This window comes from Vidua chalybeata, unplaced genomic scaffold (assembly GCF_026979565.1).
Source record: "Vidua chalybeata isolate OUT-0048 unplaced genomic scaffold, bVidCha1 merged haplotype W_reject_6, whole genome shotgun sequence".
In the NCBI taxonomy this organism is placed as follows: domain Eukaryota; kingdom Metazoa; phylum Chordata; class Aves; order Passeriformes; family Viduidae; genus Vidua; species Vidua chalybeata.
In genome coordinates this window covers 1,029,339-1,095,208 of record NW_026530355.1, presented here as the reverse complement: position 1 = coordinate 1,095,208, position 65,870 = coordinate 1,029,339, and the positions used below count along the sequence as shown (strand labels likewise).

At 52.3% G+C, this 65,870-nt stretch overlaps 3 protein-coding genes and 1 pseudogene across 5 annotated transcripts in view; 2 read left to right on the top strand and 2 right to left on the bottom strand.

The window, feature by feature from the left end:
• Positions 1 to 18,557: 18,557 nt before the first annotated feature.
• Positions 18,558 to 19,997, top strand: LOC128783263 (olfactory receptor 6M1-like; annotated as a pseudogene).
• A 30,348-nt stretch (positions 19,998 to 50,345) lies between these two features.
• LOC128783264 (olfactory receptor 14J1-like) lies at positions 50,346 to 51,842 on the bottom strand. The gene has a single exon (XM_053933914.1). The coding sequence runs from the start codon at positions 51,838 to 51,840 to the stop codon at positions 50,701 to 50,703; it is 1,140 nt and encodes a 379-aa protein (XP_053789889.1). The 5' UTR covers positions 51,841 to 51,842; the 3' UTR covers positions 50,346 to 50,700.
• Positions 51,843 to 60,473: 8,631 nt separating this feature from the next.
• On the top strand, positions 60,474 to 64,353 carry LOC128783247 (serine/threonine-protein kinase pim-1-like). Of its 3 annotated transcripts, XR_008429050.1 has the most exons (7): positions 60,474 to 60,741; positions 60,894 to 60,945; positions 61,150 to 61,515; positions 62,159 to 62,338; positions 62,594 to 62,743; positions 62,934 to 63,852; positions 64,136 to 64,353. XR_008429050.1 is itself a non-coding variant. In XM_053933891.1 (6 exons), exons 1-5 carry the CDS (start codon positions 60,541 to 60,543, stop codon positions 62,698 to 62,700), a joined length of 906 nt encoding a protein of 301 aa, XP_053789866.1. In that variant the 5' UTR covers positions 60,474 to 60,540; the 3' UTR covers positions 62,701 to 62,743; positions 62,972 to 63,053. The 3 variants fall into 3 exon arrangements, 2 of the variants coding, with proteins under 2 accessions (XP_053789866.1, XP_053789867.1); XM_053933891.1 differs by lacking the exon at positions 64,136 to 64,353 and having other exon boundaries at positions 62,972 to 63,053; XM_053933892.1 differs by lacking the exons at positions 62,934 to 63,852; positions 64,136 to 64,353 and adding an exon at positions 62,826 to 62,840.
• A 1,473-nt stretch (positions 64,354 to 65,826) lies between these two features.
• Positions 65,827 to 65,870, bottom strand: part of LOC128783242 (maestro heat-like repeat-containing protein family member 6) — a 5,765-nt gene continuing 5,721 nt past the window's right edge. The window contains exon 14 of the mRNA XM_053933881.1: positions 65,827 to 65,870. This exon is cut by the window's right edge and continues 281 nt beyond it. The gene's annotated coding sequence lies outside the window, so the exon portion shown is untranslated.

Below are 65,870 nucleotides of genomic sequence, written 5' to 3'. Positions count from 1 at the left end.
GAATGCTAAACCCTCCTACCCCTACGCAGTAAAAGAATCCTCACCCCTCCCTTCGGGGGCTCTCGGAATCTGCCTCCCTTCTGCTTCGTTGTCTCCCTGTTTGCCCCTTCTGCGGAACCTTCAATAAAGGAGCCGGATTTCAGCAGCCCGAGTGGCCCTCCCGTACTTCTGGTGGAACCTCAGATGTACCAGCTATCTGAGCTTCATACCGAGTGGCTAAAAGCCCCACGGCTCGGCAGTTATCATCCAGAAAACCGAGGAGACCAATGTGACATCATGGTACCTCGTGGAACCAGGCCTCCATTTTTACCGTCCAGAACCGTGGAGACCCTTGTGACAACATGGAACCTCGTGGAACCAGGGCTCCATTGCTACCGTCCAGTACCAAGGAGACCATTGTGACATCATGGAACCTCGTGGAACCAAGGCTCCATTGTTACCCCAGAACCGCGGAGACCCTAGTGACATCATGGATCCTTGTGGAACCAAGGCTCCAATGTTAGCAGTTGAGAAACGAGGAGAACCTTGTGACATCATGGAACCTCGTGGAACCAAATCTCCATTGTTACCGTTCAGGTCTGGGGAAACCATTGTGACATCATGGAACCTTGTGGAACCAGACCTCCATCGTTACCCTCCAGAACCAAGGAGACCATTGTGACATCATGGAACCTCAGGGAACCAAGGCTCCAATGTATCATCCAGAACCGAGGAGACCATTGTGACATCATGGAACCTCGTGGAACCAGGGCTCCATTGTTAACGTCCAGAGCCGTGGAGACAATTGTGACATCATGGCACCTCGTAGAACTAAGGATCCATTATTACCGTCCAGAACCAAGGAGACCATTGTGACATCATGGAACCTCGTGGAACCAGGGCTCCATTTTTACCGTCCAGAACAAGGAGACCATTGTGACATCATGGAACCTCATGGAAGCAAGGCTCCATTGTTACAATTCAGAACCAACGAGACCATTGTGACATCATGGAACCTCGTAGAACCAAGGCTCCATTGTTATCGTCCAGAACCGAGAAGACCATTCTGACATCATGGAACCTCCGTGAATCAGGGCTCCATTGTTACCATCCAGAACCAGGAGACCATTGTGACATCATGGAACCTCGAGGAATCAGGGCTCCATTGTTACCGTCCAGATCCAAGGAGACCATTGGGACATCATGGAACCTCGTGGAACCAAGGCTCAATTGTTACCGTCCATAACCAAGGAGACCATTGTGACATCATGGAACCTCGTGGAACCAAGGCTCCATTGTTCCCGTCCAGAACCAAGGAGACCATTGTGACATCATGGAACCTCATGGAACCAAGGCTCCATTCTTAACCGTCGAGAACCAAGGAGACCATTGTGACATCATGGAACCTCATGGAACCAAGGCTCCATTCTTAACAGTCGAGAACCAAGGAGACCATTGTGACATCATGCAGCCTCCTTGAACCAGGGCTCCATTGTTACTGTCCAGAACCAAGGAGACCCTTGTGACATCATGGAACCTCATGGACACCAGGCTCCATTCTAACCGTCCAGAACCAAGGACATCCTTGTGACATCATGAAACCTCATGGCACCAAAGCTCTATTGTTACAATCCAGAACCAAGGAGACACTTGTGACATCATGGAACCTCGTGGAACCAAGGCTCCACTGTTAACAGTCGAGAACCAAAGAGATACATGTGACATCACGGAACCTCTTGGAAACAAGGCTCCTTGTTACCGTCCAGAACCAAGGAGACCATTGTGACATCATGGAACGTCGTGGAACCAAGGCTGCATTCTTAACAGTCGAGAACCAAGGAGACCATTGTGACATCATGGAACCTCGTGGAACCAAGGCTCCATTTCTTTCCGTCCAGAACTTAGGAGACTATTGGTACATCATGGAACCTCGTGGAACCAAGGCTCCATTGTTACGGTCCATAACCGAAGAGACCATTGTGACATCATGGAACCTCATGGAAACAAGGCTCCATTATTACCCAGCAGAACTGAGGAGACCATTGTGACATCATGGAACCTCATGGAACCAAGGTCCATTTTTACCGTCCAGAACCGAGGAGACCATTGTGACATCATGGAACCTCGTAGAACCAAGGCTCCATTGTTACCCACCAGAACCAAGGAGACCATTGTGACATCATGGAACCTCGTGGAACCAGGGCTTCATTGCGACAGTCTAAAATCTAGTAGACCATTGTGACATCATGGAAATCGTGGAACTAAGGATCCATTATTACCGTCCAGAACCAATGAGACCATTGTGACATCATGGAACCTCGTGGATCCAGGGCTCCATTGTTACCGTCCCAAACCGAGAAGACCCTTGTGACATCATGGAACCTCATGGAACCAGGGCTCCATTGTTACCGTCCAGAACTAAGGAGACCCTTGTGACCTCATGGCACCTCATGGAAACCAGGCTCCATTCTTACCGTCCAGAATGAAGGAGATCCTTGTGACATCATGAAACCTCATGGCACCAAGGCTCTATGTTACAATCCAGAACCAAGGAGACCCTTGTGACATCATGGAACCTCGTGGAACCAACCAAGGCTCCATTGTTACCGTCCATAACCGAGGAGATCCTTGTCACATCATGGAAACTCGTGGAACCAAGGCTCCATTCTTTCGTCCAGAACTTAGGAGACTATTGGTACATCATGGAACCTTGTGGAAACAAGGCTGCATTGTTACCGTCCATAAACCGAAGAGACCATTGTGACATCATGGAACCTCGTGGAAGCAAGGCTCCATTGTTCAATTGAGAACCAGGGAGACCATTGTGACATCATGGAACCTTGTGGAACCAGGGCTCCATCGTTACCGTCCAGAACCGAGGAGACCATTGTGACATCATGGAACCTCGTGGAAACAAGGCTCCATTGTTCCCGTCCAGAACCAAGGAGAGCATTGTGACATCATGGAACCTCGTGGAACCAAGGCTCCATTCTAACAGTCGAGAACCAAGGAGACCATTGTGACATCATGGAACCTCCTGAACCAGGCTCCATTGTTACTGTCCAGAACCGAGGAGAACCCTGTGACATCATGGAACTTATGGAACCAGGGCTCCATTGTTACCGTCCAGAACTAAGGAGACCCGTGTGACATCATGGAACCTCATGGACACCAGGCTCCATTCTAACCGTCCAGAACCAAGGACATCCTTGTGACATCATGAAACCTCATGGCACCAAGGTTCTATGTTACAATCCAGAACCAAGGAGACCCTTCTGACATCATGGAACCTCGTGGAACCAAGGCTCCACTGTTAACAGTCGAGAACCAAAGAGATACATGTGACATCACGGAACCTCTTGGAACCAAGGCTCCATTGTTACCGTCCAGAACCAAGGAGACCATTGTGACATCAAGGAACCTCGTGGAACCAAGCCTCCACTGTTAACAGTCGAGAAACAAAGAGATACATGTGACATCACGGAACCTCTTGGAACCAAGGCTCCATTGTTACTGTCCAGAACAAGGAGACCATTGTGACATCATGGAACCTCGTGGAACCAAGGCTCCTTACCAGTACCCACCAGAACCAAGGAGACCATTGTGACATCATGGAACCTCGTGGAACCAAGGCTCCATGTTCCCGTCTAGAACCAAGGAGACCACTGTGACATCATGGAACGTCGTGGAACCAAGGCTCCATTATTAACAGTCGAGAACCAAGGAGACCATTGTGACAACCTGGAACCTCGTGGAACGAGGGCTTCATTGCGACCGTCTAAATCTAGCAGACCATTGTGACACCATGGAACCTCATGGAACCAGGGATCCATTCTTTCCGTCCAGAACTGAGGAGACCATTGGGACATCATGGAACCTCGTGGAACCAAGGCTCCATTGTTACCGTCCATAACCGAGGAGACCATTGTGACATCATGGAACCTCGTGGAACCAAGGCTCCATTCTTTCCGCCCAGAACTTAGGAGACTATTGGTACATCATGGAATGTCGTGGAACCAAGGCTCCATTGTTACCGTCCATAACCGAAGAGACCATTGTGACATCTTGGAACCTCCTGGAACCAAGGCTCCATTATTACCCACCAGAACCAAGGAGACCATTGTGACATCATGGAACCTCATGAAACAAGGTTCCATTGTTACCGTCCAGAACCGAGGCGACAATTGTGACATCATGGAACCTCGTGGAAAAAAGGCTCCATTTTTACCGTCCAGAACCAAGGAGACCATTGGGACATCATGGAACCTCGTGGAACCAAGGCTCCATTGTTACCCTCCAGAACCAAGGAGAGCATTGGGACATCATGGAACCTCATGGAACCAAGGCTTCATTGTTACCCTCCAAAACCAAGGAGAGCATTGTGACATCATGGAACCACGTGGAACCAGGGCTTCATTGCGACAGTCTAAAATCTAGTAGACCATTGTGACATCATGGAACATCGTGGAACCAGGGATCCATTCTTTCCATCCAGAACTGAGGAGACTCTTGTGACATCATGGGACCTGATGGAACCAAGGCTTCAGTTACCCTCCAAAACCAAGGTGACCCTGTACATCATGGAACCTCATGGAACAGGCCATTGTTACCGTCCTCTAATCATTAACCGACATACATCGAGAACCATTCTATGACAACATCTGGAGACCTGTACATGCATGTGTGAAATAACATTGTACGAGAACCAAGGAGATACATGTGACATCACGGAAACCTCGTGGAACCAAGGCTGCATTGTTACCTACCAGAACCAAGGAGACCATTGTGACATCATGGAACCTCATGGAAGCAAGGCTCCATTATTACAATTCAGAACCAACGAGACCATTGTGACATCATGGAACCTTGTGGAACCAAGGCTCCATTATTACCGTCCATTACCAAGGAGACCATTGTGACATCATGGAACCTCGTGGAAGCAAGGCTCCATTCTTTCCATCCAGAACTTAGGAGACTATTGGTACATCATGGAAACTCGTGCAACCAAGGCTCCATTGTTACGGTCCATAACCGAAGAGACCATTGTGACATCTTGAACCCTCGTGGAACGAAGGCTCCATTGTTAACCACCAGAACCAAGGAGACCATTGTGACATCATGGAACCTCGTGGAACCAAGGCTCCATTGTTATCGTCCAGAACCAAGGAGACCATTGTGACATCATGGAACCTCATGGAACCAAGGCTCCATTGTTAACATTCGAGAACCAAGGAGACCATTGTGACATCATGGAACCTCGTGGAACCAAGGCTCCATTCTTAACAGTCGAGTACCAAGGAGACCATTGTGACATCATGGAACCTCGTGGAACCAAGGCTCCATTGTTAACTACCAGAACCAAGGAGGCCATTGTGACATCATGGAACCTCATGGAAGCAAGGCTCCATTGTTACAATTCAGAACCAACGAGACCATTGTGACATCATGGAACCTTGTGGAACCAAGGCTCCATTGTTACCGTCCATAACCGAGGAGACCATTGTGACATCATGGAACCACATGGAACCATGGCTCCTATCTTTCCATCCAGAACCAAGGAGACCATTGTGACATCATGGAACCTCGTGGAACCAAGGCTCCATTGTTACGGTCCATAACCGAAGAGACCATTGTGACATCTTGGAACGTCGTGGAACCAAGGATCCATTGTTACCCACCAGAACCAAGGAGACCATTGTGACATCATGGAACCTCATGGAAACAAGGATCCATTTTTACCATCCAGAACCGAGGAGACCATTGTGACATCATGGAACCTCCTTGAACCAAGGCTCCATTGTTATCGTACAGAACCGAGAAGACTATTGTGACATCATGGAACCTCCTTGAATCAGGGCTCCATTGTTACCATCCAGAACCGAGGAGACCATTGTGACATCGTGGAACCTCGTGGAACCAGGCTCCATTGTTACCGTCCAGAACCAAGGAGACCCTTGTGACATCATGGAACCTAGTGGAACCAAGGCTCCACGGTTAACAGTCGAGAACCAAGGAGATACATGTGACATCATGGAACCTCGTGGAAACAAAGGCTCAATTGTTCCCGTCCAGAACCAATGAGACCATTGAGAAATCATGGAACCTCATGGAAGCAAGGCTCCATTGTTAACAGTCGAGAACCAAGGAGACCATTGTGACATTATGGAACGTCATGGAACCAAGGCTCCATTCTTAACAGTCGAGAACCAAGGAGACCATTGTGACATCATGGAACCTCATGGAACCAGGGCTCCATTGTTCCCGTCCAGAACTAAGGAGACCCTTGTGACATCATGGAACCTCATGGACACCAGGCTCCATCCTTACCGTCCAGAACCAAGGAGATCCTTTTGACATCATGAAACCTCATGGCACCAAGGCTCTATTGTTACAATCCAGAACCAAGGAGACCCTTGTGACATCATGGAACCTCGTGGAACCAAGGCTCCACTGTTAACAGTCGAGAACGAAAGAGATACATGTGACATCACGGAACCTCTTGGAACCAAGGTCCCATTGTTACCGTCCATAACCAAGGAGACCATTGTGACATCATGGAACCTCGTGGAACCAAGGCTCCATTGTTACCGTCCATAGCCGAGGAGATCATTGTGACATCATGGAACCTCGTGGAAGCATGGCTCCATTCTTTCCGTCCAGAACTTAGGAGACTATTGGTACATCATGGAACCTCGTGGAACCATGGCTGCATTGTTACAGTCCATAACCAAAGAGACCACTGTGACATCATGGAACCTCATGGAAGCAAGGCTCCATTCTTACCATTCAGAACCAAGGAGACCATTGTGACATCATGGAACCTTGTGGAACCAAGGCTCCATTATTACCGTCCATTACCGAGGAGACCATTGTGACATCATGGAACCTCGTGGAACCAATGCTCCACTGTTAACAGTCGAGAACCAAGGAGATACATGTGACAACACGGAACCTCGTGGAACCAAGGCTCCATTGTTACCGTCCAGAGCCAAGGAGACCATTGTTACATCATGGAACCTCTTGGAAGCAAGGCTCCATTGTTGCCCTCCAGAACCAATGAGAACATTGTGACATCATGGAACCTCGTGTAACCAAGGCTCCATTTTTAACAGTCGAGAACGAAGGAGACCATTGTGACATCATGGAACCTCGTGGAACGAGGGCTTCATTGCGACCGTCTCAAATCTAGTAGATCATTGTGACATCATGGAACCTCATGGAACCAGGCATCCATTCCTTCCGTCCAGAACTGAGGAGACTATTGTGACATCATGGAACCTCGTGGAACCAAGGCTCCATTGTTATCGTCCATAACCGAGGAGACCCTTGTGACATCATGGAACCTCGCGGAACCAAGGCTCCATTCTTTCCGTTCAGACCTTAGGAGACTATTGGTACATCATGGAACCTCGTGGAACAAGGGCTCAATTTTTACGGTCCATAACCGAAGAGACCATTGTGACATCTTGGAACCTCCTGGAACCAAGGCTCCATTATTACCCACCAGAACCAAGGAGACCATTGTGACATCATGGAACCTCGTGGAACCAGGGCTCCATTATTACCGTCCAGAACCAAGGAGACCATTGGGACATCATGGAACCTCGTGGAACCAAGGCTCAATTGTTATCCTCCAGAACCAAGGAGACCATTATGATATCATGGAACCTCGTGGAAAAAAGTCTCCATTTTTACCGTCCAGAACCAAGGAGACCATAGGGACATCATGGAACCTTGTGGAACCAAGGCTCAATTGTTACCCTCCAGAACCAAGGAGACCATTGTGACATCATGGAACCTCATGGAACCAAGGCTTCATTCTTACCCTCCAAAACCAAGGAGAGCATTGTGACATCATGGAACCTCGTGGAACCAAGGCTCCATTGTTCCCATCCAGAACCAATGAGACCATTGTGACATCATGGAGCCTCGTGGAACCAAGGCTCCATTCTAACGGTCCATAACCGAAGAGACCATTGTGACATCATGGAACCACATGGAACCAAGGCTCCATTCTTAACAGTCGAGAACCAAGGAGACCATTGTGACATCATGGAACCTCGTTGAACCAGGGCTCCATTGTTACCACCCAGAACCAAGGAGACCATTGTGACATCATGGAACCTTGTGGAAAAAAGGCTCCATTGTTCCCGTCCAGAACCAAGGAGACCATTGGGACATCATGGAACCTCGTGGAACCAAGGCTCCACTGTTAACAGTCGAGAACCAAGGAGATACATGTGACATCACGGAACCTCTTGGAAGCAAGGCTCCATTGTTACCGTCCAGAACCAAGGAGGCCATTGTGACATCATGGAACATCGTGGAACCAAGGCTCCATTGTTCCCATCCAGAACCAATGAGACCATTGTGACATCATGGAATCTCATGGAACCAAGGCTCCATTTTTAACTGTCGAGAACCAAGGAGACCATTGTGACAGCATGGAACCTCGTGGAACCAAGGCTCCATTGTTACCGTCCAGAACCAATGAGACCATTGTGACATCATGGAATCTCATGGAACCAAGGCTCCATTGTTAACTGTCGAGAACCAAGGAGACCACTGTGACGTCATGGAACCTCGTGGAACCAAGGCTCCATTGTTCCCGTCCAGAACCAATGAGACCATTGTGACATCATGGAACCTCGTGGAACCAAGGCTCCATTCTTAATAGTAGAGAACCAAGGAGGCCATTGTGACATCTTGGAACCTCATGGAACCAGGTATCCATTCTTTCCGTCCAGAACTGAGGAGACTATTGGTACATCATGGAACCTCGTGGAACCAAGGCTGCATTGTTACCGTCCATAACCAAAGAGACCATTGTGACATCATGGAACCTCATGGAACCAAGGCTCCATTGTTACCCACCAGAACCACGGAGACCATTGTGACATCATGGAACCTCATAGAAGCAAGGCTCCATTGTTACCATTCAGAACCAAGGAGACCATTGTGACATCATGGTATCTCATGGAACCAAGGCTCCATTGTTAACTGTCGAGAACCAAGGAGACCATTGTGACATCATGGAACCTCGTGGAAGCAAGGCTCCATTGTTACCCACCAGCACCAAGGAGACCATTGTGACATCATGGAACCTCATGGAAACAAGGCTCCATTGTTACAGTTCAGAACCAAGGAGACCATTGTGACATCTTGGAACCTTGTGGAACCAAGGCTCCATTGTTACCCACCAGAACCAAGGATACCGTTGGGACATCGTGGAACTTCATGGAACCAGGGCTCCATCGTTACCGTCCAGAACCGAGGAGACCATTGTGACATCATGGAACCTCGTAGAACCAAGGCTCCATTGTTATCGTCCAGAACCGAGAAGACCATTGTGACATCATGGAACCTCCTTGAACCAGGGCTCCATTTTTACCATCCAGAACCGAGGAGACCATTGTGACATCATGGAACCTCGTGGAACCAGGGCTCCATTGTTACCGTCCAGAACAAAGGAGACCATTGGGACATCATGGAACCTCGTGGAACCAAGGCTCCCTTCTTAACAGTCGAGAACCAAGGAGACCATTGTGACATCATGGAACCTCATGGAACCAAGGCTTCATTGTTACCCTCCAAAACCAAGGAGAGCATTGTGACATCATGGAACCTCGTAGAACCAAGGCTCCATTGTTATCGTCCAGAAGCGAGAAGACCATTGTGACATCATGGAACCTCCTTGAACCAGGGCTCCATTTTTACCATCCAGAACCGAGGAGACCATTGTGCCATCATGGAACCTCGTGGAACCAGGGCTCCATTGTTACCGTCCAGAACCAAGGAGACCATTGGGACATCATGGAACCTCGTGGAACCAAGGCTCCATTCTTAACAGTCGAGAACCAAGGAGACCATTGTGACATCATGGAACCTCGTGGAACCAGGGCTTCATTGCGACCGTCTAAAATCTAGTAGACCATTGTGACATCATGGAACCTCATGGAACCAGGGATCCATTCTTTTCGTCCAGAACTGAGGAGACTTTTCTGACATCATGGAACCTCGTGGAACCAAGGCTCCATTCTTTCCGCCCAGAACATAGGAGACTATTGGTACATCATGGAACCTCGTGGAACCAAGGCTCCATTCTTTCCGCCCAGAACATAGGAGACTATTGGTACATCATGGAACCTCGTGGAACCAAGGCTCCATTGTTACGGTCCATAACCGAAGAGACCATTGTGACATATGGGAACGTCCTGGAACCAAGGCTCCATTATTACCCACCAGAACCAAGGAGACCCTTGTGACATCATGGAACCTCGTAGAACCAAGGCTCCACTGTTACCGTCCAGAACCGAGGAGACCATTGGGACATCATGGAACCTTGTGGAACCAAGGCTCAATTGTTACCCTCCAGAACCAAGGAGACCATTGTGACATCATGGAACCTCATGGAAGCAAGGCTTCATTCTTACCGTCCAAAACGAAAGAGACCCTTGTGACATCATGGAACCTCGTGGAACCAAGGCTCCACTGTTAACAGTCGAGAACCAAAGAGATACATGTGACATCACGGAACCTCTTGGAACCTAGGCTCCATTGTTACCGTCCGGAACCAATGAGACCATTGTGACATCATGGAACCTCGTGGAACCAAGGCTCCATTGTTACTGTCCAGTAGCAAAGAGACCATTGTGACATCATGGAACCTAATGGAACCAAGGCTCCATTGTTAACAGTCGAGAACCAAGGAGACCATTGTGACATCATGGAACCTCATGGAACCAAGGCTTCATTGTTACCCTCCAAAACCAAGGAGAGCATTGTGACATCATGGAACCTAGTGGAACCAAGGCTCCATTGTTCCCGTCCAGAACCAATGAGACCATTGTGACATCATGGAACCTCATGGAACCAAGGCTCCATTGTTAACAGTCGAGAACCAAGGAGACCATTGTGACATCATGGAACCTCGTGGAACCAAGGCTCCATTGTTCCCGTCAAGAACCAATGAAAACATTGTGACATCATGGAACCACATGGAACCAAGGCTCCATTGTTAACAGTCGAGAACAAAGGAGACCATTGTTACATCATGGAACCTCCTTGAACCAGGGCTCCATGGTTACCACGTAGAACCGAGGAGACCATTGTGACATCATGGAACCTCGTTGAACCAAGTCTCCATTGTGACCGTCCAGAACCAATGAGACCATTGTGACATCATGGAACCTCGTGGAACCAATTCTCCATTGTGACCGTCCAGAACCAATGAGACCATTGTGACATCATGGAACCTCGTTGAAGCAAGGCTCCATTCTTAACAGTCGAGAACCAAGGAGACCATCGTGACATCATGGAACCTCGTTGAACCAAGGCTCCATTGTTACCTTCCAGAACAGATGAGACCATTGTGACATCATGGAACCTCGTGGAAGCACGGCTCCATTGTTACACTCCAGAACCCAGGAGATCCTCGCGACATCTTTGAACCTCGTGGAACCAAGGATTCATTGTTACCTTCCTGAACCGAGGAGACCATTGTGACATCATGGAACCTCGTGGAACCAAGACTCCATTGTTAGGAGTCGAAAACAAACGAGACCATTGCGACATCATGGAACCTCGTGGAACCAAGGATTCACTGTTCCCGTCCAGAACCAAGGAGACAATTGTGATATCATAGAACTCAGTGGAACCAAGGCTCCATTGCTACCCTCCAGAACCAAGGAGACCATTGTGACATCATGGAACCTCGTGGAACCAGGGCCCTTTTTATAATGTCCAGAACCGTGGAGATCCTTGTGACATCATCGAACCTCAAGGAACCAAGGCTCCATTGTTAACAGTCGAGAACCAAGGAGACCATTGTGACATCATGGAACCTCGAGGAACTAAGGCTCCATTGTTACACTCCAGAACCAAGGAGATCCTCATGAAATCTTTGAACCTCGTGGAACCAAGGATTCATTGTTACAGTCCAGAACCAAGGAGACCATTGTGACATCATGGAACCTCATGGAACCAAGGGTCCATTGTTACCATGCAGAAACAAGGAGTCCATTGTGACATCATGGAGCCAAGTGCAACAAAAGCTCCACTGTTACCGTCCAGAACCAAGGAGATCCTTTTGACATCCCAGGACCTCATGGAACCAAGGCTCCATTGTTAACAGTCGAGAGCCAAGGAGACAATTGTGACATCATGGAACCTCGTGGAACCAAGGCTCCATTCTTAATAGTCTAAAACCAAGGAGACCATTGTGACATCATGGAACCTCCTAGAACCAGGGCTCCATTGTTACCATCCAGAACCGAGGAGACCATTGTGACATCATGGAACCTCGTGGAGCCAAGGCTCCATTGTTATTGCCCAGAACCAAAAAGACCATTGTGACATCATGGAACCTCGTTGAACTAAGGCTCCATTGTTACCCTCCAGAACCGATGAGACCATTGTGACATCCTGGAACCTCGTGGAAGCACGGCTCCATTGTTACACTCCAGAACCCAGGAGATCCTCGCGACATCTTTGAACCTCATGGAACCAAGGATTCATTGTTACCTTCCTGAACCGAGGAGACCATTGTGACATCATGGAACCTCGTGGAACCAAGACTCCATTGTTAGGAGTCGAAAACAAAGGAGACCATTGTGACATCATGGAACCTCGTGGAACCAAGGATTCATTGTTACCGTCCAGAACCAAGGAGACAATTGTGATATCATAGAACTCAGTGGAACCAAGGCTCCATTGCTACCCTCCAGAACCAAGGAGACCATTGTGACATCATGGAACCTCGTGGAACCAGGGCCCTTTTTATAATGTCCAGAACCGTGGAGATCCTTGTGACATAATGGAACCTCAAGGAACTAAGGCTCCATTGTTACACTCCAGAACCAAGGAGATCCTCATGAAATCTTTGAACCTCGTGGAACCAAGGATTCATTGTTACAGTTCAGAACCAAGGAGACCATTGTGACATCATGGAGCCAAGTGGAACAAAAGCTCCATTTTTACCGTCCAGAACCAAGGAGATCCTTTTGACATCTCAGGACCTCATGAAACCAAGGCTCCATTGTTAACAGTCGAGTGCCAAGGAGACCATTCTGACATCATGGAACCTCGTGGAACCAAGGCTCCATTGTAACTCTCTAGAACCGAGGAGACCATTGTGACATCATGGAACCTCGTGGAACCAAGGCTGCATTGTTACTCTCCAGAAGCAAGGAAATACTTCTGACATCATGGAACCTCGTGGAACCAAGGCTCCATTGTTACCCTCCAAAACCAAGGAGACTATTGTGACACATGGAACCTCATGGAACCAAGCCTCCACTGTTACAGTCCATAACCAAGGAGAAGCTTGTGACATCATGGAACCTCGTGGAACCAAGGCTCCATTGTTACGGTCCGGAAGCAAGGAGAACATTGTGACATCATGGAACCTCGTGGAACCAAGGCTCCATTGTAACTGTCCAGAAGCAAGGAGATACTTGTGACATCATGGAACCTCGCGGTAGCGAGGCTCCATTGTTACCGTCCAGAACCAAGGTGACCATTCTGACATCCTGGAACCTCGTGGAACCAAGGCTCCATTGTAACTCTCCAGAACCAAGGAGACTATTGCGACACATGGAACCTCATGGAACCAAGGCTCCACTGTTACAGTCCATAACCAAGGAGAAGCTTGTGACATCATGGAACCTCATGGAACCAAGGCTCCATTGTTACGGTCCAGAAGCAAGGAGAACATTGTGACATCATGGGACATCGTGGAACCAAGGCTCCATTGTTACTGTCCAGAAGCAAGGAGATACTTGTGATATCATGGAACCTCGTGGTAGCAAGGCTGCATTGTTACGGTCCAAGGCTCCATTTTTAACAGTCGAGAACCAAGGAGACCATTGTGACATTATGGAACCACATGGAACCAAGGCTCCATTCTTAACAGTTGAGAACAAAGGAGACCATTGTGACATCATGGAACCTCCTTGAACCAGGGCTCCATTGTTACCACCCAGAACCGAGGAGACCATTGTGACATCATGGAACCTCGTGGAACCAAGGCTCCATTGTTACCGTCCAGAACCAAGGAGACCATTGTGACGTCATGGAACCTCGTGGAACCAAGATTCCATTTCTATCCAGTGAAGCTTCATGGAACCAAGGAACCAATGTGGCACAGCATGGTTGCATGGAACCAATGGTCCACAGAGATAGTGCGGATTCAAGGAGACCATGGTGATGCTGTGGAACCTCATGGAACCAAGGGGCCATTGTGACGCAGCAGAATCTCTTGGAATCAAGGCAACCGGCTTACACTATGGAACCTCATGGAGCCAAGGGTCCACTGTGACATTGTGGGGCATCTTTGGAACAAAGGACATGGTTGATAGGACAGAAGCTCCTGGAAACTATGGGACATTGTGACACTGCAGAGCCTCATGGAAACAAGGAGACCCCTGTGACACTGAGAACCTTATGGAACCAAGCAGCCATTTTCACCCTACAGAACCAAGGAGACCATTGCTGACAGTACAAAACCTCATGGAACTGAGGGGCTCTTGTTATACAGCGAGGCCTCGTGGAACCAAGGGGCCGTTGTGACACTGTGGGGCCCCATGGAACCAAATATTCATGGTGACACAGCAGGGCTGCTTGTAACCAATTGTCCATTGTGATCCTGCAGATCCAAGAGAGCGGGTGACACGATGGCAGTTCATGGAACCAAGGGGCTGCTGTGACACACCAAGGCCTCGTGGAACCAAGGAGAGCATTGTGGCAGTGCAGAACCAAGGAGGCCATTTTAAGAGAACAGAACCAAGGGTCCATTGTTATACAGCAGGGCCTGATGGAACCAAGGGGCCATTGTGAAACTGTGGGGCATAATGGAGTCAAGGACAGCACTGATACTGAAATGTGCTGGATAGAAACCTTCTCACACAGTTCTGAGGATTTGAAAGTAGATATTATTCATTACATACGGCATGGCAGTCATTTGGCTGATCCTACATCCATTTGAGTGCAGTGAACATCGAGTGAAGAATTTTTTGCAGACACACTGATTACATATTCATGAGCTATCCCCACTTCCTTTGACATTATTTGACATAGTTGCACCCCTTATCAGAAGTCTTTATGTGGTTCTTTGGGGTCTGTCTCCAACATCCAGTGTCCTTTTTAGATGGCTGTTCCTCAACTCCTGCTTTTGAGTAAGGGCAATATCATTGCTTTGCATAACTTCTGCTTTGTCAGCCTTGCAGAGCAGAGCTGGCATCCTGCTTGTGCTTTGCATGAGTTACATCCTTTATCTGTTTCTCCAAGGTTGTGCTGTTCTGTTCTACTGCCCTCATCAAGTCCCCCCTTTTCTTGAGACTCAGTTCCTTATGGGCACCGGTCTCTCAATATCTCTATTTTGTTTTATAGTGTAGGGCACTATAACACTGAATCATGATGCAAGCTAAATCCATACAGCAATTATTGTGGTGACCATTATAAACAGATGTTTTAACCAAACCCAGCTGGGTAACCATGAAGGAAATTTGTCCCAGATTTCTTTAAATCCCCAGGAGGTTTCATCTTGAGCTGTGCGTTGAAAGAATTTTTAAACTATAACACTCTGTCCCAAAGTCAGTTCTTTAGCTTTCTGGATGAAGAGAATAGCTGCTACTGCCCTCAGACAGCCCAGCAGCTCTGGCTGACATTGTCTGGTTGCTGTGAAAAGTAGGCACAGCCCTGCTCCAGTCCCCAGGACCTGTGACAGCACTCCCCATGCTGGGTTTTGTCTCTCACATGGAAAAAACAGATCCAATGGGTCCATGGGGTTTGAGAGTCCCAAAACAGGGCCCGCATGAGGGCTCGCTGGAGCTGTGAAAAGGCAGCCCATGCCACACCAGTCCAGACTATAAAGCCCTGCTGAGCTGCCTGAGCTCACACAGAGGCTTTAGCAGCAGCCCATAATTGCTGATGCACAGCTGACATCATCCCACACCCCGAGAAATGCCTCTGACTCTCTCATTGTTCATGGCTGTGGGACTTGCCAAATTGCTTCTTTTCCTTCCTGTCCCAACCTCCTTTGTCCCTGGAGGATTTTGAATCCCAGGTAGGGTTCTGTGCTCTGGACTGTTTGTACTCTGTATCCACTTAGTCCCAGAAAATTCCACAATGCCACAGTCTGATCCCTGAACTGCTGCTGAGTTTCAGTTTCAGAGATGAATGCCATCTCCAGACTGGAACAAGACTCCAAAGAGGGTTCTGATGTTTCCATTCCTCCAGTTCTTTTGCCACTTGGTTTCCATATATCATGGGGGTATTTTTAAACTCCTGGGGTAGAACTGGCCAAGTCAGCTGGGCTCTTCTCACTGTGTTTGGACTGTCCCATTCAGAAGTAAATAGTTCTTGACTTTCACTACTCCAAGAGATACAGAAAAAGCCACTTTCAAATTCTACACTCTCAACCATTTTAATTTTTCACTCTAGCTTGTTAGCAAGGTACAAAGATTTGCTACGGACGGGTGTATATCTTCTACTGTCTCATGTATGGCTCTAGGATCCTGTACCAGCCACTAATCCTCTCCATTTGCCTTCTTAACTGCAAAATAAGGCTATTAAATTTGGATTCATATTCCTTCAACAGGCCTCATTTTATAAATTTTTCTTTTATAAATCTAATCTTTCTTTTCTTTTATAAATCTATCCAAGGGATAATAACCCCTTACAACTTTCTTTTCTCAAAGGGTATTGCTTCTGCCTTACTGGTCCTGCTCAGGGTTTCAATTTGTTTCTCACAGGCTCTGCTTTTCTGGGTCACTGGGGCACCTCTCCAGTCCAGACTAGCAGATTTACTGCATCCTCAAGTGATACAGATGGCAGATGGATCACATCTGAAGATTGGAGTGCAAAAACAGAGGCTTCCACATGATTAGATTTTGGAGTAATAACCTGCATTTTGCCATCTTAATCTTGATTTTAGCATTCAGGTTTTCCAAGAAATTGTCCAAGGAGAGGCTTAAGTAAATGGAGTAGATACAAAAACTGGGGAGTCACCCATTGTTTTCCTAATTTAAAATCAATGGGCTGGAAAAATGGCTGAGTTTCATGATTCCCTGTTGCACCAATGATTGTTATAGAATCATTACTCAAGTTTCCTTTTACTGTATTTAGCACAGAGCAACCAGCTCCTGTAGCCACTAAAAATCCTAACTCCTCATTGTTCCAGCTTAGCTGTGACCGGATGTTCTGCTGGGAAAGAATCCTCTTGTCCCCCGCAGTGACCATCGGTGATGGCCACGAGAGGGGAGTTTCGTGTTGTACCTGCGGACAGTCCCTTTTCAAACGCCTCTCTTTCTTACAGTGTGCACATTGATTAACAGCAAGTCTCTTTTCTTCCTTCCTCTGCTCTTCTTTGATGAGCCCTCAGGGGAAAGATGGACTGAATTGTGGAATAACTCACTTTGGAAGAGTGTCCTTTGCAACAGAGCCTTCAACTGCATCAAATGTGGCTTCACTTACAGCTGTTCCGATTGCTTCTGATAATCCGCCTGCCCTGTGGTCTCTGGAGTGTGGAAGCATCCTATGGAATTGGAATTTGCTCCATTTTACTCAGCTGTGCAGCAGAAGCTGCTACAGGGGGGTCTCTGAAGCAGTCAGAGCCTCCACCCAGGGTGGGGATCACTGCATTTATGCACAAGAATCAACCTGGGCACAGCAGGATGTGTTCATCTCTAGGGCTGCCCCGAGTCCCCACCTGGAGAGCTCCCAAACATTTCAGTCCCACAGTTCATTTTGAAGGTGACTCATTTTTGCTCATTTTAGAGTTGGTTCATTTTGAGGGCTCTTGACTGAACTCAGTCACTTGGTTTCAAGTTGATGGCCTGTCTCAGACCAGGCTCTCCTCTGCTCTGTGTGGACAAAGAGATGGGAGAGCCCTTGGGCCACCCAGGGGACCGATGACTTCAGTGCTCTGGTTGCACATGAACAGAGCTTTGTTTCACTGCTTCGGACCCTCCCTCTCCTCTTCTCCCCTGGCATTTTAAAGAATCCTATTTTCACAGTCATCTGCTCTGCTCTTCTCCATGTTGAAAAGCAAATCAAAAAACCTGAAAAGGAGAACACCAGTCTTTATTGCATATATTTTTTCTCATACATCTTTTCTTAGCTGTGTATTTTAGTTTCAAAACAGAGTAACTTAATTACTTAATTAATCAGGGATTTGAGACTTGAAAAGTGAGTTTCATCTACTCCCCTGCAGGCACCCAGGAGAATTTGTTTTCTCGAGGCTCCCTCTGTAGCCAGTGGAGACAATAGAACATTTGGAGGCTGGGTGCTCCCAACTGCCACATAAAACAAAAATTACAGATCTCTTCCTGGCAAATCTTTTCCCTTGCTCTGCACAGGTTCATTTTGGTGCAGACAGGTGACAGCTCAGATTGTGACACTCTGTGTGGATCCATAATAAATTCCAGTCCTCATTTAGAGTACTAAAAATCCAAGTTCTACTTGATCCCTATTCTGCCCTCCCCATTCCTTTCCTGAAGAGACAGAGAGGAAAAAGCTGTAGAAGAAAGCAGAGGGTTGCAAAAGAGATACTTGCAATTGCTCCTTTTGGAAGCAACAGTTCCTCAGGGACTCCTGGTCCAAAGGCAAGTACTGAAAAGCAGAAACAAGGAAGTTCAATGCACAGATTTGGTGTAATTTCAGCGTTTAGTGTTTGTGCTGTAGATGAGAGGTGTTTGGCGCATGGGTGTGACAGATGTTTGCAGTAGGTCTGAGTGAGCTGGGAATTTCCCAGGAATGGGGGGAAATAGCCAATAGCTCCTTAGAATCCTCTGTTCTGGTGAAAGAATTCTTTGGGAGTGTTTGGAAAAGGTAGAAAAAACACAATAAAATCTCTGAGGTCTCTACCTGAAATGGGAAAGAGAACAATCAGGGTGTGAGAATTGTTTGAAGCACAATCTCTGTGCTCTATAGCAAGAGTGCAGGAAAAGAAAGCAGCAGAGAAGGAAGGATAGAAATGTTTGTCCAGACTGTGAAATGATCCCACTTGGTTTTGCCATGTTCCTGTCTCAGCAGGATGAGCTGGAATTCAGCATGGGACCAGAAAATGAAACAGCAGTTACTGAGTTCATCCTAGAGGGTTTCCCAGAGTTTGATCCGAGACTGCAGGTATTTTCTCTCGGGTCCTTCTGCTCATGTACCTGACAACAGTGATGGGGAATGCAACCATCATTTTCCTCATGTGTGTGGATCACCAGCTGCAAAGCCCCATGTACTTTTTCATCAGCAACCTGGCCTTCCTGGAGATCTGCTTTACATCCTCCACAAGCATCAAATTGTTTGTCATGCTGAGCTCTGGTCAGAACACTCTTTCACTAAGCAGCTGCTTTGCCCAAAACTATTTCTATTTTGCCCTGGGCTGCACAGAGTTCATCCTGCTCGTTGTCATGTCCTTTGAGCGCTATGTTGCCATCTGCCAACCTTTGCTCCATGCTGCCATCATGAAGCCTCAGCTCTGTGTCCACCTGGTTGTTGCTGCTTGGCTCCTCGGCTTTGCCCTGCTGAGCTACCGGCTGTTCTTCCTCTCGGAGCTGTCTTTCTGTGGCTCCAAGATCCCCCATTTCTTTTGTGACAACTCCCCCTCGTTCAGACTGTCCTGCTCTGACACCAGCCTGCTTTGGAAAATAGACTCTGTCTTCTTACCGTGTGTCGTGCTGGGTTCCTTATGTTTGACTCTGGCATTTTACACCTGCATCCTTTTCTGTGTTCTGCATCTTCCAGCAGCCTCTGGGAGGAAGAAAGCTTTGACTACGTGTTCTTCCCATCTCATCACCTTGTCCATTGCCTATGGGAGCTGCATTGCTCTCTACACGTGTCCTGCAGAAGATGTTTCCTTGAGGACCAACAGAATTGTAGCTCTGCTCAACACAGTCCTGTACCCATTCTTAAATCCATTCATCTACAGCCTTCGGAACAAATCTGTGATCCTGGCCCTGAACAAATCCATTGCCAGGGCAAGAACAAAGCTTTTCCCCTAACCATGGTGCATTTCTGGAAAGCCATCCCAAGAATCTGATGTCATCTGTTGCACAATACCAGTGCCTGTGAGTGCAGCCTCCAAACAGGGCTGCCTCAGGAGACTGATGCTCCTGCTGGCTTGTGTCAGGTTAAGAGATAAGAGACTCATCTGCACACCCAGACAGGGCACCAACAATGGCAGGAGGAGAAACTCAGTTCATTCTCTGCCCTGGCTGCTCCCAGGCCCATCACTGGAGAGCCCCCAGCTCATTAAGAGCCCATCTCCAAAACAGAGAAGAGCTCAGCGGAACAGTGGCAAGTGGCAATCCAAATTACAGCTCCTGAGCAATGGACACCTTGTCCCAGCTCCTTTCCTGGGACAGCCATCAGCCCTCGTGTCCACCTTTGAAAACCCAAAGTCACTGAGAGCAGGTCACCATTTGGACTAAGGGGATTGCTGCCCTGGCGTGTAGGACACGTTTTGGGATGAAGGAGGAGGAGGAGCAGTTTTGGATAGCACAGGACTTGTGGGAAGGTGAGGGGAGGATCCCAACCAGAGCAGTCTGTCCTGTCTTCTCATTAAACTTGAATTCTCCCCCTGTGTGAGCAAATCTCTGTTCTGCCTGAGCATGGGAGCCTGGGGGTGTGAGGGCAGCAGTTGGGGGAGGGCACCAAAGAGCCCACCTGCCAACGGTGCTGGCCACGGAGTGACCGGAGGGACTGGACTTAGGGGTCTGGGGGTGTGGGGTGTGTCTGGTCTGCACCAGCACCTGGAATGTGGCTGTGGGCTCAGGGCTCAGATGCCCAAATGCCTCAGCTGTGAGACTGGAATCCAGGGGAAGCTGCTGAGCAGACGAGTGTCCGAGCACAGCTGTGCAGGGATCCGTGCACAGGTATGACTATGGAATGGGACAGACTGGACCAGGATAGTCCCACTGGGAATGATCTGCAGTTCAGAGCAGAATGAGGGTCTGGTCCAACTGCCCGACCCCTCCAGGGTCACCAAAAGTTAAAGCAGGCATTAGGGCACTGTCCAAATGCCTCTTAAACACGGACAGGCTTGGGGCATCAGCCACCTCTCCAGGGAGCCTGTTCCAGTGCTTGACCACCCTCTCAGTAAAGAAACCCTTTCTCCTGTCCAGTCTAAAGCATCCCGGTACAGCTTTGAACCCTTCTCAGATGTTCCAACACTAGATATCAGGGAGAAGAGAAAGGGAAATGCAGGGCAGAGCCGGGGGCAGCGAGATGGGAGTGTGCAGCCTGCAGGGACACAGCAGCAGCTGTGGGACATGCAGGACAAGCTGTGCTGGACATGGCCAAGGGCCCTGGCAGGGCTGGCAGTGCCCAGGAGAAGCCCAGTCTGGGTGCCCTGGGGCACAGCAGGGTCTGTGCCACCGAGGGCTGTGAGGAGACACCTTGTCCTGAGGCCCTGGGGCCTCCTGGCACAGCCCCAGCCAGGCTGGCCACTGTCAGCCCCTTGTCCTGCCCTCAGCATCCCCCCCTAGCCCACACCCCAGTGGCCTCAAGGATCTGCTGGAAGGAGTCCCTGGGGAGCCTTGCTCAGGAATGGCCCTGGGGGCTCCACAATGCTCCCAGGCACTGCAGGTTTTCAAAGGACTTTGGCTTTGGCTTTTGCCTTGGAGTCTCTGAGAGCTTTGTGCAATCATGGCCTCCAATTATCTGCTGTAATTAGTCCCTGGAGAGGCTTTGTCAGGAACAGCACTCAGTGGGACTCATTAATGCTTCAAGGTACTCAGTTATTTTAAGGTACTTGGTGTTTCCCTTTAGATGCAGACTCTGTGAGAGGTTTGTGCAATCGTGGCCCCAATTATCTGCTTTAACGAGTCCCTTGAGAGCTTTGCACTGACACTCAGTGGGGCTCAGTAATGCTTTGAGATACTCAAGATTTTTAAGGTACTTTGGATTTCCCTTTCCACACTGAGAGGTTTTTTGTGCCATTTTGAGTGTCTGAGAGGTTTTTGTGACATCCTGGCCTCCAGTTCTCTCCTCCAAGGGGTCCATCAGGAGCCTGTGTTGGGGATGGACCTCAGTGGGTCCCATTAATGCTTTGAGACACTTTGGGCTTTTCATCTGACTTGGACTCCTGGAAAGGTTTGTCCTATCTCCTCTCAGGCCCTGAGGTTCCAGGGCTCAGCTCCAAATGAGGGCTCCATGGGGCTCATAATGATCAAGCAAGTCCGGATAAGCCATGGCTCTGCCTTGATTTCCCTCTGGCCTGGTGCAGTTCATCAGTAAGTTTTCCTACTACAGTTATGGAGAATTATTTCAAAGAGCTTCTAAGAAATATTTATTCCTATTTTAAAGGGTATATTTCATTACTGTTCTCTTTCTAGCAGAGGTGATTGCAGTATTCAGTGATTCATAGTGATCCAGAGATTCTCTTAAGAAGGTCTGACCTGCTCAGAGAAGCTGTGCCTTGAGGTGTGACCCAGTGGGGACAACCTTGCTCCACATTCCCCAACCCATCTTGCCTCTCCTTCCTCATCTGGGGCCTGCTTTGCTTGGAGAACTCATTGCACACAGCCAAATAAGGGTTTTCTTCTTCTTTTTTAAGCAATCTAAATCTGCCAAGTTGCCCACTAAAAACAGACACCCTCCTCAAGGGTGTGCCAAGACCAAGCTGCCTCCAAGGAGGTACAATTGCAGTGACACTGGTTGGTGCCGCCAGGTGCCACGGCCACGGCCACAGGGACCCGTTCCTTAGTTTGGTGCCACGGCAACCAAGGCCTGGAGGCGTTGTGATGGTTGGTTGCCATGGAAACTGCCCTGGGCCCCTTGCTCAGGGCTGCTCTCACTGCCCAGAGCCAGAGGGGATCCCGTGCTGGGGTCTTGTGCCACGGCCACCTGCCCTGTGCCGCGCTGGCCACTCAGGCGCCGTGGAACCAGCAGCAAACGCCAGGGCCAAAGGCCAGGTCAGCCAGACAGAAAGGGGCCGTGCTGGGCACTGTTTCCATGGCAACCCTCACTGGCTGTGACACCTGGGTCACCTGTCCTGGCACTTGCCATGGCAACCCGGCTCATTGGAAAGACAAGGGTGGACAAAGGTTTTAGTAGGGCCTGTCACAACAGGACAAAGGGGAGTGGTTTTAAACTAAAGGAAGGGAGGTTCAGATAAGAAGAGATAAGGAGGAAATTTTTGATGATGAGGTTGGTGATAAAGCAGTACAGGTTCCCAGGGAGGTGGTCAATGCCCCATCCCTGGAAACATTCAAGTCCAGCTGGGACAGGGCTCTGAACAACCTGATCTGCTGAAAGATGTCCCTGCTCATCACAGGGTTTGGATGAGTTGAGCACTGCAGAGCTCTTCCCATCCAAACCATTCCAGGATTGCATGGGGAGAAGGGGATTCTCAGTGGACTTTGCTGGCTGGTCCTGGTACCTGATCTCCACAGTCTCTCCTATCCTACTCAATCTTCTTCATCCATGTTTGTTTCCTGCCTATTCTAAATTTCTGTTTGTGTGTCTGTGTGTGACTGCTGAGCAGGGACAAGGAGGCAATGAGGCCCCAGGCCTGCAAGGGTCACTTGTCCCCTCCTGGAGCCAGGGCCAGCAGCCACGGCCAAAGTGCTGCACAGGTTGGCTCTGTCAGGGCCTTGCAGCTGCTGCACATGCCTGTGCCCTCTGCAGCCCAGGCTGTCCTACGGTGTCCCTGCCCTGCGCCTCTGTCCCTGCAGGCTGTCCTCATCCCCCGGCTGCCCCACCTGGCTGGCCCCTTCCTTTGCTGACAGCTCTGCCTCCTGCCTGCCCCTGCCTGGCCACACAAAGCCTTGGGCTGCTCCAGGCTCCTTCTGGGGACGTGTTGCACCACAGCCCTGCCCTGGGAGGGAAATTCCTTTCTCCTGGTGTCCAATCTGGGCCGCCCCAGCTGTACTTGGAGTCTTTATTTCCTTCTCATGCTTATGTCCTCTATGAAGAAAAGCTCCAGCCTCTCTGAAACCACCCTTCAATCCCTCCCAGGCTTCTCTTGTTCTGTCCTCAGTCTCCACACCACTGAGCCCAGAGCCCGCAGCCTCTACCTGCTGATTATGTGATGAGGCCTCCAAACCCCATCTTGGGAGATTTTTGGGTCCTCTCCAAGGGCTATGAAAACAGAAACTGTGATCAAAGTTATTTTCTCCCAGAACTTGCAGTGACAGAAGAAGAGTCAATCTCTCTAAACTGAATGAAGGTCGATTTTCATTTGTTAGAAGGAGGAAATATTTTTCCATGATGAGAGTGGCAGAAAACTGCAACTGTTTTTCCAGAGAAGTGGATGCCTCATCCCAGGAATGCTCCAAGAGCAGGAGCTTTGTGCAACCTGACCCAGGGAAACCCCGTCCCCTCCCCAAGGATGGAATTCCTGTTGTGTGGGTTCTCTGATGTGCTGGGTGCCCTCACAGCACTTCTGGCCAGAATGTCTGCTGAGGGCAGCCAGGCTGCTGCAGGGGCTGTGAGCTCACAGCCATCACCATTGCAGCCCTGTCCCCTGGGCCTGGCTCTCCCCTTTCCTCTGCCCCTGCCTTGTCTCTGCTGCCATGAAGAGTTTTGTCATTAAGATCTTGTCCCCAAGGTGCTGGGGCCAATGGCTTCCCTGTCAGGCTCCTGGAGCAGAAGTGGCTTTCCAGAGCCCAGCCAGAAATGAGCCCTGAGGCAGCAGCTCTGCAGTGCTGGCCACCAGGCCGGCTTGCCAAGGGAGGCTTCTGGCCATGCCCTGCAAGCAGCTGCTGCTGCCAAGGTGCCTTTGGTGCCTCAGGCTCTCCCTGGCACAGCTCCCAGCACGGCACTCTGCCCTAGTGCCCGAGGCCTTCCCTGGGCTGGGGCTGGCCTGGGGCTTTTCCTGCAGCGGGACCTGCCCTGCTCCTGGCACAGGAAAGGCAGTTCCTGCTGGAGCAGGAGGCTCTGCCTGCACTGGGCTCAAAGAACTTCTGCAAGGCCCTGTTGACTTCAAAATTGGTTCCCAGAGCACTATATTAGAATAATTGTTATAGCTTCTGGACTGTGGAGTAAATAACTCTGGTTAAAATCCTTCTGTCTAATCATGATCAGAATCAATCAGAGCTGTATTTATATAAATATTTCTATTATTCCATCATTAATCCTGTGGGACAAATTGCATTAAGGTCCTATTCTACCTGTCCAATCTTTTACACCTTTGACAAATTGTGGGGCCGGGATTGGATCCAGTCACTCCCAGTCTCCTCTCTCGGGTCCTGCAGTGGTTTGAGGCTACATGGTGGCTGTTGAGTGTCATTTCAGCACCTCATGACTCAGCAGGAGTTTCTCCAATAAAGAAATAAAGCTTTTGCCTGAAGCTCCCACTCTGCCCATGTCGGGAACCCCTGTGATTGCCTGTGCCATCCTGACTCTTTGGCAGCCTGGGGACTCCTGGGATATCACCGTGGAGCCCCCGTGAGTGCCTGTGACAGATTGGTGCCTGAGCAGCCCAAGGTGCCCTGGGATGTCACCATGGAATGACTGTGACTGCCTCTGACCACACGGCTCTTGACCATCACCAGAAAATCCTGGGAGATCTCCATGAAGCCCCTGTGACATTCCAGCTCCTGAACAGCCTGGAGATTCTTGGAAAATTCCCATGGAACCCCTCTGAGGGCCTGTGACAAATCTGATCCTTAGCAGGCAAACATCACCAGGACCCATTGCTATGGTCAGTTTCCATGGCAACCATCATCAACAAGCCCTGTTTTTATGCTCAGTTTCCATGGCAACCATCACCAGGACCCCTTGCTATGGTCAGTTTCCATGGCAACCATCACATCCCCTGTTGCTATGGTCAGTTTCCATGGCAACCATCATCACCAGCCCCTGTTGCTATGGTCAGTTTCCATGGCAACCATCATCACGCCAGGTTGCTATGGTCAGTTTCCATGGCAACCAGCACCAGGACCCGTTGCTATGTTCATTTTCCATGACAACCATCGCATCCCCTGTTCCTATGGTCAGTTTCCATGGCAACCATCATCACCAGCCCCTATTGCTATGGTCAGTTTCCATGGACACCATCACGAGGACCCGTTGCTATGGTCAGTTTCCATGGCAAGCATCATCACCAGCCCCTGTTGCTATGGTCAGTTTCCATGGACACCATCACGAGGACCCGTTGCTATGGTCAGTTTCCATGGCAACCGTCACCAGCCCATGTTGCTGTGGTCAGTTTCCATGGCAACCATCACCAGGACCCGTTTCTGTGGTCAGTTTCCATGGCAACCATCATCACCAGCCCCTGTTTCTATGGTCAGTTTCCATGGCAACCATCACCATCCGCTGTTGCTGTGGTCAGTTTCCATGGCAACCATCATAGCCATCCCCTGTTTCTTTGGTCAGTTTCCATGGCAACCATCATCACCAGCCCTTGTCGCTATGGTCAGTTTCCATGGCAACCATCACCAGGACCCGTTGCTATGGTCAGTTTCCATGGCAACCATCATCACCAGCCCCTGTTGCTACGGTCAGTTTCCATGGCAACCATCATCACATCCCCTGTTGCTATGGTCAGTTTCCATGGCAACCATTATCACATCCCCTGTAGCTATGGTCAGTTTCCATGGCAACCACCATCACCCCAGGTTGCTATGGTCAGTTTCCATGGCAACCACCATCAGGACCCGTTGCTATGTTCACTTTCCAAGACAACCATCGCATCCCCTGTTCCTATGGTCAGTTTCCATGGCAACCATCATCACCAGCCCCTATTGCTATGGTCAGTTTCCATGGACACCATCACGAGGACCCGTTGCTATGGTCAGTTTCCATGACAACCGTCACCAGCCCCTGTTCCAATGATCAGTTTCCATGGCAACCATCATCAGGACCCATTGCTATGGTCAGTTTCCATGGCAACCATCACATCCCCTGTTGCTATGGTCAGTTTCCATGGCAACCATCATCACACCCTGTTTCTATGGTCAGTTTCCATGGCAACCATCACCAGGACTCATTCCTATGGTCAGTTTCCATGGCAAACATCTCCAGGGCCCGTTGCTATGGTCAGTTTCCATGGCAACCATCATCACCAGCCCCTGTTGCTATGTTCAGTTTTCATGGCAAAAATCACCAGGACCCGTTGCTGTGGTCAGTTTCCATGGCAACCATCACCAGCCCCTGTTGCTATGGGCAGTTTCCATGGCAACCATCACCAGGACCCGTTGCTGTGGTCAGTTTCCATGGCAACCATCATCACCAGCCCCTCTTGCTATGGTCAGTTTCCATGGCAACCATCATCACAAGCCCCTGTTGCTGTGGTCAGTTTCCATGGCAACCATCATCACCAGCCAATGTTGCTGTGGTCAGTTTCCAAGGCAACCATCACCCGTCCCTGTTGCTATGGTCAGTTTCCATGGCAACCATCACCCGTCCCTGTTGCTATGGTCAGTTTCCATGGCAACCATCACCAGCCCCTGTTGCTATTGTCAGTTTCCATGGCAAGCATCCTCAGGACCCGTTGCTATGGTCAGTTTCCATGGCAACCATCACCAGCCCCTGTTGCTATGGTCAGTTTCAATGGCAAGCATCACCAGGACCCGTTGCTGCAGTCAGTTTCCATGGCAACCATCATCGCCAGCCCCTGTTGCTATGGTCAGTTTCTATGGCAACCATCATCGCCAGCCCCTGTTGCTTTGGTCAGTTTCCATGGCAACCATCATCTCCAGCCCCTGTTCCTATGGTCAGTTTCCATGACAACCATCACAAGGACCCATTGCTTTCGTCAGTTTCCATGGCAACCAGCACCATCCCCTGTTGCTATGGTCAATTTCCATGGCAACCATCACCATTCCCTCTTCTTATGGTCAGTTTCCATGGCAACCATCACAAGCCCCTGTTGCTATGGTCATGTCCATGGCAACCATCATCACCAGCCCTTGTCCCTATGGTCAGTTTCCATGGCAACCATCACCAACCCCTTGTTGCTATGGTCAGTTTCCATGGCAACTATCACCAGGACCCGTTGCTCTGGTAAGTTTCCATGGCAACCATCATTACCATCCCCTGTTGCTATGGTCAGTTTGCATAGTGTCGTGGGGACAGGACATTTTCATGCTCATTATCCCAATCGTGGTTTTTGTTCCCTGTCCTCAGTTTGTTTTGTCTTCCTTTCCCCCCCCACCCCCGGGCTGGCTGCTGGCTTGCCGCTTAGCTTGCTTGCTGCTTTGCTTGCTGCTGGCTGCATGCTTTGCTGGCTCTGCTTTCCTCTCTTTTTCCTCTGCTTTTCGCTGGCTTGCTTTTTGGCAATTTTTTTTCCCTTTTTCCCGGTTTCCGTTGTTCCCTTCCCCCCCCCGCCCCCCCCCGAAGACATCGGAACTACTCTGGGCAGGAGCTCCCCCGGGGTCTGCGAAAGAAGCTGCGTACCCTCTGCGGCGAAGAGAGATAGAGCTCAACCCCCTTGGACTGGTGAAAACATCTGTGGTCGTCTTGGGCTATCTCTCTTGTGCTGGGGAGTGTTTTTTTGTTGTGCCTTAATAAACAAGTTTTTTCCACTTTCCCCGCTGACGGAATTCCTCCCGAACCCGGTGGTGGGGGGGAGGTTGCGGAGGGTTTGGTTTCCTATAGGGGGCTCCTTTGGAGGTGTTTTCCCCTAATTTGTCCAAAACCAGGACAAATAATTTGGTGGCCCGTACGGGGAGGCCCAGACAAAGTGGAAAAAACTTTATTCTAATAATATTTTTGGCTTTAACCGTTCTGCGGGAATATTGGTATGTCTTTCTTTAAAGTTATGATGTCATTGGGAGTGAAAGCCTGCCTCTATTTGTGGTCATTAGGGTTCTTCGAAGTTTTGATCGCTTTATGGTCCCTGGAGTTATTTTCTTATCCCGAAGTAGCTCCGGTATTGTCCCTAATACGTAGCTTTTGTAGCAGTGGGGCACTAACGAGAATATTTATCGGGCTGGGCTTGGCTGTAATACTCTGCAAGGGGCTATTAAAAATGTTGTTATCGGCTCCAGGAATGTATAACTCGTGGTTGTGGCTGTGTGCTAAATTTGTTATGGGGGAGGAGGTTCTTCAGCCTTTGCTTTCCTTTTCCTCCTCCGAATTGTTTACATCTCTGTTAGGAAATGTCCTGTCCTCCCTGACTGCCAAGGATACCATCTTTCTGTTATTTAATTTAATAACCTTTCTCTATACTGTCCGCAGTTTATATAAGATGAAGGCTGAGATTTCTAGAGGGGCTGGTGAGACCTCTGATTTAGGAGTACAACCAAGGGTGAAAAATCCTGAGTGGTGCGGGAAATGGGAGGATATGGGCAAAATTTTAAAGGAGTTTTCTGATCCTGTAGTCTGGGACTTTCCATCCGAACACATCCAGAACCCAGCTGAGGTGGCAAAGTATCTGAAAGGGAAATGCCAGGATAACCCCAAGGAGAAAAGGATCATTGCAGTGAGCTGGGCCCTGGCATATGCTTATCGTACTCTGCTCGATACTGTAGGACAGCAGACAGAGGAAGGGGGGCAGGGAGATAAACCAGCAGCAATCCCAGTCACTCAGGCTGCAGCCAACAGCCCAGGTTCGAACCCAGTAGTTAAACCAGACTGTAAGCCTCAACCAATGGCCGTGGCTACTAGCACACGAAGTGGAAAGTGCACAGAGAAGACTGATCGACCCGTGGATGACAATGATGAGTACGATGCAGGAGAAGGACCCTCAACACCTCCTGACATAAAATCAGGAGTCAAAGCAAGTGGCACCAGATCAGAGGCTAATATTGATTCCTTCTCCCTGAAGGACCTCCGAGGCCTAAGGAAGGATTATCGGCGACAGCCCGACGAATCTATAATTAGTTGGCTGGTCCGCCTTTGGGATGCGGCAGGGGAGGCTACCATTCTGGATGGCACTGAAGCAAGGCATTTGGGGTCCCTGTCACATGATCCTGTCATCGACCAAGGCATGATGAGGGGCGCTAGCCCTCAAAGCCTCTGGGAACGGGTCCTGGACAGCGTAGCACAAAGATATCTGTGTGCCGATGACCTCTATGTCCAGCAGACACGATGGAAGACCATAGAACAGGGGATCCAGCGCCTGAGGGAGATGGCAGTGGTGGAGATCATTTTTTCAGAAGACATAACAGTTAGGAATCCGGACCTTGTACCATGCACACCTGTAATGTGGAGAAAACTGGTGCGACTTGGGCCACCTGAATACGCTTCTGCTCTAGCAATAATGAAGCGGGAGGAGGTATATGAGACTGTGCTTGATATGGCAAAGAAGCTTCGGGCATATGCGGATGCTGTACATGGCCCGACCCATGCCAGAATTGCAGCTGTGGAGACACGACTGCAGGAATTAGAAGGAAAAATAGAGGAAAGCCGCAAGAAACTCAGGGAAGAGATTAAGGAGGACCTCCTCCAAATCTCAGCTGTGCAAATTAGAGGCCCTGGCACCCAACGCAGACGTTCCTTTGTTGGGGAGAGAAGGTACACCCCACGAGCTGAGTTGTGGTTCTTCTTGCGTGAGTCTGGAGAAAACATGAGGAAATGGGATAGGAAGCCTACTGCTGTTCTGGCACAACGGGTGCGTGAATTGAAGGAAGGTCAGAAAAGGAAAGCAGCCCCAGTTGCCCGTAGCCGAACAGCCAGGTATGATGATGACACGTCTGATCCCCTTGAGGGAACCTCCAAGACATATGCCCAAGGAAAGAAGGATAATCAGGCATAGAGGGGCCCTGCCTCTAGCCAGGTAGAGGCATGGGAAAATCGTGTTTTCTGGACGGTGTGGATCCGATGGCCTGGCGCATCAGAGCCACAAGAATATAACGCTTTAGTGGATACTGGTGCACAGTGTACGTTAATACCATCGGGATATGTGGGGGCAGAGCCTGTTTTCATTGCCGGTGTGACAGGGGGATCACAACAACTGACCCTGGTGGAAGCTGAGGTGAGCCTGACTGGGAAGGAATGGAAGAAACATCCCATTGTGACCGGCCCAGGGGCTCCATGTATTCTGGGCATAGACTTCCTCCGGAGCGGCTATTACAAAGACCCGAAGGGATTCAGGTGGGCCTTCGGAATTGCCGCTGTAGAAGCAGAGAGCATTAAGCAATTAAACACCTTGCCTGGACTGACAGAAAACCCATCTGCAGTAGGGCTCCTAAGGGTGGAAGAGCAACGCGTGCCAATTGCGACCTCGACAGTGCATCGCCGGCAGTATAGAACGAATCGAGATGCCGTGATCCCCATCCATAAACTGATTCGTGAGCTGGAGAGCCAAGGGGTGGTTAGCAAAACCCACTCACCCTTCAACAGCCCCATCTGGCCTGTGCGTAAATCTGAAGGAGAATGGAGATTGACTGTGGACTACCGAGCATTGAATGAAGTGACTCCACCACTGAGCGCTGCTGTGCCGGACATGCTGGAACTCCAGTACGAGCTGGAGTCCAAGGCAGCACAGTGGTATGCCACTATTGACATTGCTCATGCGTTTTTCTCCATTCCTCTGGCAGCAGAATGCAGGCCTCAGTTTGCCTTTACGTGGAAGGGAGTGCAATACACCTGGAATCGACTGCCCCAGGGGTGGAAGCACAGTCCTACCATCTGCCATGGACTGATCCAGGTTGCACTAGAAAAGGGTGAGGCTCCAGAACATTTACAGTATATCGATGATATTATTGTGTGGGGGAAAACGGCAGCAGAAGTGTTTGAGAAAGGAGAGAAAATAATCCAGATTCTCCTGAAAGCCGGTTTTGCCATCAAGAGGAGCAAAGTCAAGGGACCTGCTCGAGAGATCCAGTTCCTGGGAGTGAAGTGGCAAGATGGACGGCGTCAGATTCCTACGGATGTCATCAACAAGATCACAGCTATGTCCCCACCAACCAACAAGAAGGAGACGCAAGCTTTCTTAGGCGCCATAGGTTTTTGGAGAATGCACATTCCTGAGTACAGTCAGATCGTGAGCCCTCTTTACCTGGTCACCCGCAAGAAGAACAATTTCCATTGGGGCCCTGAGCAGCAACAAGCTTTTGCCCAGATTAAGCAGGAAATTGCTCATGCAGTAGCCCTTGGCCCAGTCAGGACGGGACCAGAGGTCAAGAATGTGCTTTACTCTGCAGCCGGGAACCATGGTCTGTCCTGGAGCCTTTGGCAGAAGGTGCCTGGGGAGACTCGAGGCCGACCACTGGGATTTTGGAGTCGGAGCTACAGAGGGTCTGAAGCCAACTACACCCCAACAGAGAAGGAAATTTTGGCTGCCTACGAAGGAGTCCAAGCTGCCTCAGAGGTAATTGGTACAGAAGCACAACTCCTCCTGGCACCCCGACTACCGGTGCTGGGGTGGATGTTCAGAGGAAAGGTTCCTACTACCCACCATGCCACCAGTGCTACATGGAGCAAGTGGATTGCCCTCATCACGCAGCGCGCCCGTATTGGTAAACTGAATCGCCCTGGGATTTTGGAAGTGATTACAAATTGGCCTGAAGGTGAAAACTTTGGTGTCACAGACGAAGAACAAGAACCAGTGACACGGGCTGAAGAGCTCCACCCTACAACCAATTGCCAGCAGAGGAAACACACTATGCTCTTTTCACTGACGGTTCCTGTCGCGTCGTAGGAATGAATCGGAAGTGGAAAGCAGCTGTATGGAGCCCCACACGACAGGTCGCAGAGGCCACTGAAGGAGAAGGTGGATCAAGTCAACTTGCTGAACTCAAAGCCGTTCAACTGGCCCTAGACATTGCAGAAAGGGAGAAGTGGCCAAAGCTCTACCTCTATACTGATTCATGGATGGTAGCCAATGCTCTGTGGGGATGGCTGGAGAGATGGAAAGGGGCTAACTGGCAGCGTCGAGGAAAACCAATCTGGGCTGCTGAAGAATGGAAAGACATTGCTACCCGGGTAGAGAAACTGCCTGTGAAGGTTCGCCATGTAGATGCTCATGTCCCCAAGAGTAGAGCTAATGAAGAACAGCAAAACAATCAGCAGGTAGATCAGGCTGCAAAGATAGGGGTGTCAAAGATAGATTTAGATTGGCAACACAAGGGGGAGTTGTTCCTAGCGCGATGGGCCCATGATGCCTCAGGCCATCAGGGTAGAGATGCCACCTATAAGTGGGCACGAGACCGAGGGGTGGATTTAACCATGGACAGTATCTCTCAGGTTATCCATGATTGTGAGACGTGTGCTGCCATCAAACAGGCCAAGCGGGTGAAGCCCCTGTGGTATGGGGGACGGTGGTCCAAGTACAAGTATGGGGAGGCCTGGCAGATTGACTACATCACACTGCCTCAAACCCGCCAAGGCAAGCGCTACGTGCTCACAATGGTGGAAGCCACCACAGGATGGTTAGAAACCTACCCTGTGTCTCATGCTACTGCCCGTAACACCATCCTGGGCCTTGAAAAGCAGGTCCTTTGGAGGCATGGTACCCCTGAGAGGATTGAGTCAGACAATGGGACTCATTTTAAGAACAGCCTTATCAACTCCTGGGCTAGGGAACATGGCATTGAGTGGGTGTACCATATCCCCTACCATGCACCAGCTGCAGGCAAGGTAGAGAGGTACAATGGACTGTTAAAAACCACCTTGAAAGCATTGGGTGGGGGATCTTTCAAAAACTGGGAGCAGCATTTGGCACAGGCCACCTGGTTAGTTAACACCCGAGGTTCCACCAATCGAGCAGGTCCTGCCCAGTCTGAGTCCCTGAATATAGTAGACGGAGATAAAGTCCCAGTGGCACATATCAGAGGTTTGTTAGGGAGGACAGTGTGGATCAATTCTGCCTCGAGTACAGACAAACCCATTCGTGGGATTGTCTTTGCTCAGGGACCAGGTTGTACATGGTGGATAATGCAGAAAGATGGAAGAACACGATGTGTACCTCAGGGAGACCTGATTGTGGGGTGAGACTCATATGCAAACATCTCAGTTTGCTGGATGTTACTGCCATTGTTTTTACATTAAACCACACAGACATGGGACAGAAGAAAATGTGTAAATGTCGAAAGTCAGAGCAAGTGAGAATGGAAGGGAATGTGTAAGTGTGGAAGGTTTGAGCAGGTGGGAAGGAAGTTCAGTAACATGTTCACGATATGGGATAAGGGGTGGAATGTCGTGGGGACAGGACATTTTCATGCTCATTATCCCAATCGTGGTTTTTGTTCCCTGTCCTCAGTTTGTTTTGTCTTCCTTTCCCCCCCCACCCCCGGGCTGGCTGCTGGCTTGCCGCTTAGCTTGCTTGCTGCTTTGCTTGCTGCTGGCTGCATGCTTTGCTGGCTCTGCTTTCCTCTCTTTTTCCTCTGCTTTTCGCTGGCTTGCTTTTTGGCAATTTTTTTTCCCTTTTTCCCGGTTTCCGTTGTTCCCTTCCCCCCCCCCCCCCCCCCACCGAAGACATCGGAACTACTCCGGGCAGGAGCTCCCCCGGGGTCTGCGAAAGAAGCTGCGTACCCTCTGCGGCGAAGAGAGATAGAGCTCAACCCCCTTGGACTGGTGAAAACATCTGTGGTCGTCTTGGGCTATCTCTCTTGTGCTGGGGAGTGTTTTTTTGTTGTGCCTTAATAAACAAGTTTTTTCCACTTTCCCCGCTGACGGAATTCCTCCCGAACCCGGTGGTGGGGGGGAGGTTGCGGAGGGTTTGGTTTCCTATAGGGGGCTCCTTTGGAGGTGTTTTCCCCTAATTTGTCCAAAACCAGGACACATAGCAACCATCAACATCCCCTGTTGCTATGGTCAGTTTCCATGGCAACCCTCACCTACCCCTGTTCCTATGGTCAGTTTCCATGGCAACCATCATCACCAACCCCTGTTGCTATCGTCAGTTTCCATGGCAACCATCAACATCCCCTGTTGCTATGGTCAGTTTCCATGGCAACCATCACATGCCCTGTTGCTATGGTCAGTTTCCATGGCAACCATCACCAACCCCTGTTGCTATGTTCAGTTTCCATGGCAACCATCATCACCAGTCCCTGTTGCTATGGTAAGTTTCCATGGCAGCCATCATCAGCAACCCCTGTTTCTGTGGCCAGTTTCCATGGCAACCATCATACAATCCCCTGTTGCTATGGTCAGTTTCCATGGCAACCATCATCACCAGCCCCTGTTGCGGTGGTCAGTTTCCATGGCAACCATCAACAGGACCAGTTGCTATGGTCAGTTTCCATGGCAACCATCATGACACCATGTTGTTGTGGTCAGTTTCCGTGGTCACCATCATCAGCAGTCCCTGTTGCTATGGTCAGTTTCCACGGCAACCATCATCACCAAGCCCTGTTCTTATGGTCAGTTTCCATGGCAACCATCATCACAAGCCCCTGTTGCTATGGTCCGTTTCCATGGCAACCATCATCACCAGCCCCTGTTGCTGTGGTCAGTTTCCATGGCAACCATCATCAGCAACCCCTGTTACTGTGGTCAGTTTCCATGGCAAGCATCATCACCAGCCCTTGTTCCTATGGTCAGTTTCCATGGCAACAATCACCAGGCCCTGTTGCTATGGTCAGTTTCCCTGGCAACCATGATCAACAGCCCCAGTTGCTATGGTCAGTTTACATGGCAACCAGCACCAGGACTCATTGCTATGGTCAGTCTCCATGGCAACCATCACCAGGACCCGTTGCTATGGTCAGTTTCCATGGCAACCATCATCACCAACGCATGTTGCTAAGGTCAGTTTCCATGGCAACCATCACATCCCCTGTTGCTAAGGTCAGTTTGCATAGCAACCATCACATCCCCTCTTGCTATGGTCAGTTTCCATGGCAACCATCATCACCAGCCCCTGTTCCTATGTTCAGTTTCCATGGCAGCCACCATCACCAGCTCCTGTTGCTTTCGTCAGTTTCCATGGCAACCACTACCAGGACCCGTTGCTGTGGTCAGTTTCCATGGCAACCAGCACCAGGACTCATTGCTATGGTCAGTCTCCTTGGCAACCATCAGCAGGATACGTTGCTGTGGTCAGTTTCCATGGCAACAACCATCACCAACCCCTGTTGCTATGGTCAGTTTCCATGGCAACCATCATCACCAGCCCTTGTTCCTATGGTCAGTCTCCTTGGCAACCATCATCAACCGCCCCTGTGCCTATCGTCAGTTTCCCTGGCAATCATCACTCGTCCCTGTTGATCTGCACAGTTTCCATGGCAACCACCATTACCTGCCCCTGTTGCTGTGGTCAGTTTCCATGACAACCACCACCAGCCCCGGTTGCAATGGTCAGTTTCCATGGCAACCATCACCAGGACACGTTGCTATGGTCAGTTTCCATGGCAACTATCACCTGCCCCTGTTGCTCTGGTCAGTTTCCATGACAACCATCGCCAGCCCCTGTTGGTATGGTCAGTTTCCATGGCAACCATCATCACCAACCCCAGTTGCTATGGTCAGTTTCCATGGCAACCAGCACCAGGATTGATTGCTATGGTCAGTTTCCATGGCAACCATCACCAGGACCCGTTTCTGTGGTCAGTTTCCATGGCAACCATGACCAGTCCCTGTTGCTATGGTCAGTTTCCATGGCAACCATCATCACCAGCCCATGTTGTTATGGTCAGTTTCCATGGCAACCATCACCTGCCCCTGTTGCTGTGGTCAGTTTCCATGACAACCATCACCATCCGCTGTTGCTATGGTCAGTTTCCATGGCAACCATCATCACAAGCCCCTGTTCCTACGGTCAGTTTCAATGGCAAACATCACCAGCCCCTGTTGCTATGGTCAGTCTCCATGACGACCATCAGCAGGACCCGTTGCTGTGGTCAGTTTCCATGGCAACCATCATCACCAGCCCCTGTTGCTACGGTCAGTTTCCATGGCAACTATCATCACCACCCCCCTGTTGCTATTGTCAGTTTCCATGTCAACCATCATCACCAGCCGGTGTTCCTCTGTTCAGTCTCCATGGCAAGCATCACATCACCTGTTGCTATGGTCAGTTTCCATGGCAACCATCATCACCAGCCCTTGTTCCTATCGTCAGTTTCCATGGCAACCATCACCAGGACCCGTTGCGGTGTTCAGTTTCCGTGGCAACCATCATCACCAGCCCCTGTTGCTGTGGTCAGTTTCCATGGCAACCATCATCACCACCCCCTGTTGCTATGGTCAGTTTCCATGGCAACCATCACATCCCCTGTTGCTACGGTCAGTTTCCATGGCAACCATCACCAGCCCCTGTTGCCATGGTCAGTTTCCATGGCAACCATCACCAGGACCCGTTGCTGTGGTCAGTTTCCATGGCAACCATCATCACCATCCTCTGTTCTATGGTCAGTTTCCATGGCAACCATCACTGGCCCAGTTGCTATGGTCAGTTTCCATGGCAACAATCACCAGTCCCTGTTGCTGTGTTCAGTTTCCATGGCAACCACCACCACCAGCCCCTGTTGCTATGGTCAGTTTCCATGGCAACCATCATCACCAGCCCCTGTTCTTATAGGCAGTTTCCATGGCAACCATCATCACCAGCCCCTGTTGCTGTGGTCAGTTTCTATGACAACCATCACCAGGTCCCTGTTGCTATGGTCAGTTCCAATGGCAAGCATCATCACCAACCCCTGTTGCTGTGGTTAGTTTCCATGGCAACCATCGCATCCCCTGTTGCTATGGTCTGTTTCCATGGCAACCATTACCAGGACTCATTGCTATGGTCAGTCTCCATGGCAACCATCACCAGGACCCGTTGCTATGGTCAGTCTCCATGGCAACCATCACATCTCCTGTTGCTATGGTTAGTTTCCATGGCAACCATCACCAACCCCTGTTCCTATGGTCAGTTTCCATGGCAACCATCTTCACCAGCCCCTGTTGCTATGATCAGTTTCCATGGCAACCATTCCCATCCCCTGTTGCTATAGTCAGTCCCAGGGCAGCTCCATGGAGACCCCATGCCAGGGGTGGTTGCCATGGGCACCAGCTCAGGCCTGGAGCCAGAGCCCGTTGCCATGGCAACCATTGGCAGTCCCATCCCCAGGGTCATGGGATCCCAGAGCCACAGAATTGGCTGAGCTGGGAGGGACCCATCAGGATCCTCGAGTCCAACTGCTGGCCCTGCACAGGACACCCCAACAATGCCAGCCTGGGCCTGGCAGCGCTGTCCAAACGCTGCTGGAGCTCAGAGAGCCCTGGAGCTGTCACCCTTCCCTGGGCAGCCTGGGCAGTGCCCCAGCAGCCTCTGGGCAAAAACCTTTTCCTGAGATCCAACCCGAGCCTGCCCCGACTCAGCTGCAGCCGCTCCCTCCACTCCTGTCCCTGGGCACCAGAGTGAAGAGGTTCCCACAGCCCCAGCCAGGGACCCTCTCCCAAGGCTGTTGCCGTGGCCACCAAGGCTGACACCAGCTGGGATGCTCGGTTTCCACGGGCCGGGGTTCAGGAATGGGATTCCCCAATTTCCTGCTCCCACTAAAACTGCGCTGCCGCTCGCTGCCCTCCCACCTCCCATGGAAAGCACAAAAGGCAAAGATCCCAGGCTGGGATAAGAACAATTTACTTGGAATATCAATGAGACAAGGAACAAACAGGAACAGAAACAATATTGATAACAGAAGGGATAAGAAAAACTATTTACAGGGAAAACTACATCACCACCAACCGTCCCATCCCAGCCACGTATTTCCTCCTGCCTGGAAAGGACACCCTTCTCCTCAGGGACAGAGAGAGAGAGTCCCTTTCCTGCCCCTGGCAATGACCTGAGGTGGGAGTGAATGTCATGACAGGGCCATGGCCAGACCTCCATGTTCTTCACTCCCACATAATGCCATTGGCAGGGGCAGGAGAAGGTACAGGTGTCTTCCCAGCATGGATCACAGGGAACATGGGTCACCAGGGCTCTTCCCACTGTGGGTTCTCCAGTGGGAGATGAAGCTGGAGCGGTGCATGAAGCTCTTCCTGGAGTTGGGGCATTTGCAGGGCTTCCCCTACCGGTGACTCCACTGCTTTCTGGTCAAGTTAAAGCTCTGGGGGAAGTTCTTCCCACACTAGGGACACTCGCAGGGCCTCTCCCCGGTGTGGATGCGCCGGTGCCTGACAAGTGTGGAGTTGTGCTTGAAGCCCTTCCCGCAGTCAGGGCAGCGGAAGGGCCTCTCCTTGGTGTGAATCCGCTCATGCAGGAGGAGATTGGAGCTGGTCTGAAACCTCTTCCCACATGTGGGGCACTCGTAAGGCCTCTCCCCGGTGTGGATGCGCCGGTGCCTGACGAGGTGGGAGTTGCGCTTAAAGCTCTTCCCGCAGTCAGGGCAGTGGAATGGCCTCTCCTCTGTGTGACTCCGCTGGTGGCAGAGGAGATCTGAGCTGCTGTGAAACCTCTTCTGACACTCAGGACACTCCTAGGGCCTCTCCCCAGTATGGATACGTTGGTGGATGATGAGGTTGGATCTGCAGTTGAAGCCCTTCCCACACTCCCCACACTCGTAGGGCCATTCCCCGGTGTGGATCACCTGGTGCCAGATCAGGTGGGAGCTCTGGCTGAAGCTCTGCCCACCTTCGTGGCACAGGGTGGGTCTTTCCTCCTCAGAGCACCCTGGGCTGGCTTTGCAGCCCCTCCTCCTGTGGAATCTCTGGGGCTTTTCCTTCCCGTTGGATTCCTGTGCCATGGAGCTGCTCAAAACAGCCTCTGCCACGAGGTTCTGCCATGGGGATTTGTCCTCCCTTATCTCCATCCTCAGCTCCTGGTCTGGGGGAGGAAGGACAAGGAGAGGAAGGGATTTGCCTCCGTGACAGAGGGAAGGGGAAGGAGATCCCCCCAGTGCATTCCCAGCAGGACGGCGGAAATAGGAAATTAAAATCAAAGCAATGATACAGAAACCCTGGCTTACACAGACAGAGTCAGGAGATAACCTGACACACTATTGGTCAGGGTGGTGGTAGCCATCTGATGAAATGGTGGCTGCAGTCCTGTTGGAGTGATGAACGTGATTCTGTCAAAGCAGGGATCCTGTAGAAGGGTCTGGTCTTCCTCTGAAGGTCCAGTGGTGGTTATGGAGCTCTTGTCCTCTGGGAATCCAGTAGGCAGGGTGGTCCTGGTGTTGCAAGGGTGAGATTAGATCCAGGTAGGAATGCTTGGTTCCTCCCCCTGGGCGGAGCATCCCACAATGGGATGATGTAATTTTATCAGTCCTGCAGTGACACTCAATGGCCCATTAACAGAAGATGGCCCCTGGAGGGCGTTATCAGGGCTGAGTCATGGAAGAGATAAAGAACACTGCCCCACCTGTTTATAGCAGTTCATGAAGATGGTGACTGAAAACATACTTTTGGTTACATCTTACATTGTCACCTGAAACAGTGAGGCAATCCCTGCTTGGGGTGGGGGGTGAACACCAACCCCCTTACCCAAACTGGCTCTGGTGTAAAACCCCCACCCCAGGAAGGCCACACACACAGGGGACAATGTCACACTTGCCCTGCCCCAGGGGAGGTCTCTGTCCCTGTCACTCCCTTGCTCTCCCCCCATTTCTCCTTCCTTCCATCTCTCTCTCTACCTCATATTTACTGTTCAATAAAATCCACTTTGGATTTGGTCTCCTTAGCACCTTAATTGGGGCAGAGGCATCTCTCTAACAATTTTATTAACCAGATTGTTGTGGGTATTCTCAGCTCAGTCAGAGAGAAAGAGAAAGGTTTTCTAACCAGGCGACAGCCTGGAAAGCAGGTGGGGAGAGAATGTAAATAATTTTCTAATCTACCTTGTTATTCACATTGTTTATAGGTATGTTCTGCCTCTGTGCGTCATTCACTGCACACCAATGGTGTGAAGTGTTTTTACTCTAAGACCAATGAAATTAGTCTTCTCAATGTTCTCTATATATAGAGGGGTGCATTTGAAATAAAGGAGAGAGTTCATTTTCTTTGCCTTCTGATCTGGAGTTCTCTGTTCCCGTCCTGCTCAACAGCGTCAGATTGTGATATTATTTTGGCACAGTGAGTTCAGGGCACTGTTCTCTGACACCAAGTGCCTTTGACAACAGCATGGTTCCCTCCTCTGAGGAGGTTCTGGCTTTTTCTGGAGGAACTCTTGGAAACTTGGACGCAGGTTCCTCTGAGCGACTTATGGGAGAACTTATGAGGAAAATGGCTGTTGTGGCTGGCCAGTGTAAAGAAAATATTTTGTTGTCCTTCCTTGAAAAGTTTGTTCAAATCACTGGAGGAAAGGGAGCAAATGATATCAGCAAGACTGACAAGGAGCATTCACCACAAGGTGAGGAAAACAAGGCTGCCAGAAGTCCTACAAGAAGCCCAGCTCAAGTAGCTAAATTCCCAAATAACTCCCAAATTCACAGGCTTGGGGGCTTTGCCAAATGTGAGAATCATTATTTTCTTCGTCCCTGTCACCTTTTTGACAGATACACTAAACTTTCCCTTCCTTTTAATAATCTGTATTGGGCCGAATTTCCACTTTTCTTTTCTCGGAACCTGCCAGCAGCTGAGCTGGAGCTGTGCAGGAATTGATGAAATTTGGAATTGCCACAGAATTGCTTCTATTGTCGGTTTGTTCATGTTTGGGATTTGTCTGCCTTTCCATCACAAGTGACTTGTGGGAAGAGCAAATATTCCTCAAGGCACTTTATGTAGCCTTAAGTTTGATTTCTGCCTAGTTTATTTTGTCCAGTGCCCAGGGGATGCTCGAGGGGTCTTTGTGCCTCTTGCCCTGGGAGATGCTTGGGAGGGACTTGGGGGGGTTGTCCCTGCCCCTGTCACCCCAGGCCATTCCCTAGGCGGTGTCTCTGTCCCTGTCACCCCAGGCCATTTCCCAGGGGGTCTCCATCATTCTCAGCCCAGGGAATGCCTGGCGGTTCTCTCTCCCTCTCACCCCTGTGCCAGGGGGTGCTCCAGGGATTCTCTGTCCCTCTCAGCCCAGGGAATGCTCGGGGGTCTCTGTCCCCTCACCCTGGGGGATACTCGGGGTCTCTCCATCCCTCTGGCCTCAGGGAATGCTTGTGCAGGGCTGGGGACCAGGGGCTCTGTGTCCCTCTTACCGCTGAGGGTGCTCGGGGCTGGGGGGGCTCTCCGACCTTCTCATCCCTGAGGAGGCCAGGGGGGTCTCTGCCCCTCTCAGCCCTGGTGTGACCCCGCCCAGACATCATCGGGGTCAGAGGGACAGAGACACCCCCAAACCCCCAGAAGGGCTGAACCTGGGATTTGATTTGGGATGAGGATTTAGGAAGGGGCTGGAATTGGGGCTGGGGTTGGAGTTGGGGCTGAGATTTGGGTTAGAGCTGGGATTGGGGCTAAGGCTAGACATGGGATTGGCTTTAGGGCTGGGGTTGGGATTGGGTCTGAGGCTAGGTGAGTCTGGCACTGGGATGAGATTAAATACAGAACTGTGAGTGTGTCTAAACATGGAGTGAGATTGAGACCAGGATCAGGGTCAGGTTTGGGACTGAGCACACGCAGAGCGGGACAGGGGGGATGTCACTGCAGGATGTCCCTGGCATCGTCCCAGTCCTCGTCAGGCACCTCCAAACATGGGGGGCAGCTGGGTGCTCTGAGATCCAGGTGCTTCCACGCTGCCCCTCAATACCAGGGAAGCATTCCCTGAGGGCAGCCCTGAATGTGACCCCTGGGGCTCTGGGATCAGCCCTCACATCCCTGTGGGAGCAGCTGCAGACATCATGAGAGATTTCCCCCCCGCCCTCATTCCTGTGGAAGGGTGAAGCTCAGCTGTCCTTTCCTTCTGATGCCCTCTACTCTCCTCAGCTGAGGATGTCAAACTCCCCAGGAGCAGGAAGTCCCCATTCCCTGTTTCCTTGTGGCTGCAGCCTGGAACATCCACTCAGAACGAAGAACTTTCTGACAGCCCTGCTGAATGACACCGGGAGGAGGTTTGTGAGAAAGGAAATTGTATTTTGATAGGAAATAAAGCTACAAAATTATTTCTTTTGTCCCATTCCTTTTCAGTCAGTTGCAGTTCTGTTTTCAGAGTGCCACCTTCTCAGCTGATTGTGTTTGTGTCCTCCTTTCTCTCCTGCCTCTCTTTGCCTGCTCTGTTTCTCTCTCAGTGCCTCCCTTGACCCAGGGCAGCTCCCATCAAAGACCCTGCCCTGATTTAATTCCCAATCCATGAGCTACAACAACCATGGGTGAAGTTATGAAGGCTGGCAGTGAAATGTCACTGGAGGATCTCGCTGCACTTGGCTTTTGGCTCTTCCATAAGAGCTTTGCCTTCAAGAGCAGGAACACCTTTTCCTGGCTGGGAACTGGAATTCCAGCCCCTGGGAGCGTGTCCCATGGATCCCAGATGGGCATTCCTGAGGCTCCCAGGGTGCTGCTCCTGCCGTGCCTCCCAAGGAGCCGTGCAGGGCCGGGGACAAGGTGCAGCAGCTGTGTGAGCTCCCAGAGCATGCAGCAATGGTGGATTTGCCGGGCATTTCCCAGCACATTCCCAGCTGGAAGCAGAGGGAAGAAGGAAAGGGAAGCGAGTCCCTGACAGAATCCTGGAACTATTGGGGTAGGAAAGGACCCTGCCCGCGGGTTACGATCCCGTGAGGGAGTGTCACGATCCTCTTGGATGAGCAGGGAGTCATGATGGCTCATTTACCAATCCCAAAAGTGCAAAAAAGGCAAACAGCATCAGAGGGCCATCAGTTTAATCACAACAAATGCACCTTTATTATAGAGTGCAAACAACAAATGCAATAGAGGGGACAGAAAGGAAATAAAGGATAGAAAGAAAAGGAGGGGAAAGGGGACTATAGGTAGCAAAGCAGACAAAATCCTCACTGGTCTGAACAATGGAGATATGTCTTGTCGCATCGGGGAGAACCTGAAAATCTTGGTTATCTCAGAGGTCTTCCCCTGAGAATGGGGGGAATGGGCAAAAGACAATGAAAGTCTATTGAAATCGTTGAAGGGGAACAGGTACAATGAAGAATAAGTCCACTGAAGCCACTGAGGGGGAACAGGCCATGTTATCAGCCGTGAGCGAGAGCCGTTGTCTTCTTGGTCCATCAACCACACCTGGGCAAACATCTCCCATTGATCAGGCCAGCCCTCCTCCCTGTGGTAGGGGTCTCAGTCTCAGTCCTTGGGAGGGGCTTCAATCTCTGTCTGTCACAGTGGTCATGAGGCAGATTGTGGCAAGCACATTTCTCTCTCTCTCTCAGGATTTTTTATTGAGGTGCACAGAGAGAAATGAAAGAGAAAAACAAGGAGCAGAAATAGAAATTGTTTTCTCTTTCATTTCTCTCTGTGCACCTCCATAAAAAAATCCCGAGAGAGAGAGAAATGTGCTTGCCACATATCACCGTTTTAGTATAAATTAAAAAAGATAAAATAAAAAAACTGTATCTGCAATTCTTCTGCAGGGCCCTGCAAAAGAGAGCAAACACATCTCAAGGGGTCCCCTTATCAATTTGCTAGTTATCAATCAAAAGCCAAATCAAATGCTGATGTGGAATGTTCAAAGAGATCCTTTACCTGCAAACCATCTATCAAATCTCTAAAACAAAACTTACAACATAAAAACCCAAACAACAATTAAAAGAATGCTCAAATTTCAAAGTCCAAACAGCTGATTCTCAGGAGAAGGTGTCCATTGATTGGAAACGTTGATCTTGACATCCTCAAAAGTCCTTCTCAATGCTGAAACAGAGAACTGCTGAATCCTGAAACAAAACAACTGAAGGAAGTCCAAACAACAATTAAAAACCCATAATCAAACACCAAATGTGACATCATATAATTATCTAATACCAAAACACTGAATGGCATCCCAGAGACTGCAACAACCAACTCTGGGCTGATCGTCAACCATGCAAAAATACCTTTCTTGTGCAAAAAACCATCACCAAATTAAAAAAAAACTGAAAAAATCTCTGAAATGCCATGGTCAAAACTCTTAAATCAACCATTTTTTTCTTGTTTTTTGTCTTTCCAACCACCTCTATTTAATTAATCTTAAATCTAATTTTTTTTTTTTTTTTTTTAATCTCGGAATCAGAATGCCCAGCAAGTAGCAGGCTTTGAGACCCTGTGCAGCTGGCGGCCCCGGTCCATGCGGGCGGAGCCAAGATCCCCAACCCGGCCGTGGGGGGCACACGGGGCCCTCCGGCCGTGGGGCTGGACCAATCGGTCCCAGCCCGACCGGCGGGGCGGGATCTTCATCTTCACAGCCCGGCCCCACCACGCGGCCAGTGTCACGGCAAGTCTTCCAGCATCGTGTTCATCCCGCACCGCGCCTGGCCGTGGCCGCAGCCACAGCCTCTCAGGACGCGTTTGCCCCCGCCCCTCAAACGAGGGCATGACACAAGAACTGCCCCAGGGCTCAGCAGAGAAGGTGTTTTCCCCAGAGAAATGTTGATTCTCAGGACCTGCGGCACGGTTGGGCCGGCACGCAGCTCTCTGACCCCTGGCCGCAGCACCCCCACGCTCTCCGGGCACAAGACCAGCGGCAGCATTCCCAGAACTCATCCCCCCTGCCCCCCAAACGTGAGCGGGAGGGGCGAGGGGCCTCGAGCTCCGGCGAGAATCCCCCACCCAAGCAAGAATTGGACCAAGAAAACACTGTTCCCCAGAAAGGCACTAAACTTCATCACTTTCACTTTCGCGGCAGCTGCAAGGAGCTGCCGAGGAGCGGCAGCAGCAGAGAACAGGCTGGGAGGGGACCCCGGGCTGATTGGAGTCGGCGGGGTCCGCTCTAACGCGGCCCCGGGCTGCTGCTGCTCGCTGCTGTTGCTGTTGGCAGCGCCTGGCGACCCGGCGAAAGCCGCGGGAGGCGGCGGGGCAGCCGGGACCAGCGGGGCCGGCGCGGGGGTCGCTGCGGGCGGCGTCTCCGCCCCTGCCGAGGTGGCTTCAGGCCGGCTCTCAGCGGCGGGTGCGTCTCCCAGCTCCGAATGGGCAGGAGGAGGAGGAGGCACGGCTGCAGGCGGGGAAACCGGCGGGCGGAGCGGCGTCTCCGCCTCCGCCGGGAGCGGCCCCGCACCCTCCGAAGGGGCGTGGAGGCGGGGCTCGCACGCTGCAGGAGGAGGAGGAGGAGGAGGCTCCCTCTGCGCAGAAGCAGAAGAAAACTTCTGAGCCACGGACCAAGGCTCTGCCCCCGCCTTTTTGCGGGGGGGCACCTGCAGCAAAGACTGGATTATTGGAAAAGGGGTCCATTTCTGGACTATCGGAAGAAGCTCTAATTAAACTCTCATGGCCTGGGGTGACAGGAACAGGGGCACCCCTTGGGGTGGCTATTGGGGTCATTTGTGGTGCTGGGAGGGGGTTTGGGTTGGGGGTTAGGGTGACTGGGAGTCATTGGGATCATACTGGGAGGGATTGGAACCACGGCAATGGCCTGGGCTGGGTGATGTGGGGCCTCAGGGAGCGCAGGGAGCACTGTGACCCTGCGGGGCCCGATGGAACCAAGGGGACATTGTGACACTTGGGGGCCCAGCCTGGCGGTGGGGTGTTTTGGGAGCCCCGGGGTGCCCAGGGCAGCAGAGCAGAGCCCCTGGCTCAGGGGCAGCAGCTCCCCGGGACACCCTGGGCGGGCGGGTGGCAGGGGATGCCCGGGGAGAAGAGGAAGCCAAGGCCCAGCGCCCCAAGGGCGGCACCGGCTGAGGGACGGGGCAGGAGGGAGAGGCCGCTGCTGGGACTGTGCTGGGGCTGCCTAGCAATGAGCCAAAGTTGTGTGACATCACAGGGGCTGTGTGACATCACAGGGGGCTGTGTGACATCACAGGGGAACATGTGACATAGTAGAGTTGGCTTTGTCACGTCACAGGGGGCTGTGTGACATCACAGAACTGGCTGTGGGACATCACAGGGGGCTGTGTGACACCTCAGGTGCCTCTGTGATGTCACAGGGGCTGTGTGACATAATAGAGTTGGCTGTGTGACATCCCAGACTGGCCAGTGACATCACAGGGGTGGTGTGACATCATGGGGTGGCCGTGTGACATCACAGGGACTGTGTGACATCAGAGGAGGATGTGCAGCATCACAGGAGGCTGTGTGAAATCACAGGGGGCTGTGTGACATCACAGCAGCTGTATGAGGTCACTGGGGAGGTCACTCTACCCTGACCTCTCCTCACAGTTTTATTGTTTGGAGCTCCTGAGAATCTCTTGTTGGTATTTCTCCAGTGAGTCCAACTCCGAGGACACAAATAATTGTAATTCCTTTCAAATGTCTCCTTGAAAGAGTTTTTTAGTGGATGGGGGTCAGGGCTTGTCTGTCCTGCTTGGCACAGCCCAGGCAGAATTTCACAGCCCCATTCCACGCTCCATTTCCCAGCTGGAGCCGCTGGTGCCTCTGAGTTCTGCTGCCCCAGCCCCAGGGACGCTCTCCTTGTCTGCCCATTCCCCCACGGTCTCTGGGCAGGGATGGCCTCAGTGGGGGCTGCTGACATCCTCAGCACCTTGGAGGCTGCTGCTGAATTTTACTGCTCCAGAGGCTTGTTCAGCTTTCAGATTTCAGAAGCCTATTCCAAGTGAATACAATATATTAAAAAAAAGAGAGAAAATATGTTTTAGGTCCTGTTTAGTTTTTTTTCCCTGTTAATACATTGATAAGTGCATTCTCCAATTGGCACTGAATCCAAGTACCTTCTCATGCAGTTTGAATAGATATGAAAATCAAGACCCTTTATGGCTGACAATCAATCAGACTCTGTCCCTACCCCTACCCCACCATTTCCCCCATCCAAGCCCTGGCACTCAGAGCAGCCTTGTGCAAATCTGAGCTCCCTCCAGCCCAGGCTGCACCTGCAGCTTTCAGCTCCTTGGCTCCAACTCCCACCTGCTTTCCCTGGACAAGGAGCTGTCCGAGACACAGAGGGATGTTCATTTATTGCCAGCCAACAAAGCCGCGGGAAGGCACAGCTCCATCAAATGCAAAAGACATTCCTCTGCTGGCTATTAACTCCACTGTGCACAGCAGACAGTCTCAGAGCAATGGAAAACACCTTCTGTGCCCAGCACAGATCCCAAGGTGCCCCCAAACCCTCCCTGCCCCAGTTCTGCCCAGATTTGCTCTTTGCACACACGAGTCACAGGCTGAAGGCAGGAGCTCCCTCCATGGCCAGAGGGAGGAAAAGAGGGAAAGTGGATGAAGAGGTCTCCTGTGCAGAGCCAAGGTCCAAGTGCCCCTGCAGTGGGAACCACAACTCATCAGGTTTGTGTCCTTTGGGCTCAGGGTCTGGTGACACTCAGAGGCACAGAAAGGTTTCTTGCCAACAAACACAGGTTGAACATTTGAACAGTTTAATAACCATCCCAGCTCTTCCCTCAGCTCTCTGGGATGTCCCAGCAGCATCTGACATGTCCCCCATCCCCAAGGGATTTCTGTACAGGAACAGTTTTAGACAAAGACATAAGAAAAGGTAATTCTGTAATAGATATAAACACAATGAGGATGTTGTCTAATGTGATATTTATTTGAACTTCAGAAAGATCGGACAACTCCCTGAAGCTCAAAGCATGAAACCAGTCAGTGGAGAGGCACTTGAATGACCAGAAAGCATCTGGAGGAGGAAATCTGGGAGCAGCAGGAAGTACATAGATCCAGCTGGTCTAGTGAAGAGACGGCCTTAGACATGGCCATTTAAACAGGAGAGCGGGAAACACCTGAAGGAAGAGGGAGAGGAAATAATAAACAGAATATTGGCGACACAATTAGAAGGCAAGATCAGTATTTTTCCTCTTGCCATTAGTACACCTCCAGGAAATTCCTGTTCCTGATGGGAAAACTTTGCCATTTTTTAAAAGTACTCAAGTGACACAGATAATAAAAATATGCTTGTATATTATGAAATGTACAGGTACTAACACCTGTGCCCCTTTCCAGGCAGTCATCAGTTGTGTGCCCATGAAAAGGCAGTGCCACTTGTGCCCTGAGGTGCCCAGCTGGGATTGGATCTCTCAGAGAAGAGCTGAGGGAGAGCAGAGCACCTTGCCAGCTGCAGGTCCCTGCCAGCCCTGCAGGGCTCCTGTGCCATCAACATCTGCTCTGCTCCAGGCTGAAACAGGGCCCAGCACGGTGCCGGGATCATCCGAGAGCTGAGGTGTGTGCTGGAATTCCATGCCCTCCCCATGGCGCAGCAGCCCTGCATTTCCCTGCTCCAGCCTTGGTCTCCAGCACAGCCATGGAGGCTCTTTGGGCTCCTGAGTGTTCCTGCAGCCCCCAAGGGCAGCCGAGCTCTGCCTTTGGCACAGTCAGCCCTGGCCAGCGCAGGCCACGCTCAGCAATTCCTTGTCTGTGCCCGGCCTTGCTGCCAGCCCCGGCAGCGGCTGCGTGGCCCCTTGGTGGCCCTGTGCTGGCCCAGCCATGGTGCCACAGCCCCTGTGCAGGCCCAGCCCAGGACAGGAGCATTGCGGCTGGGAACGGCCCCTGTGCCGTGGTGCCCACGGCAGCCTTGGGGCTCTGTGCCCCATGGCCTCCCTGCTGGGCAGCCTCTGCCAGCTCCTGCCCAGCCCGTGGCACCTGTGGGGCTGCACAGACAGCCCTGCCCCGGGCTCTGCCGGCCTCTGGGCCAGCAGAGAGGCCGGCCAGGGCTGGCCATGGCCGGGAACAGGCCCTGAGCCCCGCAGGAGGATGGAGCTGGGCCACAGCCAAACTCAGCCCAGGCCAAAGCTGGGCTCAGCAGCCAGGGCTGCCAAGGGCTGGGGACAGAGGCTGGCGCTGACAAATGTCCTGGGCCCCCTCCCTGCTGTGTCCCTGCCCCCAAGGGCACAGAGCAGCCTCCTCTCTCGGGCACTTGCCTGTTTTCAATGCCTTGCACAGGCGCTGGCCCTGCCCCACAAGGCCTGGGCTGAGTCCTGCCCCTGCACGCTCAGCCAGGCTGAGATGGACACTGATGGTTTCTGGGCCAGGCTCTCGGAGCCCAGCCCAGCTCCCTGCAAGCTCTGCCAGCTGCCCTGAGCTCTGTGCAGCACCAAGGGCCTCTCCCCAGCACAGCCCAGCCGGCTCTGGCCCCACAGCTCTGCTCAGGCCAGGCTGCTCTGGCCACTGGCCCCACGGCCTCAGCCCCTGGCAAGGGCACAGCAGCAGCTGCAGCTCAGCCAGGACTCAGCCCCAGCCATGGGGGAAGGGGCTTGCCCAAGGGAAAGGAGGCTCCTTGGGTGCCCTGCTCCCCTCGGGCTGAGGTGCTGAGAGCTCTGCAGCCCCTGCTGCCATCCCATCTGCCCAGGCCAGCACAAGAGCCCCGGCCTTGGGGCCCTCCAGAGCTGCTCCTGCTCCAGGCCCAGGGCCCATCCCAGAGCTGGGGCAGCCACAAAGCTGTGCCCATTTCTGTTCATTCCTGCTCTGATGGCAATAGTACAACAATTTTTAAAAGTTGTGGAATATTCATTTATTTCACCTAAATACAATGTGAGACTCCCTGCCTACACGATGTTTCTGGGTCACACAAGAAGGAGGGATAATTGAGATTAAGAGTGTAAATAATAGCATTTCTTTTAATATAACAGAATCAAAAGCAGAAAAAAAATTAAAATCTACATAAGGGCAGATTTGGCCTCTGATGACATACACTGAAAGTTGCTGTCAGAGGAAAGCAGGCATTCTGTGGCTTCTTCTGGTGGGTTACCTCCACTGGAGTCCACGTGCCTACCAAGCCGTGCTAGCACTCCCCTCTTTGGCTGGGCAGGGGAGAGAAAATAATATGGGAAAGAAATTGTAGATTGAGGTAAGGCAGTTTTCTGTAGCAAAAGAGGAAGTTTTTACATGCACCAGCAATGAGAAAAAACCCAATAATTTTATTCTCTCCTTCCCGTCAGCAAGTGATGTTCAGCCACTTCCCAGGAAGCAGGACTTCAGCAGGCAGAGTGGTTGATCAGGAAGGCAAACACTGTAGATAGGAAATGCCCCCTATTCCTCCTCCTTCCTTAGCTTTTACACCAGAACTAATGCCATACAGCCTGGAATATCCATTTGGTTAATTTGGGTCGCTGGCCTGGTGTCCCTTGCCAGGATCTGACCCACTCGCAGCCCCTTGATGGAGGGAGAATGCTGAGACACAGCAGGAGCCAAACCAGGGGTGTGTTTCCGGCTCCTTTCTGGCTCCCAATGCAAAGCACTGTGAGGGCTGTTATGGGACAGTGAAAAGTCTGAAAAGCATCCAGTCACAGCTTTCCTGAGAGATTTCTTGAGCTCCTGGTTCCTCAGGCTGTAGATGAGGGGGTTCAGGGCGGGAGGCACCACCGAGTACAGAACTGACAGGGCCAGATCCAGGGATGGGGAGGAGATGGAGGGGGGCTTCAGGTAGGCAAATGTGTCAGTGCTGATAAACAGGGAGACGACGGCCAGGTGAGGGAGGCAGGTGGAAAAGGCTTTGTGCCGCCCCTGCTCAGAGGGGATCCTCAGCACAGCCCTGAAGATCTGCACATAGGAGAAAACCATGAACGCCAAACAGCCAAAGCCAAAAAAGAAAGTGACTACAAGAAGCCCAAATTCCCTTAAGCTAGAGTGTGAGCAGGAGAGCTGGAGGATGTGTGGGATTTCACAGAAGAACTGGCCCAGGGCATTGCCATGGCACAGAGGCAGGGAAAATGTATTGGCCGTGTGCATGAGAGCATTGAGAAAGGCACTGGCCCAGGCAGCTGCTGCCATGTGGGCACAAGCTCTGCTGCCCAGGAGGGTCCCGTAGTGCAGGGGTTTGCAGATGGACACGTAGCGGTCGTAGCACATGATGGTGAGAAATGCAAATTCTGATGCAATGAAAAAGGCAAAGAAAAATACCTGTGCAGCACATGCTGAGTAGGAGATGGTGCTGGTGTCCCAGAGGGAATTGTGCATGGCTTTGGGGACAGTGGTGCAGATGGCGCCCAGGTGGCTGAGGGCCAGGTTGAGCAGGAAGAAGAACATGGGCGTGTGCAGGTGGTGGCCGCAGGCTCCAGCGCTGATGATGAGGCCGTTGCCCAGGAGGGCAGCCAGGGAGATGCCCAGCAAGAGGCAGAAGTGCAGGAGCTGCAGCTGCCGCGTGTCTGCCAGTGCCAGCAGGAGGAAGTGGCTGATGGAGCTGCTGTTGGACATTTGCTGTGTCTTGGCATGGATATCTGCAGAAAAAGTAATATGGAATAGTTCAGTTTGTGGAATATTTGAAATATCCCAGCACAGCTTGGGGCCCTGTTCCCGGTGCTGGGCCCTGCCAGTTCTGCCAGAGCCCAGCCCAGCCCTGGGGGCTCAGCTCTGCCCTGCAGACCCCTCCCAGCTCCGGCACTGCCCAGGAGCAGCTCTGGCCCTGCATGCTCTCATGGCAACATCAGAGCAGCCCTGAGGAGGCTGGCAAAGCGACACTGATGCTGCCAGTAAGAGGACCCTGTGCTGATTTCTGTCACTGCCCGGTTTATTCAGATCAGAGAGAATTTTTTTTTTTTATTTTTCACAACATGAACAAAGAGATGAATATCTAAGTGCAATTTCCCATTCATGCCACCCAGAGATGTAGATTAAAAAAGCAGGATTTTTCTTTTTTATGCAGCCCCTGCCTTGCTGTGCTCATCACTTCATCTACTAGGAAACACCCTGGAGGTAAATGTCATGCTGGGAGCAGTCCTGAACAATGCAGCATCCTCACCACACAACAAGAACACTTCCAAATCCTACCAGCTGTCTCCTGCCACCCAGATCTTGTCCCCCAGTGCTGGGAGCAGCTACTAGGGCTGGCTGAGAGCTGCCCCTGGCAGGCAGCAGAGTCCCTGGCCCAGCACAGTGCCCTGGGCTGCAGGACCCTGCTCTGCAGGACAGCCCTGGGCACCCCTGGCTGCTCTGCACAAGAGAGAATCAGAGAATGTACTCACAGGGGCTGTGGGCATTGGGATGTTCCAGCTTGAGGAGATCACTGCAGGAGCTGCAGCTGCCTTGTCCTGCAGCCAGAGGTTCCTGTGCCAAGGGCTGGCAGTGATTCTGCCCCAGGCACTTCTCAGCACCTTCCCAGCCCTGACTGATTGAAGCTCTCTGTGCCTCTGGGCTGTGCCCCAGCACTGCTGGGCTGGGAGAGGAGCTGCTCCTCAGGAGAAATGTCTTTTTGAAGCTTTTCTTGGTTGCCAGGAGCTGCCTCTGTGCCAGGACCCCATCCCAGCTCAGCAGCACAGACACAGCACCAGGACTTGAATGACCCTCTGGGGCTTTGGTGTTGTTTACATCAGACTCAGTCCCTGAGAGTGTCTTCAAAAAACTTCTCAAGAACTCAAAAGTTAAATTTAAACACCAAAGTTTCTTGAAGTTTTAATGGGTCCCACTGAGGGACATGACTGAGAAAGTGTCCCCAGGCTCCAGTTAGAGCAGAACACTGGAGGTAGTGATGACAGGTGGGGAGAAACAGGGCAAAGGTGTCTCTGGTGCTGAGCACACCTGGATGTGTTTCAGGAATGCAAAGGGCCAAGGCTGAGCCCCAGCCCCTGGCAAGGCAGATCCTGTCCCTCCCTCCTTGCTCAGGGCTCTTCCCGGGATGGGCACTGGCATGTGGGGATGTGCAATGCCAAGGGCAGGACCATGGGGCGGCCCCTGCCAGGCTGCTGAGCAGGGACAAGGAGGCAATGAGGCCCCAGGCCTGCAAGGGTCACTTGTCCCCTCCTGGCCTCAGGCCCAGGGCCAGCAGCCACGGCCAAAGTGCTGCACAGGTTGGCTCTGTCAGGGCCTTGCAGCTGCTGCACATGCCTGTGCCCTCTGCAGCCCAGGCTGTCCTACGGTGTCCCTGCCCTGCGCCTCTGTCCCTGCCGGCTGTCCTCATCCCCCGGCTGCCCAACTGATACTGAATCAGCCAGATAGAAACCTTCTAACACAATCTGGCTATTAGAAAGTGTTCTGCCAATCAAGAGGGGAGATTTAAAGAACACAGACACCAATGGAAAGAATGGTCTTCTTTTACTATGAACATAAAGACAACACAAAAGTAAAATGACATATTCAATAAATATATCAGTTGGCTTTAGCAACAAGCCAATGTCAGCAAGCACCTAACCATTACTGTGGGAGAGAAAGGAGCATGATTGCCAAAGATACATCACCAATTGCCTAAATACTTTTCCACCATCCAGAGTCTGCAGTCGCTGGGGAGCCCCGTTTCACAGTGAGGATCTGGAGAACCCTTCCCAGCAACTGGCAAAATCCTGCACTGTGCATCCACCCATAGGTGAGCTCTCCAAATTCACCCCAAAAGCGAGTCCAGCTTTTATAGGCCCAAATCAGTGACTCAAAGTGACTTGATTCTATTTTTAGCACAGGAACTCCTGGATCTGATAGCACACATCCAGACCAGCAGGGACCAGGGTTTGGCCAGAGCCCAGACCTCAGATGGGAGGGTTTTCCCCTAAAATACCCTACAAAAAAGCCTCTATTCATGTCAACTGGGAAAGTTCCTTCTTGCAGATAACTACACCAGGTTATACGGAGCTGGCATAAGCATCACTGTCATGTATTTTAGGTAAATAATACCAATGGTGTTGCTCACGCAGTGCCCAGGATTCGCGCTGTCAGTCAGCTCTGGCCGAGGCCTGCTGCTCAGGGGCTGAGCCTGGCCGTGCTGGACTTGCTGCCCATCACCGAGGAGGAGAGGCAGAGCCCCGGACAGGTCTGCAGCCGTGACAGGTGAGCCAAGGGTGGGGGGACAGTGTGGCACCCACGGGACAGCCCAGCATCGCCGGGGACAGCCTGGCAGCCATTGGAAAGCCTGGCATCCATAGGGGCACCCTGTCATCCACTGGGAGAGCCTGACACCCATGGGGACACTCTGGCATGCCTGGGGACAGCACGCCACCCCCTCTGCCTCTCCTCTGCTGCCGCGGGCACCCGCGGGGCAGGAGGGGTCTGGGGGCTCCCGGGGGTCCCCGCCCCACTGAGCCCGGCGGTCGCTCCACAGCCGCGCTCCGGCCGGGATTCCAAGCGGTGCCAGCTCCGCCGGGACGAGGACGGACACTTGTGGCTGTCGGGGGTGGTGCGGAGGTTCTGCAGCCTGCGGGAGCTGCTGGGCACCTCCGGGCGCTGGGGGCTGCAGGCACAGGGGCCCAAATACACCTGGAGCCCACCTATCCCCTCTGTCCCAAAGGTGACACCGGGGGATGTCCCAGAGAGGGAGCAGTGACCTCAGGGAATGGCCGTGATGTCACAGATGAGCTGTGTGATGTCCCAGAGGGGGCTGTGTCATAGAGGCACCGCCGTGGCTGTGTGTGAGAGAGGCACAGAGCAGCTGCGATGTCAGCAAGGGGCTGTGTGACATCACAGAACAGGTTGAGTGAGGTCACAGAGAGGGCTGTGACATCACAGAGTGGGCTATGACATCACAGAGTGGGTTATGTGAGGTCACTGATCAGCTAAGGCGTAATAGAGGGGACTGTGTGACATCACAGAGTGGCTGTGTGATACCAGAGAGCAGTCCTTGACATCACAGGGCAGCTGTGTGACATCAGAGGGTGGTCCGTGACACCACAGGGTAAGATGTGACATTACAGAGCAGGTTGTGACATCACAGGGCAGACTCTGACATCATAGAGTGTGGTAGAGTGACATCACAGAGTGATGTGACATCAGGGAGTGGGCTGTGACATCACAGTGCAGTTGTGTGACATCACAGAGCAGACTGTGACATCACAGTGGGGCTCTGTGAGGTCACTGGGTTGGTCACTCTGCCCCAGCCCCGCTCACATTTCCCCCCCAGAGAAGTCTCCCCTGCTTGTACCCAGCAGGGTCCCCTGTCCCGCTGGGTCCCCCCTGCAGCTGCAGCAGGGTTAGGGAAGGGCCTCCAAGGTGGGGCTGGAGCCCTTGGGCTGTGAGCAGAGGCTGAGGGAGCTGGGCTTGTCCAGCCCGGAGCAGGGAAGGCTGAGGGGCTCCTCATCCCAGGACAGGAGGAGATGAAATGAGTCAGGCTGCTTTCAGCATTTCCTCAACCCCAAAAGCAGCCTGACCCCCTTCTCCATCCACCACTGACAGCTTTGCAGACCAGGCATGGTTCAGGCTGATTTATCCCCACTTCACACAGAGCATCATGATACAACAAATTAACTGTTTCTATATCTATCACAAAATCATCTTTGTATAAAATTGGTTTTGTACAAAAATCCCTTGTGAATGCTGGACATATCAGATGTTGCTGGGATGTCTCACATTGCTGCGGGAAGAGTTTCAATGTTTCTTAAATTCTATCACGTTTACATATTTTATGTTGGCAATGAAGAGAAACTTCCTGTGACTCTGAGTGCCACCAGTTCCTGACTCCCAAAGGACACAAACCTGATGAGTTCTGGTTCCCACTGCAGTGGTGGCACTTGCACCTCCCTCCATCCCCAGAGCAGAGCTGCCTTGTCCCAGAAAGTCCCTGGCAATGCAGGGATGAAGGAAACAGGACAGGCTGTGGGGATCAGGGGCAGGGCAGAGCCAGGGATTTGGGGTGGTTGTGAGCCCAGGGCAGGACCCAGCCCTTGGCCTTGGTGAACCTCATCCAATTGTCCTGGGCCCATGGCTCCAGCCTGTCCAGATCCCTCTGCAGAGCTTCCTGCCCTCCAGCACAGCCACACTGCCACCCAGCTTGGGCTCACCTGGGAACTGCCTGAGGGTGCCCTCGATGGCCTCGTCCAGATCAGCAATAAAGAGATTTCACTGACCTGGCCCCAGTCCTGAGCCCTGGGGACAGCCCTGGATGTGACTCCATTCCTCAGCTGCTCTGAGTGCCAGGGCTTGGATGAGGGAAATGGTGGGGTGGGGGTAGGGACAAGGTGTGATTGATTGTCAGCCATGAAGGGTCTTGAATTTCATATCTGTTCAGACTGCATTAGGAGGTGCTGGGGATCAATATCAATTGGACATTGCTGATATCAATCTGGGAACAATCATTGCATATAAGGAAATTTGGAGAAGGAATCCCAGTTTTGGCCATGGACAGCTGGAAAGAGGGACAGTTCTTTCCAGAGGAAGGAAAGCACAGGGCCCCAGTGCTTCAGGGACTAATAAGAAGCAGCCCTCGACATGCCAAGGTCAGCTGGACCTGTCAGGTGGCCCCCCAAAGGCCAAGCCAGTCAAACAGTCGAGACCTGTTCCATGTTCCCTGGGTTCCATGGGGCCCCCGAGTTTCACAATGGTCTCCTTGTTTCCCTGAGTCCCTGTAGTGTGACAATGTTCTCCTTGTCACAGTATTCTCCTTGCTTCTGTAGAGTCCCAATGGATCTTTGCTTCCATGAGGTCTTGCAATGTCACAAGGCTTCTTTGTTCCACAAAGCCCTGAAGTGTCACAATGTCCCCTGGGCTCCATGCGGCCCCGCTGTGTCACGATGGCTCCTTGGTTCTATGGGCCCCACAGCTTCATCCTTGACCCTTGCTTCCATGGGTCCCTGAGTTTCACAACGCTCTCCATGATTCCATGAGGCACCAGAGTTCCACAATGGTCTCCTTGATTCCATGAGGTTCCAGAGTGTCTCCATGCTGTCCTTGGATCTGCATTGCCTCAATGGCCCCATGCTTCTATAAGATCTGCACTGTCAACAATGGTTTCTTTGTTCCTACGAGGCCTTGTTGTGTCACAACGGCTCCTTGGGTTTGTGATGTTCCACAGTGTCAAGTATGGAAAATCCCGCTATGAAAAGCCATAAAGGAGACAGAGTCCTTCAACTTTATTGGAATAAAGGGAAAGAGTCCACCAGGGCACACACCCACGGGGTTTTCTCTCTCCAGGCTTCAGAGGGTGCAGCCTCCTTTTATCCAAACTCCCGGCCGCACGTTGCCCTCTTCCTTTCCCATTGGTGAGGTACTAGGAAGGTTCAGCCTTCCCGAACCGCCGGCCACATATTCCCCTCTTGAACCTGTCATTTTACCCCAAAGTTCATGAACGCAAGCTCGTGCAGACCCACGTGTCTGTTTCAGGAGCCAAGCTGTCTGGCCTCTGTAATAAAGTTAATGGAGACTAAGACCCGTTTCAAAGATGGTAAAACCCAAACCTTCACCCATGGAACTGTCTGAAAAGAATCTTCCCTGTCAGTCACAATGGACTCCTCGTTTCCGTGAGGCCCCACAAGGGCCCCTTGGTTTTGTTATAGATACATATTATAATACTGGCTTTTTGCAAATATTAAAATGGATTTTATATGTGTGGTGTTAAAATCACTTTGTTATAAAGATATAGTTTGTATTTCTGCTGTTAATTAAGCTTAGGCATAGTAGTGAAATAGCTATGCTTGTGTTAAAATGCCTGCTTGGATGGGATAACATCCAGTGAACACAGGATGAGGACGCCTGTACAGATCTGCCAACCATCAGCATTCACCGTCTGAAGGCAGTGTGGGCCGGGACCCGGACTGGAAGTGATAAAGAGAAGGAGCCAAAACCACAGCCAAGAAACAGGCATGCTCTAAAAAGGCAGACCCAAGGAGGGGCCATGCCAAATAGTTCCTGGAAAATGTAAATTAGTTAATGGGTATGCATAAGAGTCTATGAATATGCAACAGGCTGATGTAATAGAAAAGGCATTTAAGGGGAATCCCCAAAGAGAACGGTGTGCTCTTGGCTGAGTGTCAAGATGCACCCGGCCAAACTAACCTTTGCTCTATGGTCCTTGTCTCCTATTGTCCTTTATTAAACTTTGTAAATTTTCACAGGAGAGTGAATGTGTTTTTCACAGTTCCATGAGGTTCCCCAGTGTCACCATGGTGTCCTTGGACCTGCATTGTCACAACTGACCCATGGCTCCATGAGGCTCCCCAGTGTCACCGTGGTCGCTGTCAGAGGCTGGATGAGATCGATGTCCCAAGACACCTTGGGCTGAGCTGTCAATCAGTCACACAGAGGGGACAGCGCTAACCCAGCCCTGATTGCCCGAGCAATCAGAAATCCCACCTGGGGGAGGCCCACAAAGGCCCAGGGCCTTAAAACACAGAGCACAAGGTCAGCAGCCCCTGCTATGGACTCTGCCTTCTCCTGGGGTTTGTGTCTCACCCACACTGGAACGCCAGGAGCTGGGAGCCACGTGCGTGTCTTTCTATGGAGCTTCTGTCTTTGCATCTCTCTCTCTTTCCTCTCCTTCTCATGCTCTTTCTATGGAACATTTTTTGGGTACCTCAACAACTAAAGTGTTTAAAGGTTTCCAGGTTAAATGAGCTGAGTGAATTAAGTTACTTCTAGGGTGTTTTATGTTGGATTGGATGTTGTATTAAATCCTTTTCCAAAGTTTCTTGCTTTTTTGTACTTTGCCAGTAAAATTGTGGGGGGTCCCAAATGGCCGCTGAGGGTCACTCGGGGATCCTGGAGGGTCTGGGGGACACTTACGGCACAGATGGGGGCGGATACCGGGGTTCTGTGGAGCGCGGGGCATGACGGGCGTTGTAGTCCCGGCTCCAATGGGGCTCTATTGGGCTGCGAGGCATGATGGGAGTTGTAGGCAAAAGAAAAGACAGCACTGACTCCAGGCACCGCCCCCAAAGCCACAATCCCTGGCGATGATTGGCTGTGGGTGATGATGGGCAGGAGCCTCAGCAAATGGGAGGCGGTGGAGGTGGGAACAGCCCATACAACCCCTCCAGTCCCTCCCAGTACAGCCCAGTGCATCCCCAGTTCATCCCCAGTACAACCCCAGTGCCCCTCCAATCCCTCCCAGTACAGCCCAGTCCCTTCCAGTACACCTCAGTTTATTCCCAGGCCCTTCCAGTTCCCCCCAGTGCCATCCATAGTCTGCTCCAGTGTCCCCCAGTCTTCCCCACAGCGTTCCCGCCCATTGCGGGGCAGCGGCGCAGACGGAATGTCCTGCGGCCCAAACCTCCTGCTCCTGCCACACAGCGCCCAGCGTTCTCCCCCTCCTCCTCCTCCTCTCCCAGCACGGCACAAATTCCAGCTCGGAGGAGGCTTCCCCAGAGAGGGCTCCGGCTCCTGCTCCAGCCTCCGTGACCCTGCAGAGGAACAGGGCATCTTTCAGGCACTTCCACAAGCTCAGGCTTCCCATTTCATGGGGAATCTGGGGTGAAAATGGCCTTTTTCCAAAAGATAATTGCAGAGGAGATGGATTACAAATTATAAGGGAAAAATTACACTTCTTACAGACAAAGTCGACCAAGTCATTGCCTGCATTTTTCTTTTCAGATTCTTTCAGTCATCTCCTGAGAGCTCCAGCTTGTTCTGGTGCTTTCCATGAACTGATTGAACTCCTGATTTATATCAGTGCACTAGATGTAGAAGCATCTGAACTGAACACAGAAACAAACTCCCTCTGTCAGCCCATTTTCATCTTCTAGATCACTTTCAAGATATGCATGGGGATGTTGCAATGCTGATCAGACAGCTCTCCATTTCTGGCTGCAGGCTCTGCAGAATCTTTCTCTGCATTCAGTCAGGCTTGTGCTCCCTAACAATTCCTGGTAGCCCATCATGTTTTCTTAGGGTAGAACAATAACAATGAAATCCTTACCAATGGCACAACTGCCCAGACCACAAGGAAAAGAAAGAACAAGCTGCCAAGTTCTTCAAACATTTGTCCTGCTTTGCTGCAAGAGTTGTGCTGCACACACGGTGTGGAATGCCAAGAGAAGCTGCAGCTGGTGGCACATCTTGAGACAGAAGCTGCACCTCGTTCTCCAGGAAGGGTTCTTGGAAAGAGCAAACAGGCCCCGGCCCCAGCGCCGGCTGCTCCCGGGCCCCGCGGAGGACACAGGCGGCGCAGCCGCTGCCGCCGCCTCCGCTGCGGCTTCCCCGGCCCGAGCTCCGCCGCTCGGCAGCGCGGCCGCCGGCCCCGAGCCGCCGCTGTCCCGTTGCCAGGAGCGAATGCCTGGGGATGGCCGGCCCGGGGCGCTTGAGGGGCGCTCGGGGGCCGCTCCTGGCCCCGGGCCGAGCGCTGACAGCCGCGTCCCGCCGGCAGGGAAGGCGCAGCAGGGCCTGCAGGAGCAGTACCGGCTGGGTTCGCTGCTGGGCCGCGGCGGCTTCGGCAGCGTCTTCGCGGCCACGCGGGTCTCAGACGGCGCCCTGGTGAGCGGCGGGGCCGGCGGCGGGAGCAGGAGGAGGGGGCGGAGGAGGAAGAGGAGGAGGAGGAGGAGGAGGAGGATGAGGAGGAGGAGAAGGAGGATGGAGCTGGGCAGGGCGGGCGGCGAGCTGAGCCCGCTGCTTCTCTTGGCTTGCAGGTGGCCATCAAAAGGGTGCCACAGAACCGCGTCCTGCACTGGGGCGAGCTGCTGAGTGAGCGGGGCCAGCGGGAGAAGCCGGGGCATGCCGGGTGGGGATGAGCCGCGGCCCGGCAGGGTGGAAGCCGCCGGGACGCCTCGAGGGAGAGCGGGCGTGGGGCCAGTGCAGGGCGCAGAGCATCCCGGGCTGGGCGAGGGGTTCCCGAGCCCCGGCACGGCCTCAGCCCCACTGACGGCATCGTGCTCCTCCCGCAGCCCGACGGCACCAGCGCACCCCTGGAGGTGGTGCTGCTGGCCAAGGTGTCCACTGGCTTCCCCGGTGTCGTCCAGCTGCTGGAGTGGCTTGAGCTCCCCAACGACATCGTGATGGTGCTGGAGCGCCCAAAGCGGTCTCAGGACCTGCACCATTTCATTCGGGCACGGGGGTTCCTGTCCGAGGAGGTGGCGCGGGAGCTGTTCCGCCAGGTGCTGGAGGCCGTGCGGCACTGCACCAGCTGCGGGGTCCTGCACAGGGACATCAAACCAGGGAACATCCTGGTTGACCTGGCCACCGGGGAGGCTAAATTGATCGACTTTGGCTGTGGCACCTACCTGCAAGACACAGCCTGCACTCACTTTGCAGGTGAGTCCACACAGGGGTGTGCTCGCGGTGCCGATATCTCATGGCCCAACATCTCCCAGCCCAAGCTGGCTGTGGCATCGGGGATTGTCCCTTTTGCTGCCCTTGATGGCTCTGAGATTTCAGCCGAGTTGCGTTTCAGCAGGGCTGGGTGGGGAGCCAGCTTCCAGCCCTGCTGGCAGCCTTTGCCCACCACTCTGCCCAGGGCTGGGGCTGGGGCTGGGGCAGCCAGCCCAACAAAAACACCCGTGGGTCGGGGTAGCAGAGAGGGGGGGCCAGAACCTGTGCCCCAGCCGGTTTGGTGTGCAGGTGAGAAAGGGCTTGGACTGCTCCACTCACCTGGTTTGCTTTGGATTCATCATGTTTCTTGGGGCAATGCAGGCAGGGAAGATGAAGGCATGGTTTTCCCCAGCACTGAGTGGGTTTTTCCTTGTCATGGTTGGGCCTTACCAGGGCTTCAGCTGCCCTCTTTCAAGACCAGTGGCTTCTTTTCCAACCCCAAGTCTGTACACAAGTCCCAGGTGCAGGCCAGAGGGCAGCGGTCACCCCGTGTGCCACTGGGGCAGCCCCCGCATGCGCAGGGATGCTGGGGCCAGGCTCTGGGAGCAGCAGCATCCCCCTGCTGAAGCCCATCTCTATTCCATAGGAACACGGTCATACAGCCCCCCGGAATGGATGCATTTTGGCTGGTACTACGGCAAGCCAGCTACTGTCTGGTCCCTGGGCATCGTGCTGCACCAGATGGTCTGCGGGGAGCACCCTTTCAGGGGGTGCCAGAACATCAGCTGGGACCATCAGCTCTCGCTGCCACAACGGCTCTCTCCAGGTGGATCCTCATCTCTGGCCACAGGGGCAATACCAGTGCTGGGAGACAGCAGCAGCTCGTGAGCATCCCGCTCTGGCAGCTGCTGAGGAGGGGGCACATGTCCTGCTCTCCTGCTCTCCTCCACAACTGGGAATTGATGGGAAAGTTTTGGCCCAGCTCTGAGCACATCCAGCATGGCCTGGGCATGGGAATAGTGGGGCAAAGCCAACAGGAGCCTTCTCCAACTGACCGGCGGGTTCTGGTTTCTCTGCCGAGAGTGCCAAGATCTGATCAGGAGGTGTTTATCCATGCTGGACATGGAAAGGCCTTCGTTAGAAGAGCTGTTGTGTGATCCCTGGATGCAGGACGTTCATCTGCCCTAGAAGAAGGGAGAGAGCCACAGGCACACTCTGATGCAAGGCCCTGGTAAGTTACAGCTCCACACATGCCTTGGCAATCAGAAGCACAGGAACCCAGACATTTTTGTGCTGCCTGTGTCACTGCCCAGGGCTCATCAGATGGGAACACGCAGCCCTTATGCTGCAGCTGAGCTGCTCTGCCCAGCACTGGTGGCCGCCATCAGAGCTGGTTCTGCTTGTCCTTGGTTCCCTGACAGCTGGGGCCCTGGGCAGAACCCTGTCAACCTGGTCTCAGCCCCAGGGAAGGAGAAGGAGCCCCTGGAGAAGCTGTAGCAGGTGGGGCTGCTGCTGCTGGAGACAGCGAGGACGACATCAAGGATGACAACCTCTTGCTCCACCTGGTCACCGGCAGGCTGAAGATGACATCACTTTGATTCTGGCACCTTCTCCAAAGCCAGGCTCCACAGGGAATTTGCAAATGAGTCCACACGCAGGGCATGCTCCCAGATTTGGGCATTGCACAGACTGGCCGGGAACCAAAGGTTCCCCCTTTGCTGGGGCAGATGCAGCTGATCCTTCAGTCGGCTGCCCAGCTGCTTTTGGCAGGGCTCGGGGCATGGGCTGGGGTGGGTACGAAATGGGAGTGGGCTCCTGGCCCTGCCAACAGCCCCCACCACCCACCGTGCCCCAGGCTGGGGCTGGGGCTGGGGCAGCCAGCCCGACACAAACCAACCCCCCCATGGTGGAAGCAGAGGTGGGACTCCAGAACCTGTGCAGGGGCTGCTTTGATTTGCAGGCAAGGAAGGGCTTGGGCTGCTCCCCTGCCCTTGTTTGCTTTGGGATCACTCTTATTTTGGGGGGCAGTGCAGGGGGAAGGGAGAAAGCCTGGGCTTCCCTCACCCGTGGGTGGGGTTTTCCCTGGCATGCAGGGGTTGGGCCTTCCTCAAGCCCCAGACAGAGATATGATTTTTGACCTTTTTTCTTGTTTCCCCTTTTTGTCTGTAATCTACTTTCAATCATTTGTTGTGTGTTTTTCTAGAGGAAGCGTTCTAGGTGGGGTCCAGTCTGGATGGGGAAGTGCTTGGGAGCAGCTGTGGCGTGGATGGGCCGTGCCCTTGGAGAAGGCTGAGGACATCGTTTGGGACCAGCTTTTCTTCCAGCGGTGGATGGCGTCAGGTGGGTCCCGTCTGCTTGGCATGGTGGGATCAGAGCTTTGGGGAGATGGCAGCGAGCACAGGAGCATCCTGCTCTGGGCAGCTGCTGAGGGCTGGATGTGCCGTGGCTGGCTGCAGGCTGGGCACATGTCCTGCCCTCCTGCTCTGCTGCCAAAGGCAGCAGTGATGGGCAGCTCTGGGCACCGCTCTGGGCACGGCCAGCATGGCCTGGGCACCGCGGGCAGCTGGGACAAGGGGACAGGAGCCTTCAGCTGAGGGGCACTTTCTGGTTTCCCTCCTTGCAGACGGGCTCTGCGGGTGCTGAGGCTGCTCTGGGCTCTGCCAGGGCTCTGCTGGGCTCAGCACCGGGACAGAATCAGCCAAACAAGAAATGGTGGGACCTGCAGCACAGACTTGCTTGAGCATTTCAGCAACACAGCTCAAGTTTGCAGAGTGCACACCTCCAAGGGAGAAAATGCCACCACCCAAAAATTAAACTTGTTCAATAGCTTCTGACATGAAATCGGTCTGGGATGACCCCAAATGCCATTTTTCAGCTTGCTCAAGCTGTAGCTCAGGCCTTCTCTGAACAATTCTCTCCCCCACCTGCATTTTACTTCCCAACTGCTCCCTCTTTTCCCCCAGTGAGTTCCCAGCCCGTGGCAGTCTCCATCACACCGTTGCCTTCCTTGATGCGCCTCACCACGAGGAAGGCCGAGCCCCTGCCTTAGGGACTCATCCTGTCACTGGCTGAGGAGCAGCAATGTCTCAGAGGTCTGGTTGGATTTTAGTGGCATTCAGAGCTGCTCTCCAGCCCTCAGCTCTCCTCACTGCTGAGCTCCCACTCCCTTTTCCTTGTCCTTTCAGCAGGGTGAGCTCTGTGAATCCCCTTGGGCCTCCCCACTCTTCCCAGCCCATGCACCCACCTCAGTTAGGCTGAAGCTGCAGCTTCTCTGTCTCCTCTGGCACACCAGTCCAGTCCCCTGTGCGGGGAGCCCCAGCCCCAGAGCGCAGCACCCAACAGTGCCGTCCGGGCTGGAGCAGCTGCCCTGCAGCCCTGGCTTGGCTCTTGGTGGCAAGGGATTGCTCCCTGTTTGCAGCTGTCCCTGCAGGATGGCCCCAGGGCAGAGCCCAGCTCCCACTGCAGCCCTGAAGCTTGGGGCAGACAGTGGTCCCAGAGCTGAGGTTCATGGGGAGCACCCGCAGCTGTGCCTGGCACTCTGTTGCCGTGTGTCACAGTGCAGGCTGCCTTGTACTGGCTGAATGGACCAGCCCCTGCTTTGACTGACAGGGGCCTCGCCCATCACATCTCTCCCAAGGCTGCAGGCATTTCACAGGCCAGAATCTGAAGGGGCACAGAGATCAGACCAGTGAAATTATCCAGACTGGCTTTTTCAAAGGCCCCTTAGAAGGAAGGGCTTGAGCACAAACGCTCTCTGTTTGCCCCATGAACATTGGGCTGAGTTGTCTCTTTGGCTCCAACCCACTTTCCTCCTCGAGCCAACGTTACCCACTGCCTCCCACATCCCCCCCGTGCCTTCCCACTGCCTTGTCCTGTCAGGGCTTTCGCAGCCCCTCATCTCTTGGTGGCCCCATCCCCTCAGGGTCTCCCTCAGCCCGGCCAACCTGCCCGGCAGCAGCGCCGCAGCCCCACAGGAGCTCCCGAGGAGCCCCATCCAGAGGCACCTCGGAGCCCTCAGCAATGCAGCCAGCAACGCACGGGCAGGAGGACACAGATGGCGGTTCCTGCCTGGGACAGGGCTTGTGGCCGTCTCCAGGCACCGGTCTCACAGGGATCCCTGGAACTCCGGCCCCTGCCCACCGGCTCTGCTGGCAGCACAAAGGCTGCAGCAGAACCACCAAAGGCCAAGGGGCTTCTGGCCATTTTCCCTGCAAGCCTGCACGTGCCTGGGCAGCTTGCTGAGCCCAGGCACCCTTTGCTCCCTCTTCCCCTATGCCCTGCAGAGCCTGGGCAGCAAAAGAAAGATCCTGGGAGTCTGTCTATTAGAACACATCCTATATTTAAATGCTAAAGAAAAG

Excerpts from the sequence above, each read along its gene's own strand:
- LOC128783264 (XM_053933914.1), bottom strand. The coding sequence starts at position 51,840 with ATGTCCAACAGCAGCTCCATCAGCCACTTCCTCCTGCTGGCACTGGCA.
- LOC128783247 (XM_053933891.1), top strand. The coding sequence starts at position 60,541 with ATGCCTGGGGATGGCCGGCCCGGGGCGCTTGAGGGGCGCTCGGGGGCC. Across the intron at positions 60,946-61,149 it reads CCTGCACTGGGGCGAGCTGC|CCGACGGCACCAGCGCACCC; the intron begins TGAGTGAGCGGG and ends TCCTCCCGCAGC. Across the intron at positions 61,516-62,158 it reads AGCCTGCACTCACTTTGCAG|GAACACGGTCATACAGCCCC; the intron begins GTGAGTCCACAC and ends TCTATTCCATAG.